The following is a 72,089-nucleotide window of genomic DNA, read 5'->3' as shown; positions in this document are numbered from 1 at the left end:
TTCAACTTAATCCTTCCCCGCCCCCCCCCCTTGGGAGGCTGGTCCATGGCAACCTCGAGGTCCTCAGAGCTCTAGCTTGGAGGAATAGCCTGTGGAGGTATCGTGAAGAGAGCTGTCTCCTTAGCAAGAAGGACCTGGGCATTAGAGGAGAGGTGCGCAGCCTCCTAGGGTGCTTCCTCATTAGGAACTTTGTCTGTTGCAATTACCCCAGGAGGATCAACTTCCCTGGCAGGCTCATTAGAAGTGGTAGCAGCAAGGGCGTCTTCATTCGGAGCAATACAGACTTCCTCAATGGCCGCTTGAGCCTCAAAGCTAGAGGGGCAGCCTCACGGATGACAAAAGGAAGTAAACGTTCTCAACCTTCCACAGGTCAGATGAAGCCTCAACTCCAGCTTGTTTGAGAGCCTCATTCCAAGTCTGGGAGCACTAGAACATGCATACCCCAGGACTTGAACTTTAAGTGCGGCCTTCGTCTCAGCCACCCCCTTGGCATAGAATGCCTCCTCGGCTGCCTCCTTAGAGGCCTGAGCCTCTGCCCTACAAAATCTACCTCTTCTTTAGCCCTTAAAGCTTTATCCCTAGCTCCCTCTGCCTCAATCACCTTTTTCTTCAGCTCGGCGATTTGCTCTTTGGCAATCGTCAACTATTCCTCCACCTCTTGCAAACGCCTTGTTTGGTCCTTAGCCTGCCTTTGGGCGCCTTCCAGATCTACTACAATGCTATCCTTAGCCCTAGTCATCTCCTTAAGATCCCCCTAGCTTTCGCGAGATCATCCTCGGAGGCCTTAATGGTCCGAACAGCTTCTAGGCGCTGGTCACGCTCACTGTCCAAGGACCTGTTTTAATGTGGCTGCCTCCTCCAGTCTAAATGTGGCCTGGACAGCCTGCCAGTAGAAACAAGTGCACAGTAAATGGAAAGTTCAAGAAAATATACTTGTATATATAGTAGTCAAAATCAAATCACAAGTGTGAAAAGTCTTACCATGCCCAAGTACTTTTGAGGTTTAAGAAGACCTCCTTACTCCTCAAGTTCTCCAATTCGGCCATATCGATGAGAGAGCAAAAGAGACCTCTCCAACGCTCAACCACATATGTGCCTTCCCCACCCCCCTGAAGTCCCTAAGGGAAGCACTATCATCAAGGGCTCCCCGTGGAGCATTGGGGTTGGAGCCAGTCTAGGGCTCAGCCTCTAGGGCCATTTCCTTCCCTCGCTCTAGTGCCCTACTCTCTGCTACTTGGAGGGCCACCGAGCCTCATCCTCCTCTTGAGAAGAACGAGTCTTGTCTCCTCCCATGGTTCTCTTGCCCTTGGGGTCCTTCTTATTTTTTGGGATCTGAAGGCTTGGACCTCTGTGGCATACTTGGCTGAGATAGAGGAGGTGGGAACTTGGAATGAGCAGGAGACGACCTGGTCTGAGCAGGCTAGAACTTGGGCGAAGGAGGGGGAAGCTGGGACTGGGACTTCGTTGGCACATCCTTCCCCGACTGGCCCTTAATCAGGTCAAATAGGCTAGTTTGGGGCTGTCTTTTGAAATCCATCTCTGCCTGATGAGAAGTCTCTACTGATGAGAGGTCTACTTCAATCAGATTAGGGTCGCCCAAGTCACCAGAGGGATCCTCGACCTGATGGGCTTGGTCAAACGCGCCAAACTCGTCCTTGGGTGGACCAAGGTCAGCGACTTCTTCTTCTTCTCCTGGTTCTCCTCCCCCGGCCTCTGCAACCTGAGGTGATGAAGAAGGACCTACCAACGAGATGCCTTCCAGAATAAGAGATCCTTCAGGGAACAAAAATCCGTGCTCAGCTACGGTGATTTGGCGTAGCTGAGGATCTTTTTTCTAATCACGTACTTGAGGGCCGAGAAAGATTTTTGGATTGGATCATACCCAAGGATCTTGTGAGCAGCTCTAACTTGATTGTCGTCTTTGTTCACAAAGACCTCTGCACTCAGTAGAATTTGCAAATCCTCCTTGTTGACTAGATGGAAGTGTCGTTCGAAGGCATGTGGGTCTACAAAAAAAAGAAGGCACGTTCTTGTTAGCAAACAAACAGTGCGAATTGGAATAACATAGAAGATCAAGTTCTTTCCCACTCTGAATACCCTACCTGGTACCCCTTCCTCTGTTGCACAATGAAGGCCATCATGCCACTCTCCAGATACGATGAGGAAGTCCTTATCTAACCCCTTACTGACCCAGGAGACACTGGATAAGCCACACCCTATCCTCCCTCGTCTTCATGTAATAAGACTTACCCTTTAGAAGTTGGAGGTTGTAGCACCAATTTCATCAGGCGTCCACACAACCTAGAATCCTAAACACATTGACGGCGCACTGAATGGGGCTAGCCGGAAGTGCCTAAGGTAGTCCCTCGTCATCGGCCCCATAGGGATTCTCATACCACCTTCTAAGAAGGCGATTATGGGAATCACCACTTCACCCTTTTCCTCCTAATATACCAATCCCCTTCTTCGTAGTACCTCAAACTCACGTTGCTGGGTATCCTATAATCGGCAATGAATTTCTCCATCGCCTCCTCAAACTTAACCAACCTCTTAAATCTACCCATCCTAAAGAACGGCTAAAAATTCAAAGAAGAGTGAAAGAAAGAGAGGAATAAGGGAGAAGAAAATCAGAAATGGAAAAGCACAAGATAGAGTAAGAAGAAAGCTTACAGAAATGAAGGGAAGCTCCTCGGGCAGGCTTTTTTATGTTGGAAAGAGACGAGTTTAATTGGAGGTTTGACCGGATTCAAAGTATGTGCACTAGAATTCTTGAATGCAAAAGTAAGGAGGCAAACCGGTTCAAATGAGTATTTATATCCTCAATCAAAGACAACAGGGCGGAGTTTTCCGCCTATAAAGGCGAAAAATCCCTACCGTCAGATTACCATCACGCCGTTGAACGTGGGGAGTATAGAGCTGCTAGAATTTAATATAGGTGTGCGCCGTATATCGAGGCACTAGAAACATGCATTGGATAGGCGAAAAGATTCCAAAACTAACGTAGGCCAAGATCGGGCAAGCCATGACAACGGCCCGAGGACATCAAAATCCTCCTCCCCGTCCAAGGATATGAACAGTAAGACTTTGAGGGGCTATTGTGGGGCCTAAGAATCTGGTGACCCCAGTCCACTTCGTACTAAGCCCAAGGCCCGTGCTGAGAAGGAGGAAATGCCCGAGGACGAAGTGAGAAAAGTACAACTTGCCCAAGGACGCTGCTGAGGACAATCCTGTCTGGCCAATCAAGACCATAAGAGAAGGGAGCAGTGGGCATCACAGGTCGCCTCCTAGGGCATCCCAGGGGAAAGGACAAATACAAAGTGCCATCCAGAGAAGCATGGTGGGGGGACAGTTCAAGGAGAGTCTGTCACCTTAACATTAAGTGCGCACACCTAACTCTCTAGCCGCGTTAGTAAATATGTGACCTCTGAATAGTGCTGCCTTGGTTGCTGCAACTCACAAGAGTGCTGGTAAAGTGGCTGATTAGACAGGCAGTCAGGGGGGAGGCATAGATGATCAACAAGTGGAAGAAAGAGATTATAAAAGAAGGACTATATAATAGGGGAAAAGGGAGGAAGAAGAGGCCCTGGATGGAAGGAGGACCAAAAAAGCTCCTCGGACTGTGCCGAGGACAAACTTCCTTAGAAAATCTCAGTTCCTCTATGTATAAGGGTGTTGACCATCATATAAGCCGTTGTAATCCTCACTAGGGCCTAGTTCTTGAACTCATTCTCTACAAATTCATTTTATTAGGCTAGTTGGACTTGAGTTCACTTATCCAACAGTAGAAGTGCTTAAACCCAGTCCCTACAGTTGAGATATCAATTTCTTATACATCAAAATAAAAAAATGCTAAGTCCACAACATTTTAACATTAATTTATACAGTGCCTAAAGTTTTTTTTTTTCAATTATCGTTGTGTTTTTTTTTTTCTTTTAAATATTTATGTAAGCTGACATATCTATTAACTATATAAAAAGAGCCAAAGGCTCATGAATAGTGTTTTTTTTGGTTTATTCAATTAGTGAGGTGCATTTCTCTTTTCTTTTTTTCCCCCTTTAAGTATGCCAGTTGGTTTGAGCTTTGTTTTTGTTTTTGTGTTTTTTTTTTTTTTTTTTTTTAAGATCTTTATATGTTTACTTTGTACTTGCAATGCAAGTTTACATTGTAAATACACAAAAGTGGTTAATATTATACATATTTGCACAAAAAATGGTAAATATTGTACAAAGTTTGTAAATGTGTACGAAATTTGCCAATTTTTTTGTGTCTACAATATAAATTTACATTGTAATTAAGTACAATGTATACATAGAAATTTTTTGAAAATGTTGTAACGCATATGTTAATTCCTTATGGGTCAAAATAAAATAATAAAATATTATACCAAGACCTAGCACAACTAAAAATGTCGTGACATTTTGTTATTATTACAATATATTCACAACTATTGAGGTGTAAGTTATAAATCAAAATAAAATAATAAAATATTGTACTGGGATCTGTCACGGTCTTATACGATTAAGATTAACTTTTTATGACATAACTATCAAAATTCTTAAAATTAATGTATCTTTTGATTAATGTAAATCTCTATGTATTTTAAAAATCAAACGATTTTTATTTTTATTTTTATTTTGTGATATAAATAAAATCTAAAATTAATCTTAATTACTACTTTTTTTTCCCCATGGCTAGCACGTGCTTTGCACGTGCTACCTTGACTAGTATTGTATAAAGCGAAAACACCATTGCAAACTTTTGTATTGAAAATAGGACACTTATATTACACCACCACATTGATATTGAAGCTATGTGGGACCCATTTACTTTGAGTGGGATATTGTAGGGATAGAGAGTGGAAATAGCACATGCCTTATCTACACTTTACACCCCAAACTTTGGTATTGAAATTGGACACTTTTTTTTTTTTTTTTTGAATATGAAATTGGACACTTAAACCCCACACTGATATCAAAATCATAAGAATTTAATGCAAAGTGATTGATTCAGCAGTGGGCTTTCAATGAAAAACTCAAGCTCCATTTGGATAGAACTTATTTTGCTGAAATTGAAAACTGAAAACACTGTAACAAAATAATTTTTAAATGAGTGAATGGTGCTATGGGAGCTATTTTTAATGAAAAAGTTGTTGAAAATGGGTCCCGTGAACAATATGCGAGACCTATAAAACTAATGAAAAGTAGCTGAAAAAGTCAGAAATATATGGCTACTGTTCATGAACAGTAGCCATTTGTCCCCTTGAAACGGGTGCTACAGCAACCAAAAAAAAAAAAAAAAGGAAAAATGCAGGAAACGCCAAACGCCAGACGCAACGTGTATCCAAACCCCACCTCAATTTGGCAAAAATCGAGTTTCTTGAAAAAACTAGCATGTAACTCGAGTTCCATGCTGGGGTTTTTTTTTTTTTTTTTTTTTTTTTAAGCATGTAACTCGAGTTCCATGCTGGGGTTTTTTTTTTTTTTTTTTTTTTTTTAAGTTTAATTGCCTATAACTCGATTTTCACCAAATCAAGTTTTTCACTGAAACTTGATTTTTAGAAAATTGAGTTTAAAATAAGAGCATATCTCTAAATAGTTTCAGACAATGAGCATTTTGCTAGACATTTTGATGAAAAAGGTATATCTCCATTTTGGCCTAGCTGGCTAAAGATGAAAAGTTCCAAAGTATAATTATTAAGGGTGATTCTAAGATCTGCGTTGATGCCTTAAATAAGAATTTGGATCAGGCATGTTAGAAGATTCAGCCATTATTGAATGATGCATTAGTCTTGGCTAATCCTTTGGTGGGTTGTTGACTTGTTTTTGTTGGATCAAAAGGGATGCTAATTCCATAGGCGCCCATGAGCTAATTAAGTAGGTATATTTTGTATTTAAATATATATCTCCTAAGTTTCAAAAAAAAATATATATCTCCTAAGTTTGTAACTGTGTATCCTTTCCTCGTGCTGTCATAGAGGATTGGGAAAGAGATTTATTTCTTTTGCTCCTTCAATGAAATATTCACATTTATCAAAAAGACAAAAGACACAGTAGTTAGGTTAGGTGTGTTTGTAATATAATTAATACGTGTATTTCTCCAAATTAAAATAAGGTTTAAATCTTCACTTGAGTGAGTTTTAAAGTCAATTTTAGTCATCCTCATGCAATAATGTCAAAAACATTTCCATGTATATTTCTTCCAAGAACTGTGGACTGAAAATTAATTCATATAACTTGAACTTTTTCAGAACTCTTGTTGATGATGCATAATTAGAATTTGCACAAAAGTCCCTCAAATAAGTCAACAGACAAACTTTAGTCAACTTTTTATTTTGGACACATTTACAATACACTAGCATGGAGTGCATAATACCATATATATATATATATATATATGATATTATCGCATAATTAAAACCCACTTTATTCTTAATTAATACTGCCCTCCACGATAATAAGCAACCTAATGCTTGATTATTGTTGAACCGTGGTGCTTCATTTGTTAAGGGGTTGGAGGTGCGCAACGTCTATATGGGGTACGACTACATCCAGATGGCGGAGTTGGCTTCGTCTTATAGGTTGGACCTGGCGATGGCGGAGTTGGCTTCCTATAGGGTGGACCTGGCGTTGGCGGAGTTGGTGGCTTCAAAGGTGGAGTTGGTGGCTTCAGAGGCGGAGCTGGTGGCTTCAAGGGCAAATCTGGCGGCTTCGACCGACATGATCGTCGATATGGTTCACACTTTCCTGAGAGCAAAAGTTCCATATATGAAAATCTTAAAATGTGAAAGTACATGGTTAGAAACTTAGAATTGATCAGAAACACATTAGCTTCGGGAGGTGAATAAGTGATTATCTTATAGGCCTCTAAAAACAGGAAAATAGTTTTATTATTAGTATATAAGAAATCATATTGAATTACTCATTCTTTAACAACAATTGAAATAATATTATATTCAAAATATTTGTCAACACAAATAAGCAACTGCTACTAGTATGTAAAATCTTACTCAATATATAAATAAATTTACTTTATTAAGTATGCTACAAAATTGATTAAAATAAAAACTATCTACTAGAAACTAACTTTCTGCTGCGTTTGAAGAAGGAATGAAAAATATGGAAGTCAAGAGAAGGGAAACAATGAGAATGGCCTTCATTTTGAGAGTCAGTGATTCTAAGCTTCTCTATCCTGGTCTTATTTATAGACCATACATTCAAGTAGAAACTTGTAAAATGGACTATTAAACTCACTGGAACAAGACAAAATGAAGTAGGATATTTAAAAAAATAAAAATCGATAGTTACTATGGAAATTTGACAATTGAATCCCTAAATATTTCAATTGGAAACATAAAAAAAATATCAATTGAGTTACAAGACTCTTGACAAATAAAATATAATTGAACGAAGACTAAAAGGGGAAACACATGAAAAAAATAAGAAGACTTCAAATAAAGTTGGCTAGAAATAAAAATTGAATAGGGTAAAGTTATGTATCTTAATTTATTTTATTTATCAAATCTTTAGTTTATTAATCACGTGAGTATCAGTTTACTCAATTGATAAAGTCTTTTGCCATTGAATAAGAAATTTGTTAATGATTCTAACCTTCTCTACCCTTGTCTTATTTATAGACCATATATACAGTCAAGTAAAAACATGTGAAGTGGACTATTAATTAAACTCACTAGAACAAGACAAAATAAAGTTGGATATTTAAAATAAATAAATACAAATCAATAATTACAACGGAAAATTGATGGTTGAACCTTAAATATCTTAATTGGAAACATAAAAAAATATCAATTGAGTTACAAAGCTTTTGCCGATTAGACATTTTTCCCCTTCATTGTTTGCAATGAACTTAATTTTTTCCTTTACTTAAATTTAAATATTTTGGTTTCCTTTATTGTGAACGGAGTTGCTTATATCCTACATAGTGAAAAGCTTATCCATGTAATTATACTTATAAACTAAGGGTTAGTTTGGATTTGTTTATTTTGCTGAAACTAAAAAAAATTTACTGAAAGTATTGTAAATAAAGATAAAAAAGTTAATTGAAATAGTATAATAAGATCCATGAACAGTAGTAAAAATAAATTAAATAGTAAAATAAGTTGACAAAAATAATTTTTGCCCAACAAATGCTAAAAGAGAAAAGTAACACCATCATCCACCGCCCACTTGTAATTGACTCTAAAGTCTTCACTAAAGTAAGTTCGAAAACGTTTGGCCACCACGTGTTTTCTACATGACAATGACCTGTGCTCAATTATTAGTCTGCTTTTTATCATCCAAAGTATTATGAAATTTCTTTTAAAAAAGAAACAAAAGATATTAGTTAATTATACGTAACTAATAAAATTCTCGTGCTACTGGTCAAATTCAGACAACCTTAAGTTTGATGGCTTCAAATTTTGCAATGTGTGTGCAAGCCAAATGCATTAAGTCTAAACTCTAAAAAACAAACCTAATTACACACCCCAATCCATAATATGTTTAAGTGTCAACTTTTTTTTTTTTTTTCGGTAAACCAAGAGATAACATAAACTTAAGAATTCACAAGTCTATTACAGTGCAAATTAGCCTTATCAGCAGCTAATATCGCCTCCACCACAGACGGTGGGTTACAAAAAGTAGCAAAATTATACATAGACTGTGCCCCTAATTTCGCTAAAGCATCAGCGCATTGGTTTGCTTCCCGATAAGCATGGATCACTCGCTTGTTTGGGAACTCCTTCAAGAGGGTCCTGCAGTCGGTTAAAAGAGGCTCCATAGACAGATTTTCAGATTCATTGTTCATTAGAATAACAATACTCAAAGCATCCAATTCAATTATTAGGTGCTGAATTTCCATTTCCTTGGCTAAAATCAACCCATCTCTAAGGGCCCACAGCTCAGCCAATGCACTATTAGTGAACCCAAGCCCTCTTGCAAAACCTTTCAGCCAAGACCCATTATGATCTCGAATCAACCCTCCTCCACCTGCTCTTTCCGGACCCTTCATAACTGAACCATCTGTATTTAATTTCAACCAACCCCTCGGTGGCTTCTCCCAGCCCACAGGAATAATGGATTTAAGTTGTTTGGACTTAGTATCAAGTCCAATAGAGAAGAATTCAGCACTGCCCTTTAGGCATTTCCTCCATACCTGATCGTCCACAGTTCCTGACCGAAACAGAAAGTTGTTTCTGTGAGTCCACAAAGACCACAATCCCATAGGAAATAGCACCTTCCAAGGTATACCTTTAACAGTGACGTTCATATCAAACTTACAATTGAGTTCCATCCAAGCTTTGAAGGGAAGAGTGAATGAATTTCTGATGCAGTGGGGGACTTGTAGTTGCTTCCAGAATTGGCATGCAACCTCGCAGCTTCTGAACAAGTGTTCTATGGTTTCGTTATGTTTATTACACAATTTACACAATGGATCAAGGATTAAACCTCTTGAACCCAGTACCTGAGCCGTAGGGAGGCTATCATGAATACATAGCCATAAAAGGAATTGAATCTTAGGGGGAGTTATAGCTTTCCATATCCATTTAAAAGGCAATGTATCCAGGTTCAGGGGGTTTAACCCCTTTGCAATGAGATATGCAGCTTGAATAGAGAAAGAACCATTACTGGAATAGTTCCACATAAGGCTGTCACAAGCTTGAGGAACATAAGAGAAGGGTGTGGCCTTTATGGTGTTCAGCACACTTGCTGGGAGTTCAAAGGAGATGCTTGATGGCTTCCAAACATGATTTACATCAAAACATTGCCTGACAGACAACTCTTCTTCTCCACGGGTTAGGGGACCTTCAATGAGCTCTCTCAATCTCCCATTAGGTAACCAGAAATCCATCCACATATTCACTGAATCACCAGTTCTAACTGTCCACTTTAAGCCTTTCACATATATAGGCCCTCCTCTTTTGCAAGCTGCCCAAATTCGAGAGCAGGGCAGCTTTCTTCCTTCTTCAGTAACTCTGCTGGGACAGAGGTATTTTGCTGACAGCATCCTTGCCCAAGGCTTCCCTTCTTCATTAGCAAGTCTCCAACAAAGTTTGGCTAAGAAAGCTTCATTTCTGTGTTTCATTGAGTGAATCCCCAAACCTCCCAAATCTTTGGGCAGCGTAACAGTACTCCACCTAACCATATGCATTCTCCTTCTTTCTTCAGTTGACCCCCAAATGAAATCCCTCATCATTTTGTCAATGGAGTCACACACTTTGGCAGGGAGGCTATGGCAATGCATGTAATACTCTGCGATTGGGGCAGCAGCAGATTTGGCTAGCACAAGTCTACCAGCTTTTGATAGTAATCTGGATTTCCACCCAGCAAGCTTACTTTGAACCTTGTCAAGAATAAAGTTAAATGTGTTACCAACTCTTCCTTTGTGAATGATGGGAAAACCCAGATATCTACCAAGGTTATTTGTAGCAAGGATCCCCAGTCTCCTACATATAGTCCTCCTCCTCCTAGCAGTGACATTGGAAGAGAAGAAGACTCTAGACTTATTATAGTTCACTTTCTGCCCAGCCAGGTTACAAAAATTATTAAGAACTTCCATAATGGCATTGCAATTCTTGGAATTAGCTTTGGCAAAGAGCATAATGTCATCGGCAAAGAAAACATGGGAGAAGCTAGGCCCACTCCTGGAAGCTTTGACCATATCCCACTTATTCTCCTCACACATTTTGGTTATTTGAGCCCTGAGAAACTCCATGCATAAAAGAAACAAATAGGGCGAAATGGGATCTCCTTGCCTAATTCCTCTTGAGGGACAAAAGGATTGGAGTTTGTTTCCATTAAAGAGAAGAGATGTTGAGGTTGTAGACACACAGCTTAGGATCAGCTTAATGATGTTCTCAGGGAACCCAAAATGAATAAGCACCATCCTAATGAAACTCCATTCTAAGCGGTCATAGGCTTTCTCCAAGTCTATCTTCACCACCATATACCCATCTTTACCTCTCTTTTTACCAATGGAGTAAATAAGTTCCTGAGCTATGATAACATTATCTGCTCCTCTCCTCCCTTCCAAAAAGGCAGCTTGCATAGGAGAAATGAGTCTAGGCAGTAGGGGTTTGATCCTTTGAACAAGGATTTTAGAGACAATTTTATAGACAGTGTTGCATAAGCTTATAGGCCGGAAATGGCTTACTGTCTCAGGTCCCAGTTGTTTGGGGATCAAGGCAATAAGGGTTTGATTGAGGTAATCAGGAATTTTTTGGCTAGCAAAAATTTGCTTCACCTTATTCCTCACAGATTCCCCGACCACAAGCCAGAACCTTTGAAAGAAGCCAGCATGCATCCCATCACTACCCGGTGCCTTGTAAGGCTTCATGGAACTGAGAGCCTCCCAAATTTCTTTGTCAGAAGGCATTATCCCCACAGAGTTGGCTTCATCTACCTCAAGCCTCATGCACCACTCTGAATCCCATCTTTGAACCAAAGGGCATGCAACTTGATCTGTCTGGTATAGCTTCACAAAGCTTCTGTTAAATACTTCCTGAACTTGCTCTACATCATGAATCCAAACCCCTTCTTCATTCAAGATGCTGGTAATTCTATTCTTACTCCTTCTAACTAAAGTAGTCAAATGGAAGAAAGAAGTGTTTCTCTCTCCAAAAATGGTCCAATTAACCCTAGATTTTATTGCCCACAATTCCTCTTCCAGCTGTAAAATCTCATTGTATTCTCTAGTTAGTTGATCTTGAAGGTCAATCAAGAAGCTATTAGGATTATTAGCCAGAGCACGCTGGGTTCCTAATAACCTTGCCATGATTTGCCTCTTCCTAACAAAGATATTGCCAAAGACTTCCTTGTTCCAAATTTTGGCTTTATTAGTGAATCTGTTGATTGCTTCAGCTAGATTAACATCCATGTCAGCCCAAGACTCCCTAACAATGGCTGGAAAATCATTGTGACTCAACCACATAGGTTGGAATCTAAAGGGACGATTGGATGCATTAGTCAGTTTAGGGCACAAACTAAGCAAAAGGGGGCAATGATCAGAATTAACTCTGGCCAAATGGGTAACCTTAGCTTCTGGGAATGAGGATTTCCAGTCAGGATTAGCCCAAACTCTGTCAAGCCTACATTGGATAAGACCTCCCAATTCCCTCTTATTAGTCCAAGTGAATTTTGGTCCTGAGAACCCCAAATCCATCATTTGACACACATTCATGCAATCAAGAATAGCCCTAACTCTCCTTTGACAGATAGGATTACCCCCAGCCTTTTCATCCTCAGCAATAACTTCATTAAAATCTCCCATAAGAGCCCAAGGGAGATTATGTAAAGTGGTTATCAATTTAAGATTATCCCATAACATGCATCTCTCAGCAAACCTAGGACTAGCATAAATGGCACTAACAATCCAGCTAAGGGATTGAGATCTTACCCGGATGATGGCATGAATCTCCTGTTCAGTTGAGGCCAGCACTTCCACATTCACCAAGTCAGTCCTCCAAAGCATCCAAATGCCTCCAGCAAAACCAATAGTGTCAGCTACCACTGAACCATCGAAAGGCAAGGATTCAATCATCTCCACAGCCCTAGCCCCACTCATTCTGGTTTCAGTGATCACCATGAGCATTGGAGCATGCCACTCCACCAAATCCATCACTGTCTTCCTGAATTGGGGTTTCATAGCACCCCTACAATTCCAAATCAGGATATTCATCATCTTAGATGGGGTTTTTGAAGGATCAAAAGGCATTAAGGAGGAAGAATCCTCAATGCCTCTCAATTTCCATGCTCCCATCACCTCTGCCTCGCTCTCCAATCTCACCCGGAACAAAGAGATCGAGTGGAGAATTATTCCCCTCTCCCTTATTGTTGATTTGGTGGGAATGGTGCTTGAAGTCATGTTCACCCAGTGCATATTCCCCATCATAGAGCATACCACAGGCTTGGTTTGAGGAATCCTCCTCGCAGAGATCACCGTTTCCAACCATTTCTTCTCTACCTCGGTTAGAGATTTTTCCGAGGGCTGCACCTTTGAACTTGTCCCTAACGAGCTTAAAGTTGTTGGTGGAGGGCACTGAAGCACAGGACTGTCCGTGACAAACCTCCACTGTGACAGGTAACCCGCCTTTCTGCTCTCTACCATCAGTGGGAGCAAATTCCTCCAAGCCGGCATCAGCTCCAAGTCGAACATTGGAATGATCTTTCCCCTGTAAAACAACCCCCACTTCTCTGTTATCTCCATGTTTGCTGAAACTCAGGGTGCTAGACTCCTTTTCCTTATCCGTTAAGACTGGCCTTGCAGTAGTGTTAGCTGCTTTATTCAAAGAAGAGAAACGTTGGTCCGGCCCAAAGTCCTTTGATGGGCCAGCACTAGCCCCAAACACAAAAAACTCCTTTTCCTTACCCAGGCCCATAGCACTTTTTTGATTCCCAACGGTAACATTGGCCTTTAGTTTGGAATTAGCACGAGCTCCCTTCCTGCGTGTACCTTTCCCATCAGTTGTCTTGTTATGATAAGACGAGCTGCTCAAATCCTCTTCCCCATATGACCTATTAACCTGCAAATGTGGCGCCTTTCTTTTCCCCACTGCCCTCTCACCATCCCCTACACTATGCAAGGTCTTTTCGTGCTGCTGTTGGGAAGACTCATCAGATTGGCTCCCATATGAGCCATTTAGCTTGTCTCGGGCCCTGTTCCTTGGCTTACGCCGCGTTACAAGCATCCAATCCCCATATTCATCAAGTTGACTGGCAGGAGCTTCATCAACCATAGGTGTTGTAGAAACATCCCTTTGGTTCTCCTGACTTTCACTACCCTGCTCAACCTGAACATCCTTCTTATTCTCACGGACTAAAAAAGGACACATTTCTCTACTATGGCCAATTCGACCACACTCGAAACAAAGCGTGCCAATACCTTCATATTGAATACTTTGCTTGAGTCTCCCCAGAAAAATGGATTTAACAAGTGGTTTTTCCAGGTTGACCTGAACGCACAAACGGGCAAAACGCCCTCTAGCTCCATTGGCAGTATTAGCATCAATACGTAAAACAGGGCCAATAGCTCTACCTATTTTTAGCAGAGCATTATGCTCATAATACTCTATAGGTAGTTCAGGCAATCTAATTCACACTGCAACTGAAGAAAGAGTTGCTGAAGATGCTTGGAATTCAGGTTCCCACTGTCTGATGGCAAGGAAATGTTGTCCTATGAACCAAGGGCCACCCTTAAGAACGTTATCAACATCCTCACTAATTTCAAATCTGATTAGATAAAAATCAAATCCCAAATCAATGCAATCCATACCTCCTCTTGTGTTCCACATGCTCCGAATCTTGGAGACAAGAAACGAGTAACCAATCCTCCTCCCAAAAGGTTTGATTATGAGGGCTTGATACCAAGGGGCTCTCATACAGGATTTCTCATCCCTGGAGAAGCACACCCTGATACTGCCATCCTCTGCATGTTCATCTTCATCATCAGATACAACATCCTCCTGCATGTCACTAGCGAAACCAAAGGCTTTCTCAAATGCTCCTGGAATTGATCCCACCAACTTGTCTCTATAGCTTCCTGCCTTTGCATGTAAATTATCTTCCTTATCCTCTGCTACCTGGTGACCATCCTTGAATTTCTTTGTACTGCGAGCCAGAGTATCTGCTTCCTCATCAGAGCGCTTCAAGTTCTCCCTTTCTCTCTCCATAATTATGCCCTTCGGCTGGTTTTTTCGTTTAAGTGTCAACTTTAAATTGGTGGATCTAATTTTTTTTTTGTTTAATTTTCAACAAATGCTTGTTGTGGTCTCATTGTAAGTAATGAAACAATAACAAATTGACACTTAAATATATTGTGGAACAGAGTGTTTGGATGTCAGTAAATGAAACTATTTGGTCAACTTAGAATTTAATACATTTCATTGATTTTTTAGAAAATAATAAGATAGTCTCAATAAAAGTTATTATTTGTAACACAAATTTTACTCTTCTCTTTTTTTGGCTAAATAAGCTTCGCTATTGTTTATTAAGAGATTGATGTGTTATAGATTACTAGTTTTGGTGGCACTTGCGAGGCACGTGCTACCCCTTAATTGCAAAACTTAAGACAGGCTTCTATCTAAAGAACTATGAAATCATATTCTCAAAAATACATGTCATACAATGCTAATCTCATTCATGTAAAAATTTTGATTATACAAACTTAGAGTAACTATATGACATATGAAATATCAATTTTTCTATGATAGTTTTTTATAACCTATTTTTTAAGGCAATATCCACTCACCAAAAAATTTTTAAAATGATATTGAATATCATTATCCTACATTTTATAAGTCTCTATGATGTTTAGCTTTATTAGTTTTTAATAGACAACCTTTTAAGCAAGAAAATAAATTAAAATAATAATAATAATAATAAAAACAAGATTAGAAAATGCATATGTGCAATTGAAGTCTCCATTAAATAATGAATGTTCAAAATGTGTATAAATCACCTATGAACGTTTAGACCCCCAAATAACAAATTAGCAATTCAAGCTTATTATCAAACAATGTATGTGCGGAAAATGAAAATAAACTAAAACAAAATTGATAGAACAATCTAAACCAAATAATATCACATGCAAAACAGAAATTAAATGGCAAAGATAAAGGGAAGAGAGATGCAAACACAAAGACAACACAACGATGTGTTATCGAAGAGGAAACCGAAATCCTCGGCGCAAAACCTTTCCGCCGCCGTCTAAGCGGTCAATAATCCACTAGAGAATGAAGTTGGGATACATGAATAGCAGAAGACCCTGCAAGCCTAATCTACCCAGTGTACCTAAGCCCTCCAAACTTCTTACTCCAACAAGGTTGCGCCAAACCTTTGTCTTCTCTATTTTATCAAACTTCGCTATAGCCCATAGCATCAACCAATATCAATTGGTCCCTTCCTAACTACTTCCCAGGCACCAAATAACCTTCTCACCGATATGGGTATTGTGAGATAAGGGTTTGGCTAATGTACCTCTTAAGGATGTAACAATGGAGAGTGTGAGAGTAGAGGAATTTGGAGAAACAATGATGAAAATTGTAGATGAATCAATCTTGTTTTTCTCTAGGGTTTTTCTCTCAAAATTCTCTCTGGAAACTCTCTACAATACATGGGTATAAGGGGTATTTATACTGGTGTGTGTTTGGAATGTGAAAGGTCAGTTTTTTCCAAACAGAATGAATTGGCAACTTGGTCTCGCGACTTGACTAAGTCGCGAGTTTGAGTCGCGAGATAACGGCCTGGCCAGCTGGAAGTTTTGTCCGGTAATGCAACAGCTGGCATGACTCTTCAGCTCCTCTGCATGCTTCATACGTATGCCTCTTTTGATGACTTGCAAGCCGCAAGCAAGTTGTGAGATCCAGTCGCGAGGCCCTGCTGAGTTGCACACTCTTGAGCTTTTTTTCACACTCTCTCACACATTACCCTTACATGATTCCCACCTAAATACAAGATTTCTAATGCTGAATTACAAACAAATTGGCACGGAATAAAGCCAACAAAATGGTTGATTAAATTCAACCTTACAGGTAAAATTATAGATCTAGAAGATTAAAAACCTAGTAAATTAGTGTTCTCTAAGTAACAAATACAATTCCTTATATCACAATTTCAACTTCCCAAGCATGACTACTAAATAAAACTCAAAATACGTGAAGAAGATTTTTGAGATATTAAAATTCAGTGGGGTATTTTAGATATAGTACAATGGAATATTTAAAGAATTAATCATAGGGTTCAATAGAGTATAGTTTAGAGAGTAATAGTAGGGGGTATTTGCTAATTTCTAAAACATAAAGGAAAAATTGATTGGTTTTATAGTTTAGGGGGACTCATAAACTACCCAAGAGTATAAAGGGAGAAATGGCATTTTCCCCAAGTATTTTTGTCTATAAAATTATATATGGACAAAATGTTAGGTAACTAATCCACAAAATGTCCATAAAAGTATTTTTCCCCCGATAACTAATCCAAAAAAGAAGTCTAGAAACGCAACAAAATGTCACAACAATTTCACAATACATTTATTTTTAGTTGTGAATGTAATCAACCTAATATTTTATTAATTTATTTTATATTTATTTTGACTTATATCGAACTTACACTTTAGTAGTTGTGAAAATATTATGACATAAGCAAAATGTCCCAACATTTTCACAATACCTTTATTTTCAGTTATGGTAGGTTTGGTATGATATTTTATTATTTTATTTCAACATATAAGGAATTGACACCTCAGTAGTTGTGAAAATATTGTAACAAAAACAAAATGTTACAACATTTTTACAATTAATATTTTATTTTATTTTGACCTATAAAGAGCTAACAATTCAACAATTATTAAAATATTGTGACAATTTATTGTGTCATTATAACTATTTCTAAACAAAAACATTATGTCAGCATGTATAAACATTTAAAATAAAAAATAAATAAAAAGAGGAAAAAGAGCGAGCTCAAAGTATCAAACCAATGTTAGTATATATAAATATTAAAATATATATATATATATATTGAGAGAGAGAGAGAGAGAGAGAGAGAGAGAGAGAGAGAGAGAGAGAGTTTAATTAGTAGCCTTTGATTCTCCTTATTTAGGTAATATAATATTAAAAAAAAAAAATTGCATCCACAATATTTTTACCACGCTTTCATAACAAATTTGAGATGGTAAGTTGTTATTGATTCTAATTTGAACCTATCACTGAAATTATTTTTTACTAATAATAGTCAATAATAACTTGCTATTTAGGATTTATTGTGATAGTATTGTAAAAATATTATAGGCATAACATTTCTTTATATTAAAGTTTTTCATTTGTGATCCAAACACACAATTTTAGCTCAATAAAAGATAAAATTATATTAAAACCAAAATGACTGTAGCAAAGATATAAAAGACAAAACTACACTAAACCAAAGCTACATTAGAAAAGCTCATGTAAAAATGCTCATTCATTGTTTTTATATAGTTTGTAGATTGGTGAAAATAGCCAAATATCACATTTTGGCAAAATTTGTGGCAAACTAGCACTGTTACGGAAATATTTAGCAAACTATCATTTTTTTAGTACACGAGTTTCACAAACTCTAACTCTAAATAGTACTCGAGTTCAGTGAATTCGAGTTCCTAGTGAGTTGCCAACGTGACAGTACTGTTGACCAGGAATATGTGTAATTTAAAAAATAATGTGGTACTCGATATTACTAAAATCGAGTAGTTCTTTATAGTACTCAAGCTTCATACAGTCGAGTACCTTTTTTTTCTTTTTTTCTTTTTTTAATCTCCCATAGGAACTCACTCTTGCATCTTCTCTCAAATTCACCATCTATTTATAGCCAAAGTTCAACCGAAATATCAATAGTTACATCGACATGAAACTTGTCAAGTCAAAGAAAATGGCAAGCTTTTATGGCTAAAGTGTCATCCATTTCGGCCAAAAGAAAAGAAGCATGAATTTGGTTTGTATGTCAGGTGTTGTTCCTTGCCATCTTCTTTGACAATTCATGAAGAACATTTAATACAAGCTCTTGCATTTCTTCACGCATGAAACTTCTTGAATATCATGCATCTTCCTGATATGGGCATGCAAGCCATTTAATGGTTTGTTGGCTAATGTCAAGCCACTAAGTTTGAATTATGGCTAAAGTGTCATCCATTTCGGCCAAAAGAAAAGAAGCATGAATTTGGTTTGTATGTCAGGTGTTGTTCCTTGCCATCTTCTTTGACAATTCATGAAGAACATTTAATACAAGCTCTTGCATTTCTTCACGCATGAAACTTCTTGAATATCATGCATCTTCCTGATATGGGCATGCAAGCCATTTAATGGTTTGTTGGCTAATGTCAAGCCACTAAGTTTGACTATTCAAGCCATTCCAACAGAGCAAAAAGTAGGGGGGAAAAAAAAAGAAAAAAGAAAGATATATTAGAGCAATTACATTAAATGGTGGAAAGTCTTGCAAAATAGAAAAAGGTAGGCATTTTACACATTTTGGCCCAAAAAACACCCCACATCAGTGGATGCAAAATTGTGCATTTATGCGCAATTGCTACAGTAACTGTGCATATATATGCACAGTTACTGTAGCACTTGCATAAATATTTTAGTAATTTTTTCTCTCTTTGTCTCTATTTCTCTCACCTCACTCTCCCTCTCGCCTTACTCTTCATGATCAACATCACACCACACGCCGCCTGATCAAATCACCACCAATCACTCTCACCTCACTCTTCGTTTTTCTCATTTGATCAAGATTAAACCATTGCCGTCGATCAACTCACTGATCAAGATCAAACCACTGCTACATGAAGCCTGATCAAATCGTCGCCGATCAACTCACTGATTTCTTATTGTTTGATCAGTGGGTTTCAGGTTGGGTGGGTTTTTGATCTTAGGTTGGTTTGATCTTAAATGGTTTTCTGATCTTGGGTTGGTTTGATCTTGAGTGGTTTGCCGATCGGGTAGTGATGATGATGGTGGTTGTGATGGGTTGACAGAGAAGAGAAAGGAAAAAGATTATCAAAAAAAAAAAAAAGAGGAGAAGACAGAGAGGTGGAGATAGAGATAAAGGATTGTGTGAAGAAGAAGGGGTGTATTCAGAGGAAAAATGAGGGTTAGGGGGGTAGGTGGGAAATAATAAAAAAAAAATGAGGGAAAATATTATTTTAATAAAAAAGTATGTATAATAGATAAACTGATATAGGTGTTTTGTAAAAGTGATAGTGTAAAATAAAATAAAATAAAAATTTAAAAAGTAGGTTTTTTGCGTATAATAGACTAAATCTTTTGCACTGACTGATGTAATTGCTCTTAGACTCTAATTTTGCCGGAAGACTTAAAAATTGACCAGGGAAAAGTTTTTGGTCCCTTTATTTATTTATTTTGTCACAATGATTGAAATGTGTTTGCCTTTACTTTTTCTTTTTTCTTTTTTTTTTCTCTTTTTTTGTTGCTGTTTCCTGCTATCTTTTGTTTACAAATCTATACATTATTTTACTAATATGTTGGGGGTATCTAGTATCATGTACACGCCTCGTCCTTAAATTAGTTTAGTACAGTTTCATTTTATTAATACCTCTTTCTTTTCTTTTCTTTTTCTCTTTTTTTTTTTTTTTTTAGTGATAGTGTAAAATTAAAAAAAATTAAAAAAAAAAAAGTAGGCTTTTTGTGTAAAATAGACTGAATCTTTTGCACCAACTGATGTAATTGCTCTTAGACTCTAATTTTGCCAGAAGACTTAAAAATTGACCAGGGAAAAGTTTTTGGTCCCTTTATTTATTTATTTTGTCACAATGATTGGAATGTGTTTGCCTTTACTTTTTCTTTTTCTTTTTTTTCTTTTTTCTTTTTTCTTTTTTCTTTTCTCTTTTTTTGTTGCTGTTTCCTGCTATCTTTAGTTTACAAATCTATACATTATTTTACTAATATGTTGGGGGTATCTAGTATCATGTACACGCCTCGTCCTTAAATTAGTTTAGTACAGTTTCATTTTATTAATACCTCTTTCTTTTCTTTTCTTTTCTTTTTCTCCTTTTTTTTTTCTTTCTTTTAAGAAGTTGGTTAATACCTCTTTGAAAGAGGCTAGGATAAGGAACCGAAGCAGAAATCAAGAATTTGAACCTTACTTTATTTGTGGAAAGATGAATGCATTTGGTCTTTTTTTTCTTTTCTTTTCTTTTTGTGTGTGTGTGTGTATAAAGTTGGTAAATAGAGAAAACTAACAGGATCAGTCCACTTGTAGTTGACCTAAGTCTTCACTAAATCCAAAAACATTTGACTACCACTATTTTTTCTACTAGACAATGACCACGACAGTGCCTAAAGTATGTTAGGTTAACCTTCTCAGAAAAAGAAAAATGTATGTTATTCTATTGATTTTTTAACCATTCAAATTATAAGAATTATATAAAGAGTATTATATCTCAACTGATATATTTTGATAGTTTGATGTTCAGACCTCAAGGTTCAAATCTCTCATCTTCCATTTTTGTAATTATTAAATTATCTAAAAAATTCTCATCCAAATTATACCAAAAATTTATTTGAAAATAACAAAAGAAAAAAGAAATTATACAAGGTGACCGTTCAGTGGGCTATCCTCACTGCTATTTTGTGTTTGGTCGCTAAGCAAGCAAGAAAATCGTTGCAAGGATTGTTTTCCTTCCATAATATACTGTAATTACATATTGCAAGAAAGTATACAAGGTGATGCATGAATATAAATAAAATAAAGATAGTATTGCAATGTCTATTTGCACACATAACTTAACTTGTGCTCAATAACTTGTATGCACTAGTCATTTCCCATAAATATAACTGTATATATGCATGGCAATCTGGTTGCAGCAAAATATATATGGCAAATACCTTATGAAAATGGAGAGATAAAGACCTCGATTATGGACGATTCTTTTTTCCTTTTTATTGGAAGGGGTCTACTAAAGTCTAAATTATTATTTTGTATAAGTCAAGAAAAGTTTGGTTTGTTTTTGTTTCTAAATAATTTTTTATCAGTCTGCGAAAATTTTGTGGCAAAAAGCTTATGCATTGCCTATTATAGTTTGTTGGATCATTGCTTGACATTGAGCGTATAAGGAATTTGATGAGTTAATAGCATAATGTCTGCTCAGTTGTGCAGAAAAAACATCAGTCATAATCATAAGTGTGGCATAAAATTATAAAAATCTCCCGCCACATTTTTTTTTTTTTTTTTTTATATTAAAAAAATAGGGACATAAAAATTTTTAGGATTCTACTTTATACTTAACCAATCACAGATTCACAAGTTATCATGTGATTAATTTTAAAAAATTAAATTAAAAAAATTAAAATTAGTTATTTTATAAGAAAAGAAAAAAAAATAATATAGACAATAAATAATTGGTAGGGTATAAAATAGAAAACTAGAATCTAGAAAACATTGGTATGTTGCAAACATATGACATATGATAAACACATGTAAATTGAAACATAATTAAAATAGAATCAGTTAATGGAGTGCCCTTATGTTATTTTGTTAGGACTATTTTAGAAAAAATTTGATATCATTAAAAAACTCAGTTACCTTTTTTTTTCTTATAAAAGTTTTAAAAATTATTTCTTAGACCAATACCTTCAAAGTATCCATTACCTTTCCCCCCAAAATAAGGTCTCAATATATTTTAAGAAATCATTTTTTTTTTTTGAGAACTTTTAAGAAATCAGGTTAGATATCTAAACTTTATATTTAGATTAATTTCTTATTTTGATTATTAATAATTATGAACTGCTTATTTTTTTTTTTCTTTATTTTAATGATATTAAATATATGTTTGTGGTTAATTGAGATTCTGGAGAATCTGAGCATATAATAAGCCCGAATTGAATTCTACACAAATTGAGATAGATTTTGCAAATCTCCTTGTGGTATTTCTTGAGCCACAACTTAAACTATGTATGAAATAATAAATAATAATTCTTACGTTTATATTAGACTTTGTATGACAAGTAACGTTGTTTATTTATTTTATCATTAATAATCAACTTAGTTTTTTTTTTTTTCTTTCTCTCAGAAAACTTAGTTTATATATATATATATATATATATTATTATCCTTTTAATCTTGTATCTCCTGAATAAAAGTTTGGTTCTACTATTATAACTCAAACTTTTTCTCGCCGACAGATTAGCCACTCTTTTATTTTGCACACGTTACAATACTATTATTATGGAGAGCATAATACATAACTAGGAACTAATTATAAGAGGCATCATAAAGCCCAAACCATATATCACAGAAAACCCACTTTATTCTAATTAATACTTCTCTCCACGGTAATAAGCAACCTAATGCTTAATTATTATTATTGAACCATGGTGCTTCATTTTCTTAAGGCCTATTNTTTAAGAAATCAAGTTAGATCACTTAGATGTCTAAAATTTATTTATTTAGATTAATTTCTTATTTTGATTATTAATAATTATGAACTACTTATTCTTGTTTCTTTATTTTAATGATATTAAATATATGTTTGTGGTTAATTGAGATTATGGAGAATCTCAGTATAATAATAAGCCCTAATTGAATTCTACACAAATTGAGATAGATTTTGCAAATCTCCTTGTGGTATTTCTTGTGCCACAACTTAAACCGTGTATGAAATAATAAATAATAGTTTTTACGTTTATATTAGACTTTGTATGACAATTAACATTGTTTATTTATTCTTTCTCAAAAAAAAAAAAAACATTGTTTATTTATTTTATCATTAATAATCAATTTAGTATTATTTAGGTTTTTTTTTAATAAATATTATCCTTTTAATCTTGTATCTCCTGAACTAAAATTTTGGCTCTACTACTTTATAACTCAAACTTTTTCCTGCTATATGATTGGAATTTACATAGAAGTCCCTCGGATAAGCCACCAACAAATTAGTCCACTCTTTTATTTTTCACACATTACAATATACTATTATTATGGAGAGCATAATACATAACTAGGAATTTATAATAAGAGGCATCATAAAACCCACTTTATTCTTAACTTCTCTCCACGATAATAAGCAACCTAATGCTTAATTATTATTGAACCATGGCGCTTCATTTCTTAAGGGGTTGAAGGTGGCCGGCAACGGTTATATCGGTTACATCCAGATCGAGGTGGCCTATTGAATGGCGGATTGGGCCTCCTATAGGGTGGACCTGGCGTTGGTGGAGTTGGTGGCTTCAACGGTGGAGCAACTGGCTTCAACGGTGGAGCAACTGGCTTCAAGGGTTGAGCTGGCGGCTTCAAGGGTTGAACTGGCGGCTTCGAGCTACATGATCTACGATAAGTTGGACCACACTTTTCTGAGATATGAGATAAATTTATCAGAATATAACCAAATTAAAAAATTAACGAGAAAACATACATGGAAGAGAGCAATTAGAGCAAAAGTTCCATATATGGAAAATCTCAAACAGTGAAATTACTTGAATATATATATATATATATATTATCCTTTTAATCTTGTATCTCCTGAAATAAAAGTTTGGTTCTACTATTTTATAACTCAAACTTTTTCTCGCCGACAGATTAGTCCACTCTTTTATTTTGCACACGTTACAATATACTATTATTATGGAGAGCATAATACATAACTAGGAACTAATTATAAGAGGCATCATAAAGCCCAAACCATATATCACAGAAAACCCACTTTATTCTTAATTAATACTTCTCTCCACGGTAATAAGCAACCTAATGCTTAATTATTATTATTGAACCATGGTGCTTCATTTCTTAAGGCCTATTGAATGGCGGACTTGGCCTCTTATAGGGATTACGTGGCGTTGGAGGTGTGCAACTTTTACTTCGGATGAGACTACATCCAGCTGGCGAAGTTAGCTTCCTATAGGGTGGACCTGGCGTTGGTGGAGTTGGCGGCTTCAACGGTGGAGCAACTGGCTTCAAGGGTTGAGCTGGCGGCTTCGAGCGACATGATCCACGAATATATGGATTACACTTTTCTGAGATATATATGAGATAAATTTATTAGAATATAACCAAATTAAGAAATTAACGAGAAAACATATATGGTAGAGAGCAATTAGAGCAAAAGTTCCAAAAATGGAAAATCTCATTTGACTAAAATTTATCAGAAAAAACACTAGCTTTTGGAATTGAATACATGATTATCTTTTAGGCCATTAAAAACAAGAAAACTCATTTGATTTCAATATCGGTATCTTAAAAATCATTTAATTTTGCTCAGTCTTTAACGACAATTTGAAATTAACAAGCTTATATTCAAAATATTTTTCAACATACGTAAATGAGTAGCTGCTACTACGTAAAAGCTTACTCAATGAACAAAATCAAAAGTTTATTTTAATAAGTACGCAACAAAATAAATTAAAATACAACTACGAACTATCTAGCTACTAGAAATTTCAAAATAGTGATCTCGCGAGGTAACCTTCAGCTGCATTTGAAGAAGGAATGAAAAATATGGAAGCCAAGAGAAGGCAGACAATGAGAATGGCCTTCATTTTGAGACTTAGTGGTTCTAAGCTTCTCTACCCTTATCTTATTTATAGGCCATACATCCAAGGAGAAGTGTGTAAAATGGACCATTAAACTTGCTGGAACAAGACAAAATGAAGGAAGGTGATTTGAACTCAAGATATCCCTATTAGAAATCATTAAGTGACAATTGAACTACAAGCTTTTAATATAATTAAAAGAAGACTATTTGTAAGTTTGGATCCACGTTCTGTTTCACGTTTTGCGCAAATGCGCGTTTAACTCTTTTTTTTTTTTTTTCACGCGTTTTGCTCAGCAAAATTGAAGTGCGGCTACTGTTCATAAACAGTAGCTGCACTATTTGAATTTTCAACTCATTTTCAGCCACATCAGTGGGTTCCGTGTACTGTTCACGGAGCCCACAAACTTCACTTTTTAACAACTTTTCATTAAAAATGGGTCTCACGGCACTATTCATACATTTAAAATTATTTTCTACAGAATTTTCATTTACAGTTTAAGCAAAATAAGTTGTATTCAAACGGACCTTATAAAAAATAAAACTAGCTAAAAAATTGATTAAAATAAAATTTTCCGTAACTTTATTTATTTATTCTAACAAGACTATTGAAATTAATTTACTTTTTTATTATATATATATCTATTTTGGTGGTTTCAAAATAAAAATAAATCATTGGAAGGTCTCTCCCTAAGAGAATACATTCAAACCGATCTTGGTGTAAACCCCATCTCAATTCCCAACAGTGCTTTAATGAAGACCTCATTTTGTTGATTTTAAAAAAAAAAATTATAATAATAATTTCAGTTTTAGTGCACAAAAATATTTTTAACAAAATAAACACCCACATCCTTAATTACTCTGCTAATTGCGAACCTCATTAAGCTAGCAAGCAACAGCTAATAGTCTATTTATTCATTGGGTACTATCTAAATAATTCAATGGTATAAGCTTGTCACTTTTATCTTATTGCACTTTGAAAAGTCTATCTTGGAGACACGGAGAAAACTAACGTGCGGATTGGTCTATTTGTAGTTGACCCCGAGTCTTCACTAAGTTCAAAAACTTGTCAGCACCCATTTTCTGACTACATAACAATAACCACCCATTATGTTTATGCCAAGAACTTTGTAGCTAAACTAACATTTATTGGTATTTTTAACAATTATTACTAATTATACTAATTATGCCAAGAACTTTGTACCTAAACTGGCACTTTATAAATTTTCAACAAAAATGTTTAGGATACCAAGTCTCTCTCCCCTTTGTAACCATCATATTCATTTCCAAAAAAAAAACTATAAATGACTAATAAAAACTCCTGCCAGTCGAATTCAAGCAGACTTACGTTCGGGCGGCTGGCTCAAAATCAAGCCAAGGCGATGGATTTGACTAATTCAACAACTTTGAATTTAACAGATTTTATTGTTCTACTTCTACCAGAAAATAATAATAAGACAGTCAAACCTCACATTGATATTGACAGAAGAAATTTTAATGCAAGGCAACGGTTCAGTGGCCTTCAGTTTCCACAAAGATATTTCGCGGACATTGCTTGAAATCAAAATGTGCCTGCGTCAAATCACCATCAAAGAATACTATCCTCTTATCCTCAAATCACACTCCGGCATTAATCTTCAGTAAATGAGGGATCAAATTCCATTATGAAGCATGTCAGAACCTCCACGGTGGGAATAAGAAACATGGGGGGAGAAAACCCTCAATTTAGAATTTGTTCAATTTTTTTTTGTCAATGCAAAAATATGTGTCTACTTCAGTTCAAAAAAAAAAAAAGGGCTTTAATTCGCCCGATTAATGGCATTAATGCACTTTAATAAGTGAGATTTTTTGGGCCCATGGGGAACTCAAATGGTGGAACCAAGTATAGACTTAGTAAAAATGCATTCAAAAGTACATAACAAATTTTCCTATTGTAATAATAACCCATTAACTTAAGTCACCAAAAGAAAAAGAACTGTGAAAATTCCTATAAGATAATACAAACTTAGAGTTCCTAAAATTAATACACGATCATCTAACAGAGGCAAGTGAATAAGAATAGTGATAACTTTGAGAACCATAAGAGCTAGAAGGGGCTAATCTTGCGAGCCAACTTCAACAAAAACTCGGGAACAAGGCGTCTTCTTGGAGGGGCCATAGCATCCTTGTCAAGAGCTTCCTTATCACCGGCATGTATCACAGAAACTAAATGGTCAAACAGTTCGTCTTTACCCCCTCTTAAAGGATCCTGCATCAAATGACCAAAAAGTTGAGGGTTGCTTTGAAGCACAAGGCCACCTTGCTGTATACACGAATTATAAATGTCTATAAACAACTTCCTTCTAGGAGTTGTTATGGTGGATATCGTGTCCACTTAGTAACATTAGTGAGTATATAACATTTGATCAATCAGGAAACATATGCCTAAATATGAACAGTGGTTATTAATAGGAGTAAAGGTACATAATAATATCAAATTTTCAATCAATCTACAAGAAGATATTCAAGGCATCACTTACTTGAAGAAACAAATCTGTATGTGTTTTTCCCTCGTAAAGAACTAGCTTTGCTTGAGCTCCTGCCCTTTGAAGAGCATCTACAAAAGTTTTACTGCAAAAGATGAGGAAATATCTGGAATTATGCATGAGAAACTAATAAAAATTTGTTAGCCTGTAAATTGATGATGATGCATGAATATATAAATTACCAAATTAAATTAAATTGGATTCAGCACACATAATAACTATGCTATCCTTCTTATGTTTTATACTTACTATGTTCATATTTCTTAGAGCATGAAAGAAATGATACATTAATTATGTGTAATTCAAGTGTGTAAACAACATTATAGACAAAGTCCCCTTGTTTGGTAGACAAGAACCATGGAGTGAGAGGAAGGTCAACCATAGTGAGCTTGCAGCAATAATTCAAGGGAACATCCTAACCTGGCATCTGATGGTATGGAATAATCTGAAGTTCCATGGAAAAGAGTAATAGGAGGTAAGCGAGAAACAGCATCTCTAGTGCTTTTGTCCTGTATTTGAACTTCAGGAGAAAATCGTTGCAATCCTTGTTCACCTTCCATAATGCTGTAATTGCGCATTACAAGAATATATACAAGGTGATAAGCAGATAAAATAAAATAAAAAAGATAGTAATAATAAATTCATAAGTGTATGGCAATCAGTTCACAGAAAAATATATTAGGCAAGTACCTTAAGAAAATGGGGCGATAGAGACCTCGATTATTGAAGTGATCAACTAAATTAAGTAAATTGTACCTGCTCCCAGAATTTTGAAGGGAAAAAATCAAAATATGGACATAAGTTCATGTTCAATCAGTACATCAGCAAACATTATGCAGCAAAAAAGTATGCAAGCATATGCAAGTCTCTTTGCAACCTCACAAAACAATTAAACCATACTTTTTTTCACTGTTCTTCTAAAAATTCATAAAGGAGTTGCATCCTTAAAATAGGAAAGCAAAAACAGCACTATCCACCTACTACTGAAAGGAAGCAGTGCCAGAGGGGGGCAGCATGGTAAAAACAAAGTACTAGTCTGATTGATAGATGTATCCCATTGCCTTCTAAATTACTCAGACTGATAATTCTAGAAGTTAGTTTTGTCTTTCCTGCTATTGTATAGATTGAATATCTTTTGTGAAGCCTCACTTCCAACGGATGGATCAAATGCTTTCTGATCTTTAGGATTATTATACCAATATATATGACATCTGCCTTGAGAAAAAGGCTCACACCTATAATAGACATAGATGACTAGCATAAACAAGGACCTGAAGAGTGTCAGTACACAACACTTGATCCACAATTTTGAATTTTCTCTCCTAATTAAAATAAATAAATGGGGAGAGCAGGACGCACCATACTAGTTTGCAGTGTTCTGGAATCATTCAATTGAAAATGTGGTGTACTTCCATTCAAAACACTAACCATGATAATCCAAAAATTCTATTATTTTCCTTCCCTTATTTATATTTCTTGAAAGACCTCATAGAGTTCAAGGCAAAACCAAGCTAAAACTCATACAGATTAAATTGAACAATCGTACTTTACAACTTTGTTTTTTTTTTTTTTTATAGGTAAAAGAAGGGTACAACTTCTTACCCTAAGGGGTAGCACAATAGGGGACCGCGCCTCATGAAGCAGAGGTCACTAGTTCGAATCTCCCCTTCCCAATCCCCTTGGGCCAAACTTAATTTAAAAAAAAAAAAAAAAAGCCTTCTTCTAATGATACGATCTTCTTAAGTTGTATAAATGTAACATAACATTACAAATTAAAAAAAAAAAAAAAGTACCACATTCTAATGATACAATCTTCTTACAGACAGAAAACAACAAAGATCCACTATTCTAGGTAACTTAGGGCAGTCATGCCAAACAATAACATTTATGGTATAAGTTTGGAACCCCTTTGAAAAACTAAAAGCCATTCCTTCATTATAAATTTCTATAATAATCAAAAAGCACGATAACTTAACAGACACTAAACTGCAGCAACACAAAAGAAACTCAAAAGTCAAAACCATGCGGTACAAAAGCCATATGTCAGACTGGTAAAGCTCCAAACTAAACACCAAAGAGTAATTTAGAAGGCAATTGCTAGATGCCCAGTTGGACCATCTATATGTCATTAGTATTTACAAAAATACTGACAGTGTTCCATTTCCAATAAGGCAGGTCAAGGGGCACATTGCTTACTGTGTCCAGGATTCAAAACTTATAACTACACGGCAAAAAAGTAAGAATAGATTTAGGATTTATGGTATTAAGAAGATATCAACCATCAGTGAACTTGGTAAAAATGCCAATGGATGTCCCATTTTCTCATGCACATCTAAACCCTCATGATCAACAAGTTCTGCAGCTAGATGTTTCTCATCTGGATTCCAAAGGTTAAACCCCACGCTTGATCCTCACAATCTTCTATATATTTACTCTTAATAAATGGTAAACTACATACATATATATGCATGCATTAAACAATAAAACATATTAGATAAACTGAGGACCTCTAATCAAATTCAGAAACTTCCATGAGATTCACTACAAAAGAAACATACAAAAAATTACCCTCCGGATAAACCAAAATAAGCTTTTAATTGAGATACACTCCATGTAATACTCTCTCCTTTCTCAGGTTCAGATTCTTTGATTGCTTGCTCCAGGAGGGCACAAGCAGAAATGTGTGCACCAGCTGATTGCCCCATTAGATAGATCCTACTCAAATAGGCACAAAAAGATCAATGACATCGTTTGAAGGTGAGATGGGGAATTCCCAAAACCAAGAAATTAGTCTGTCACCTGTTAGGGTCACCCCCATATTCAGCAAGGTGGTTGCAGACAAATGAAATGCCCTGGGAAGCATCTTCTACCATATCACCAATAGTCCCCTGGGGAAAATTTCTGCATCACGTCTTAACTTGTGAGGATCTTATAAATAAACTTAGACCATAATGGACAGAATACAGATAACTGAACAACTCCACATACTTTAAAGATAAAGAAAATTTATTTGTATGAAGTATTGATGCAGGAGCTAAAAGGGTGCAACTGGCATCAGAATCTCCAATGATGCAGCAGCTAAAATGATTAAATTAGCAACTTAGTTCCTTGAATACATTAAGGATTTTGATGCTTAGAAATTCATAATATGCTTCCCTTTGTGGTATTAGTATTGCTATTTCTTGCTTTGAAAATTGTATTTTACTATCTGGTAAAGTGTAGAGTATGTGAGAATGTGCCTAGTATTAATATTATTTATTAAAGTTATGTACTCAAACGTCTATTTAAGTTGCCTTGGAAACTATCTAGATTATGCATCTTTGGCTAGTCAGTATTCGTAATCCCTTATAAATATCAATGAAAATATGAGGAAGGTAGACAATCTTTTTTATTTTTTTATTTTATAAATTAAAGAAAGGGATTATTCCTACGATAACTCCATTCCCTACCTTTAAACCTTTAGGCTTTACCTGCTGAATACAGCAAAGCTATCAACTTTGCAGCCTTATTTGGGCTGCATGATCAGATACCGTGTAACTTTCATTGTATCTTTATTCCATCAATATATAATGGAGGGATGTTGTGGTTAGTTAAGTAGTAAAGTCTCATATTGAATAATAGTGAGTGGTTAATATAACATAATTGGGCCCAAACTCATAGGCTTAACCTTTTGGGTAAAGTGCTGAAGATAAGCAAGTATCAGTCCCCATATTAGCAGTCAAAGGACTTCATTTATTATTGTATATCAAGTCATTGATGAACTATGGACTCCAGTATGGCAATGACCGAACTGAAATCAAACACCAAGAGTCCTTGGGCTTTGGCTCAAGTGTTAATTGTTGGGTGGTCCATTAGGGTTTATTCAATTTATTCTATTAAAAAGGAAGGAGAAGAAAGCATCAAAAAACAAAATACCTATAGTCAATGCATGCCACTATTATGTCTCTTTCTGCCAATTGCTGTCCCAAAAGAGAACCCCATGCTTTGTACCTATAGAAGGCAAAAAAGAAGAGGGGGCGGGGGGTTGTGAGGAAGAAAGAAATATAAGTGGTGTTGAACAACAGTAGATAAATCCATATATTCAAGGGAATGAATGCTAATATCTAGTTATCTACAACATCTTATACCTATTTGGCATCAGCAAATGAAGAAAATATAAAAAATTGAAAACTGAAAATACAAAATATAATCAAACCACTAATATGGTTAAAACTGTTGAACTAACAAAGTTCAAACAGGCAGTGCCATAAATTTATCATGTGACGAGGACTTTCGCATTAGATAAGAAAAAAAAGGATCTAACAGGGGGCTTGGATCTGGTAAATGTAGATAATCTAGTAAAGTTTTGAGGATGTCTCACATTTTCCTCATATCTTAGTTCAAGTAACAGTAGTAAATTTAACATCAGAAACACTGAATCTACCATACATTATCGTCCATCCTCTCATGGACAAATTTAACTAGGCTGTCTTATAGATCCATTCATCTCTTTTCTTTTCTTTTTATTTGTTAGTTACAAACACCTACTGAATTTGGCAAAACGCTCCAAAGGTACATACAAGGTCAAAGTGGCTCCTTTAACTGTATTTCATATTCCCAAAAAGCTCCATGTCAAATGTAATTTGGCAACTATTTACTGTTAGCACAGATGGGTAGTACTTGCAATCTCAAAGTGTACATGCTGATCCCAAATGCAAATTGGCAATCCTTACTGCTATGATGGGAAATTCTCTTACCAAAATAAGAAACATATGTTTATAATATCAAAATATAATTCAGAAAGACATCATATCTTCCAAATTTTAAACCTGCTTTAAGCCCTCAAGCAAATAATAGGGATGGCTGATTTTGTAGCCCTATATTTAGTACACAGATTAACCAAACAATGTTGTAAACATATATTCACAATGTTTTGTATCACAAGATGCAACAAATTTAAACTGAACAGTAATGCAAAACCTAGGAGCTATCAAAAATCACTAACCCAATAATCCAAGCTCCACCAGTTACAAATATCACAACTGGCTTTGGTTCACCACTATTTGCAGGTAAATATAGATCCAATCTGTATAAAAGTAAAGACACAATTGCAAAAGTAAAAAATTTGCATTTGCATGTGATACATGAGTCAGTTCATAGCTTAGCAAAAAGAAAATAAAGAAAAATTTATTACCTCCATCACAATTACTTACCTATTTCTTGGTTGATCTCCATAAACAACACTTCGCCGGACCTGGCTTGAGAAGAAATAATAATATGCAACTGTAGAACAATAGCAAGCAAGTTATGTTCCATTTATTTGGACCATATGTAAATATATCCTAAAATAAAAATATGTCCCTGTCACAGTTTTTTTTTTTTTTTTTGATAAGTAAAAAAAAAAAAAAATCTGTGACAGGGATCCATGCCACTTTTGTCTTTTCTTCACATAGACACAAGGAATCCCCAGCATTTAGTTTCCTTCAGAATCTAGTTATATAACTAAGCAATCAAATAAAAGGAAACAAAAAGAAAGGACAAGGGAACAAGGTTATGCAACAAGTAAAAACAACACAAACCTTGAAGAAAGCCGGGCATAAGTAGCAAGGCATAACAACCAAGAGCAATTAATCTTGTGATCCACCGGTAGCCTACCCTGAATGAAAAGAAATGGTTAAAAATGATATCCACGCCAACTAAAACAAGGTGAAAGCTTTCCATGTCACACGAAACGTAATTGCTGACAAAGAAAAATCTAAAGCCTTTCATCCATCAATTTTTTTCTTGGACAGTAAACTAAAGTAAGCATGGACTTGTTAGAAACTAAGGAATATAACATGCCAAAACTGATCCAAGAACTCCATCCAATGGAAACAGAAAAAGTAACAAATATTTCAGAACAAACACATCATCTCCTCAGATTTGAAAAGCTGTCCAACCATTACTAGAATCACTTAACTTCTCAAAAGCATTAACATCATTTATACACACATTCTTCATGTAGTATAAACCAAACTTTTTTGTTCGCAAATCAAGTAAAAAAAATATCCACCATAATAGTCTGAATTTATTTTATTGGCGAGTAAAATGACTTTACATGGAGATCTATACATTTATATATTTAGAAGATACAGACGCACCCATGGGTCTTGAACCCATAACAGTACCCTCCACCTTGCCCTAACAAAGGGAAGGAGATGTCATTTGAGAAGAGTTCATTGGCTATAGAGATCTATGCACAAAGTTGCAAAGCAATTTACTCCTTCCGTCTCATTTTGTTTGCCTACCTTAGAAAATCCAAACATTAACCTTTTCAATAAAATAAAAGGCAATATTAAAGAAGTTATTAAAACTGTCCTCATTGGTTTTTTGAAGCAGAAAACGACTATGGAGTATGGACATCCCCAAATGAAACAATGGATAAACAAGATGCGAATTGGATTTATATTCAATTAGATTGGTATATTAATTCTTCAATTATTGTTGGAAAAAAAAAATCAGTAGAAAAATAAATAAATAAAAATAAAAATAAACCGAAATCATCTCAGCTATACATCACACTTGCAAAAAGTAAACTGCAGAATATCATAAAATTCAACTTTCAAATTCTTCTTACTTTTCTTTCTCACTCAATTTTCTCAGCAACTAATCTTCAAATACCAAATGTCAAATTCCAATACATCATCATGAAACCACTTAGCTAAATTTGCAAAAGGTAAAAAAGCGGAACAACTCTACGATTCAAATTTCAAATTTCTCTCCTATTTTCTTTGTCACCAGAAAAATTAGCTAAATTTTCAGAAGCTAATACGTCAAGTTTCAAATCTCTTCCTTTTTTATTTCTTTCTGGCTCAATTTTCTCCGCAACCAAACAGAAAATGTGAAATTTGTACAAAAACACACACATAAATCATATAAATGCAAAAATATAAATAAATAAATAAAGAAGAGTACCCTAGATATCGGAGGAGGATGAAGCTGAGTCGAGTGATGAGATAAGTCTCGGCGGCGGCGTGGCTGATAGACTGAGCGCGGTTGAGCCGAGTCGGCGCATCTCGAGGCTTGGCGTCAGCGGCGGAGGAGGAGCATCGGCGGCGACGCTGGTGGTGGTGGTGGTGTTTGGCGGCATCAGTGAGAGTGTGAGTGAAAAGCTTATCAGAAGAAGAGAGCAAGCTAGGCTTGGTGTCCACCTCTAAATTCATGTCCAAAAAGCCTATTTTGGATTTCAGAATCGCAAAAATTAGATTTGATGATAATGGTGAGAGAGTAGAACGTGGAAGCAAATTGAGTTTGGGTTTGGGTTTGGGTGATCTGAATCTGAGGCTGGGAACGTGGGTTTTTATAGTTTGTTTAGCGAGTGTGTATGCGTATGTGATTTGGATTTGCATTTGTAGTTATTGTTCTCATCGATCGTTGTGTTGCAATGCGTGTTGATTATGGGCATGGGTAGTAAAAGTAAAGTAGAGCAAAAAGAATAAGAATATTTTTTTTTTTTATTTTGGGTTTGAATTTTGCGGGAGTTAAAGGACAAGTCGCTTGCGTGCTCTCCAGAGTCCAGAGTCCAGACTGTTTTTTTTTTGTTATTTATGGTAAAGCCTCGCACATAGCGCGGCAATCCCGCGTGCCCAACCCTCCAGCACTTTCTTTCTTTTTCTTTTTTTCAAATCAAGTCTAGTTCTTTCTTTTCCTTTCTACGAGCTGTCTCTTCCATGATAAAATGCCAAACTTTTTTTTTTTTTTGAAAAATAATAAAATGTGAAACTTATCCTTTTAAGTTTTTGAGACTATTTGATGGGTTAGTTTGAGTTGAGACTATTTGATGGGTTAGTTTGAGTAATATTGTTTGGGTGTTTTTTATATATGTGTGGATAAAAAAAATGTATAAAAATGTGTGTAATGTTATTTAAAATATGTAGTTTTATGTTTGAGTAGGATTGCCAAACAAGCCCAAAACTTTTCAATTTTAACTTTTGTTATTTTAGTTTTCTAAATTTCAATTATACTCAATTCAGACATTCGTTTTCTATCCGTTAAATTGCACCGTTAAATTGCCCAAAACGACATTGTTTTACACTTTAGTTAATATTTTTAATTTCTGAATTTTAGAAAAAACGTTAATTAAAAAAAAAACACACACACAAACTAAACCAAAACGATGTTGCTCCCTCTCCACCCTGAAGAACAAAACCTTGATTGCCCTTATGTTGTATAGTTACCCGATTCTCATTTCCTGTATGTTTCGCCATTCTAATTTTCAAAGCATTATTACCACGTAAAACTCAAAATACTTGAAGAAAAATTCTGAGAAATTAAACATATTGAATGATGGAAAATGTTTTTACATTTTATTTTATTTTTTATTTTTTTGTTTGTAAAACTTTTTTTTTTCACTTAAAACGGTGCGCTAAAAAAAACAAAAAGTCAACCCAAGAAAAATTGGACATGAAACATTGAATTTTAACTCAACAAAATTGATAAAAATAAAATAATAGAAACACAACAAAATATCATAACACTTTCACAATACTTTTATTATTTTATTTTAACCTATAAAGAACTAACACCTCAGCAGTTATAAAAATATTGTGACAACAACAAGATGTCACAATATTTTAACAATACATTTATTTTTTGTTATGGCTGGTTCTAGTATGATAATTTACTATTTTATTTTGACTTGTAAGAAACTAACAACTCAAAAATTGTCAAAATATTGTAATTATTTGTTCTGTCAATATTTTATTTAAAAAAAAAAAAAGATAAAAAGTTTTTAGCTCAAAAGTGTGAAATGGTGAGTTTATGCCTCAGTAAATTGACCAAACCAAAAAGTTATTGTAGATAAGCTCATCGCTCTTAAGAAAGTAAAGTATGGGGTATTTGTTTGTTTCCAATATATTAAGTGGAAATTGCTTAATTTTAAAGTTTAGGGATGAATTGTGAAGTCCCAAACATAAATTATGGAAAGTATGGGGTTTTTTTTGTGTAAAATTGTGTTTTTTTTACTTAAAATTGTGCCTGAAAAAAAAAAAAAAAAAAAAGCAAAAAATACAAAATTCAACCCAAGAAAATTGTGTGTTTGTGTGTGTGTGAAACAATGAATTTTGGCTCAACAAAATGTTACAACACTTTGAAAATAGCTTTATTATTTTATTTTATTTTAACCTATAAAGAACTGTGTAAAACTATGTTTTTTTCTTACATAAAAAGTGCATTAAAAAATAAAAATAAAATGCAAAAATGCAAAATTCAACCCAAGAAAATTGTGCATGAAATAATGAATTTCGGCTCAACAAAATGTCAGAACACTTTGACAATACCTTTATTATTCTATTTTATTTTGACATATAAAGAACTAAAACCTTAGTAGTTATGAAAACTTGCATGTAACTCATGCAAACGCATAGATGCATTTAAAATCAAACACAATATTTATTATAAAAATATAAATAATTAGTCAAATTATTTTTTTTTTAAAAAAATAGCATGTAACACATGCATACGCATAGATACATTTAAAATTAAATACAATTTTATCATAATATATAAATAATTAGTCAAATTATTTTTTAAAATTAAACGTAATTAGTCACATATTAAAATTCATACTTAAATTTAATACTACTTATGATCATTTTTTTTTCTAATTTTTAATAAAATAGAACGTGTAGTGATTTTTTTTTTTTTTTTTTACATGTGGTGATTTTTATTGAGCATATGCAATTGGTTTTTTTTTTTTATATAGTTTATTAATATTAGATTCTTAGTATTATACGCTCATTAACTCACTTGGCATAAAGATTAAAAAACTTAAGTGGATAATTATAGTATGGTCTCCACATAAATTTAGACACGTGGCACAAAATTGGATTATAATTTCAAATTCTAATTAAACTTTCTCTAAACTTTACCTATTAATATATACTAACTTGTAACCTCATGCATATGCATGGATACACTTAAAGATATACAATAAGATACATATAATTCCTATATATATAATTTAAATATTATTGATAGTCATTTTTATATTTGTTAATTCTTTAAAAAAAAATTGTAAGGATATTATTAGGTATAAAATGTAAATTGTCCATTTTTTTTAAATTATTGTGAAGCACTTTTTTTTTTTTTTTTTTACGATTTGTTTATTCTAAACTCTTTGGTTTTTATACTTAATAACTCACTTCGATGAATATTTATGATGTGGTCCCACATTTTATTCTAAAATTAAAAAATAAAACTCTTTAAAAATAAATAATTTATTACACGTGGCCAAAATTGGAACTTTAATTTAGAATTCTAATTTGAGTTTCTCTCAACTTCACCTATTATTTGATATATTGACTAGTATGTAACCCTATACATATGCACGAGTACAACTATTATTTGATATATTGACTGGTATGTAACCCTATATATATGCACGAGTACAACTAAAAATAATTACAATTACACGGTTTAAATTATACATTCTTTTATAGAAAATATTGAAATTATACATGGTATTAGCTTACACCATTTTTAAACCATAGATTTCAAAAATATGTAATGGTTTCTCATTTATATATATTTATATATGTATGTGTGTGTGTCCGTGTATATATATATATATATATAATTTAATTGGATTTAAACTCTTCGGTTTTTGCACCTAATAATTCATTTTCCATAAAAATTAGAAAAAAAAAATAAATGGATATGTGGCACAAAATTGGACTCCAATTAAAATTCAATTTAGAATTTATTTGGATTTGGACTCTTCGATTTTTGCACTTAATAATTCGCATGACACAAAAAAATAAATAAATAAATAAGTTAGAAAGGACACATGGCACACAATTGAATTCCAATTGAAATTCTAATTTGACTTTTTCTGAGCTTTACCTATTAATTATATATAGATAGATAGATAGATAGATATGGTGACAACAACACGATGTCACAACATTTTCACAATATCCCATAAAAATAAAACATTTTTATAATACATTTATTTTGATCTATAAAGAAATGACACCACAATAATTATGAAAATATTATGACAAGTTCCTCACTCTTTTTATATATAGAAATTAACACAAACCATACAATGTGTAGGACTAAAAGGCCTCCAGTGGAAGTAAATGACAGAAATACCATGCCTATTAGTTCTGCTATGAACTTCTTTAAAAGAAAAAGAGGGCAAAAAAATAACTTAAAGAAAATTGTATATAAACTTATAAAGACAAAAAAAACACCTTCCAAAAGATTTGCCTACTCTCGTTTCTTGGCTGTTTACCGGACTATAGCAGTAAATTTTTATATAGGTAATAGATATAAATAAAGTTGAAAATATTAACAAATGACTTAAGATCATTGATTTATGAAATATTTAAAAAAAAAATTATGAAAAAGGAAAATGTTAATTAATTTTTTTGATGGCTTTCTGTATTTTCCATAAAAACAATGTTAAAACTTCTCTAAAATTTTTTATTAACAATTTTTTGAAGAACACTCATTAACATGACCTAAATAAAATATGTTGACCATGATTTGAAAAAAAAAAAAACTTTGTAACTCAATGAGGTGCCCTCTACTATTTTGAACAATACATCCCCACCACCACCACCACCACCAAACTCCATTGAGGCACCTTCTCCTATTTTCAAAAAACTTTGTAACTTTGTCATGACAATCGTTGCTACTAACCTCACCACCACCACCACTACTAACCTCACCAATACATCCAATTTTGTTTTCTCATCAATTCCCTTATTTGGAAGTTTAATAAGAAGGAATTGAATGGCTACAAGAGAATGCTGATTTCGTTCCATTCCCTCTTACACATTCTACAAAAATGGAGGAACACTCATTCCTTTACCCTATATTTGGATGGAGGGAGAGGGAGAGTAAAGGAGAGATGGCTGGATTAAAGATGAAACAAATTCTTGATGAAATAGAGTTGAAACATCAATATAATCCTTATTCAGGAAAAAATTTGTTAATTGTATAATAATAAAAGTAAAACTATATATTTATCTTCTATCCATTCCTCATTTTTATAAACTCTAAAATACACCAGAGAAAATAAACAATGTTTCATTTCATTTTCTTAAGAATATTCATTTCACCTTTTAACTCCCAAACAATGTGATGGGAGAGAGAGAGGAGGGAATTTTATTTTTCTTTTCTGTTAAATGTATTTTTATAAAATGATATGGCATATTCTAATTGGACTATTTGTAAAGATTTCAAGTTTAATTAACATTTATCAGATAGATATAAATATTAGAAATCTACTAAAGTAGCTCCAAAGTTTAAACTTAGGTCTTCCTCCTCTTATTGGAAATAAATGATACCTCAGAAAGTGATCTTACGAGACTACCCACTTATAGGTTATAGCGTGTGAGATCATACAAGTAGAGGTCATATATGTGGGATTCACATGCGCTATGACAATTGACAAGGAAGTGTGATGACTGATGACACCTTCCCATGCAAGACATTTTTTTTATTTTCCTACGGAAGCCGCGCTAGAGAGGCACTAAATAAAGGTAGGTACTCAACTCATCCAACAAAAATGTGCCATGCAATAATAGTAGTGTAATAATTTGCCACGCAACTTCAAGAGTCAAGACAAAGACGCGTCCAGAAAAATGTAGTCCCTCCCGTTTACCCGAATCAGGGAGCAACTAGTGGAAAGCAATGTCTTATTAACATGTAATCCTTTCTGACTTGAGTTCCTCTAGTCTAGTCTAGTCTAGTGCACCATTTAAAGGGGTTGCTTAACTAACTGGCCTTCAAACCTATTCTATTCTATTTCAACAACCGATGCAGGCTAAACTGTCATAATAATAAATGAAAAAAAAAAAAAAAAAGGGTAAAATAGTCCTCCATCTAAAAAGTTGTTGTCCTTTTCTTTTAGACCTTTTCTTCATTGATTCACATTTTGTAAGAAGTGCAGGCGAGGCAAGCACCACAATTGAACAAAAGTGGGTGTGCTTTACATACTTATTTTGTTTTTAAAAAAAATTAACTTAAAAAGCATAACTTTTAACATATTATAAAAAACAAACTAACAAAATATATCTGTAAACAAACATAACCCCATTGTTCTCGAAAATGGGAGAAATCATTGTTAATAAAAATTGGGTGGCCTCAAAACAAAAGGGCTCTTCTAGTCGTAAGTAACAACAATAGAAACCATCTCCATTTCTATCGGTGTGCTATAACAATCTGGACAAATTCTTAATTGTCTTCATAATCTAAAACGTAATTTCCATATAATCTAAACTTTAAAAAAAAAAAAAAAAAATTTCATTTCGGCAAATTAATCCATAATTCTGTGTAACATTTTATGCTTGGGCGCAAATCAACTTTGTTTCAGTCCATAATGGAAGATTTTGTCACATATCTGACATAAGTTCTTTTTTTTAGATAAAAAGAGTTCACGTGAATCCTAGTGGAATTCATCTTTTGCATCCCTTCCTCTCTCTTTCGAGGCTTCTTTTCTACCTGAACCACCATCTCTGAGCAGCAGATATTGGAGTCTGCAAGAACGGGGCATAGCGGTGGACGAGTGGATTAACAGTCATTCCAATCTTAGTCCATACACTATTGTGGTAACTGGCAGTCACGGGGGCATGATACATGAGCTTCAATAGCTGTCAAAAATAGAAAAAAAATGTCATTAGGTTCTAGACACAATAATGCAAAGGTTAACACAAAGTCTTCAGAGACCAAATATGGGGGAAAAAAAAAGTAAATCTCTATAGATGATAGAAGAAAAATGTAACGAACCTGCCAGTACATGAAAGTTTGTATTATGTTGCGCTGCCACCTGCAAGTATATAATGTTAGAATCTAAGCGGCACCAAGAACAGACGCAAACAAAGACATAAGAATGAAAGGGAAAAAAATTCACAAAGACTGAAATAGGAAAAAAAAATCTCTGAGAATCTCACGAGAACAAGGAAATAATCAGGAGAAAGCCAAGTCCAATCTCAGCATGTGAAGATAGTATACTGAGGGTAGTTGTGTTTGACTCCACCCAAACACAGGGCTCTTCCAAATACTTCCTGTTCACCGAAAAGGAAAAGATAAGATTACTCAAATGAAAAAAATTCCAAAAGAGCAATGAAATAATGGCTCATATGAGAAAGGTTGAAACAATGATATGTTTTAACTCAAGAATTGATAAAAATTTTCAAGCAAACAAACTCTACAACATGAAGACAAGGGAAAAGCATAAGGGTTCTGTCTTCTGGAACATCAAAATGAACTACAGATCATACATCCAACATTGTTCAGTTCGTGTGTGTGTGTGTGTGTGCTTGTAAGAGAGAGAGTGAGAGAGATTGCCACATAAGGCATGTCTGGTAGTGCAACAGGCAACCAGAAGAAACTCTTCAGGAAAACATTTAGGATGCCTGCTAATTTTCTAAATGTTCTTTAAGGGGAGCTCAAAATCTAAAGTCTCTGTTTGCTAAAAGCCCACATTTTGAGCTTTATCCTTAAAGCTCTTTTCAGGCAATGTTTCAGCTATTAGGAAAACCATGTGATATACAAAAATGCTCATGCCGTTCTCTCTTAATACACTTGACACCCTCACTCATTTCTTTCTTTCCTCTTTCCTAAATCTAAAACAACAAAAGGATCTCTCATCTCCATCAACTTCAACTCCATCAGTGCATCTGTCTATACTGTGGGCATGCCAAAGTCCTATCCATCTCTGGACAGCACCAGGCAGAGAGAGAAGATGCTACTCTTAACTAGAGAGAGAAAGATATAGTGTGAGTCACCAATCAGGTGTGGGGAATAGGAGGGCTTTTATGGCATGAAGAGAGATGGAAACCGAGAGGGTTAAAAAGTCATATAAGTTTAGACAGTGTGAGATGGTATCAAGGTACAAATGGTTCCAGAGAGACCATATACCGGTCAAAATTCCATTTTTTTGGTCTTCACTTATCCATAAATATTACTCTCTTTTTTTATGATCCAATTTTACCATGATCATGCTTTACTATGATCAGCCAATAGTAATTATTAATGTGACAAAGATTATGTCCATATGATGTTGATATGGAATGTTTAAACAACATGTTGATTGTACAAAACCATAACACATACATTTAATACACACATAAGAGCCATAATAATTTCTTTTCAATAGAATAGTATAAGGATAATATTGGAACACATTCATAACCATGATAAATATTAATTTGTAACAAGAAACCAAGAAAGCAGAAATTATAATAAACAAATTAACACCGGCAATTAATGGAGTTATTTGCACTCAAGTATGAAAATATATATTAATAGCATAAATGTTAGGATCGTGATTGGGACTCAATCGGAAGCCAAATTGGGCTAAAACAAGGAAGTGCCAACTGGCACTCCTTGATCCAATGCATTCTAAACTTCTGTAGCAGCCTTCTCGCACTCCCATGCACATGATTCAACCTTGAGGTAGCAGCTTGGAGCTTAGTTGGATGAGATTACAAGAGATGAACATGTTAGAGTCAGTTAGTTACAAGAAGATAGACTAACCTAAGTGAGTTAGGGTTTAAGCACATGTATCATGTTAATCACATGTAAATCTTTATGATCATATAATTAATTAGCTAATAAGCTTGAGACATGTGGGCCAATTTGATTAGGGTAAGTGATGTCTAAATAGATGCTTGTATCTCTCATTTAGGGCATTATAATGAAGAATAAACTTCTTGTTGCTTAGACTTGTGAGTCTTGCTTGGAGGAAAAGACTCTCCAAGTAGCCTCGATTGGAGAATTCTGAATCTACCTCGCCTCAATAACTCAACCCCTACCACCTGCAGGATGTTTTAGACAAGTTTTTTTTCTCTCTCAAGAAGTCACAATCCTTTCCATTACTCATAACATTCATGTATCCCACACTTAAATTCCATCATCCATAAAATCCTCATTTCCAATCCAAAACCCTAACTGCCTAACAATCAAACTCCAGCACTCCTTAAACACCAACCTTCGTCTTTTCACCATACATAAATCCAGCAACTCCACCCCAAGAACTGAGTTCCCTCATCAAGGAATACTACCCCTAAGTGTGTTCCATACCATAAAATAGTAAATTTTAGTAGCAATTACCAAACAGGTCATTTAGACAAAGCACTTTTATTATGTACTCTACTTTGTCATTCCTCACATTTTTAAAAGCTTTCTATCAATTTGGTTACCAAACAAATACAGCAACTTTAAAGCACATTGTAACTGTAATTTTCCAAAGGATCTAAATATTACAACTCTTTTCAGTTTAAGCTCTTTATCACAAAAATCTACACTGCTAAAGCTCTACTTCCTGCATAATTTAGCTCTACTACCTACAGTAATCTCAAATGGACTCAGGCTTAGCCGCAACTAGAAGAAAATCAAGCTTTTCAAAGGAAAAATGTGATAACTCTCACAAACAATTTAAATCCAACTATAGGCAGCAGGCTCAACCATAAAGTCATCTTCATATTGATAATTCTTCAGCATCAAGGACATCAAGCAAAGTATTATCACCAACTGTGGAGGAGATGCAAATTATTTAAGCTAAAAGCATGCCAGGCCTGTCCAGGTTCTTGTGAATAGGTTAAGAGGCGTATAGATTATGTGGGATAAGAGGGCTTTGGAAAAGATGGAGGCCATGGTTGGTACTTTCTCAATATTGGTTAAGTGGCAAGGGGTGTAGATGGTTTTATATGGGCATGTTCAGGGGTTTATGGCCCAAATGATAATAATGAAAGGGGACACACATGGGATGAGTTGGTCGGTATTCAGCAATACTGGAGGATATCATGGTGTTGTTTTGGGGACTTTAATATTGTACGGTTTCCAAGTGAACGTTTGGGTGGAACGCGTCTAACTCTAGCTATGGAAAGATTCTTTGAATTTATTAAGGACCTTAATTTGATTGACTTGCCCCTGGAAGGAGGTAGCTATACTTGGTCTAGTGGTACAAATCAACCATCAATGTCTAGGATTGATAGAGCTTTGATCACTCATGATTGGGAGGAACACTATCCAGATGTTATTCAAAGGATTTTACCTCGTCCCATTTCAGACCACAATCCAATTCTTTTGGAGGCAGGGGGAATGGTGAGGGGGAAGAGTCCTTTCAAGTTTGAAAACATGTGGTTGAAAACAGATGGGTTTGTGGATAGAGTTCAATCCTGGTGAAATCGGCATTCAATTGTGGGTGCACCTAGTTTTGTGCTTGCCAAGAAATTAAAGGCATTGAAGGAGGACATAATTCAGTGGAATCATAGAGAGTTTGGTAATGTAGATCATCAAAAGAAACAATTGTTGGAGGAGTTGAAAATTTTAGATGCTAAGGAAGAGGAGCTTGGACTCACTGATAGGGAGAAATGTTATAGGGCAGATTTGAGGTCCCAGGTGGAGCATCTTCTTTCTTAGGAAGAAAGTTCCTGGAGACAAAAATCTATAATTTTATGTATTAAGGAAGGGGATAATAACACCAAGTTCTTTCACAAGATGGCAAACTCCCATAGAAGGTATAATCACCTAAGGATCTTGGAGGTGGATGGGTTGGTTTTTGAGGAGGAATTTGAGGTAACTGCTCAGATAATACAGTTTTATAAAAATTTGTATAAGGAGTTTGAGGGGTGGAGACCTTTTGTGGAGGGCTTGGAGTTTGATTGTAAGGGGGATATAGAGAGGGTTTGGCTTGGAGTTTGATTTTATTTGGGTGGTTTTTGAGGAAGAATTCGAGGTAACTGCTCAGGTAATACAGTTATATAAAAAATTGTATAAGGAGTCTAAGGGGTGGAGACCTTTTGTGGAGGGCTTGGAGTTTGATTGAATTGCGGATATAGAGAGGGTTTGGCTTGAAAGGAAGTTTGAGAGAGAGAAGATTTTTCAAGTTGTAAGAGACTTGGAAGAGGATAAAGCTCTAGGTCCGGATGGGTTTACTATGGCCTTTTATCATCATTGTTGGAGAGTAGTGGAGAAAGAAATCTTAGCAGTCTTTAAAGAGTTTTTTCAATATTGTAAGTTTGAAAAATCTTTTAATGCCACTTTCATTTCTTTAATTCCAAAAAAGAATGACGCTTCGAATATTAAAGATTTCAAGCCTATTAGCTTGGTGGGGAGTGTGTATAAAATCTTGGCTAAGGTTTTGGCAAATCATCTGAAAATGGTTTTAGATTAGTTGATCTTTGAAACTCAGAATGGCTTTGTAGGTGGGAGACAAATCCTTGATTCGGTTCTTATTGTGAATGAATGTGTTGATAGCCGAGTGAAGAGTCGGATTCCTGGGGTCATTTGTAAACTTGATGTTGAGAAAGCCTACAATCATGTGAATTGGGAGGCTCTTCTGGATTTGTTGAATAGAATGGGCTTTCGGGTGAAGTGGTGTAAGTGGATTATCACTTGTATATCCACAATCCAGTTCTTTGTTTTGATCATAGGTCTCAGCTAATTTTTTTAGTAGCTCAAGGGGTTTAAGACAAGGGGATCCGCTATCTCTTATGCTGTTTTTGATTGGGATGGAGGTTTTCATTAAATTGTTGAGAAGAGTGGAGGGAGCTGGCTTAATCTGTGATTTTAAAACTGAAGGTAAGAGGGGTGGTGGGGAATGTGTTTCACATCTATTGTTTGCAGATGATACTATTCTATTTTGTGATGCAGATGTGGAGCAAATTCTTCATATTCGGTTGTTGTTACTTTGTTTTCAGGCTATGACAGGTTTGAAGGTCAATGTGCAAAAGAGTAAAATGGTTCTAATAGGAGAGAGGTAGATGATATGCATGCCTTGACTGAAATTTTGGGCTGCAAAGTTGGAACTTTGCCTATGTCTTATCTTGGCATGCCGTTGGGGGCTTCGCATAATTCTCCTTCAATTTGGAATCTTATTTTGGAAAAAATTGAGCGAAAGTTGGCCAGGTGGAAGAAGTTGTATTTGTCTAAGGGGGGTAGATTGACGCTACTTAAGAGTATGTTATCTAGTCTTCCTACTTATTTTCTATTGTTATTCATCATTCCTACTTATGTGGCTAATAGAATGAAAAGTTGCAAAGGAATTTTCTATGGGGTGATAGCAAGACTCATCTGGTAGGATGGGATAAAATTTGTACGCCTATAGCCAACGGTAGGTATAAGGAAACTTACTACTTTCAATAAAGCCTGATTGGGGAAATGGTTGTGGCGGTTTGGGAAAGAGGAGAATCGGCTATGGAGGAGGGTGGTAGCTTCAAAGTTTGGAGAAGAGTGGAGTGGATGGACGGACTTCTAAGCTAGGTAGGGGAGTTCATGGGTGTGGTTTGTGGAGAGGTATTCATATGGGCTAGGAGGAATTTAGCAAAAATACTCATTTTGTTGTTGGGTTGGGGAATAGAGTGAGATTTCAACAAGATGGGTGGTATGGGGATCAACCTTTCCAATTGGCTTTCCCGAGGCTATATGGTATTGCTATTGACAAGGAAGCCTCTGTAGAAGCTTCTTTGTCAAGGTAGGGGATGAAGGATAGAAGAATTTGGAATATTCATTTTATTCGGGAATTTAATGATTGGGAGATGGATGAAGGGCTGCATTTTCTTCGTATCTTGGGAGCCAATACTCCTTCAATGGATATTGGAGACCGGTTGAGATGGAAGTTGAAGCCTAATGGAGATGAACAACAACACAACACAAAGAAGTTCATGATGATGAACAACAACACAACACAACAGCAACACAGCACAAAACTACACAGCACAGCACTACACAACACACCACAACACAACAGCTAAGAGAAGTTAGGAAACTAAGCTAAGAGAAGGCATAAACTCAGAGAGAGAAGAACACTCAGTGAAACCCCAGCAACGAGACCACTCAATTAGACTGCGTTGGCATAAAATCTTTAACTCCTCCAACGTTTCCTCTTTATCTTCAAAAGAACGACAATTTCGCTCCAACCACACAGTCCACATTAAGCACCCTAGAACCAAGTTCCAAATTTCCAAATTATGCTTCCCAGGCCACTGATGCCAACTAAATAACAAACCCACCACCGAACCCGGCATAACCCAATGAACACCAAATGCCTGAATCATGAAAGCCCATAGGGAATGGGTAACAGGACAATGAAGAAGAAGGTGGTCTACCGACTCCCCATCATAGCAACATATACAACACCAATTAGCCAAAGGGCGACCTTTAAGCATTAGGTTATCCAGAGTGAGGATCCGACCATGTGCAGCAGTCCACATAAAGAATGCCACGCGCTTAGGAATCTTAGGTTTCCAAACACCCTTCCAAGGAAATAAAGAATTCAAGGCACCCCGAATCTCATGGTAGTAAGACCGGGTGTCAAACTTTCCATCCCCTTTAAGCCGCCAGCGAAGAGAATCCCTCCTATCACCCTGAGGGATACGAGGATGGATAAGCTGAAATAGAGAATAAGATGCAGCCAACTCCCAATCTTCAAACGCTCTATAAAACCTTAAATTCCACACTCTAATAGTACCCCCTTCTAGAGTCCACAAAACCTCAGAGATGCAAGCATCTTTGACCGCTAAACATGCATAAAGCTCAGGATAGCGATCTTTTAAAGAATTCTCACCGATCCACCTATCATGCCAAAATCGGATGCGAGAACTGTCTCCCACCTCAAAGGACAGATGCTTAGAAAAGCTCTCCCACCCTTCATTAATGCTTCTCCAAAGACCACACCCATGAGCCCTCCTACAGACTTTAGTGCACCACCCCCCTTGACCCTCACCATATTTAATGAAGATAACTCTCCGCCAGAGATGGGTAAGCGTGTTTCTTTCTTCATTTGGTGTGTAGCTTGGAATAAGATCCTAACAAGTGATAACCTGAGATTGAGGGGCTTGAATTTTGTGGACTAGTGCATTATGTGTCGACACTATGGGGAGACGGTGGACCACTTACTTCTTCATTGTGAGATGGCTTATCGGTTATGAAGCTTTGTTTTTATAACTTTTGGAGTGTCGTGGGTCATACCTAGATCAATTCCAGATTTGCTTTTTGGCTAGTGGAATTGGTTGGGAAAGCATTCATCTCAGATCTGGAATTTAGTTTCATTGTGCATACTATGGTGTATTTGGAAGGAACGGAATCGGTAGACTTTTAAGGATTTGGATAGTTCCGGTGATCTGATGCTTGCTTCTTTTAGTGGAACACTCTTTGATTGGTCTCAGACTTGAGGACTCATAACTAGTGATTCTCTCCCTTCTTTTCTTAGCTTACTTTCTCTTTTGTAATTAATCTGTTGCTTGGTTTTTTTCTATGTATTTTCTCTATTTTTTTTCTTCTTGTAATTTTCTGGTTTGCTCTGTGCTATTCATGCATAGAGTAGCCTTTCGTATATATATCATTCTTATAAAAATATATATATATCACATTCACATTATTAAAATCATATAAAACAAAGTATTCAATGAAATAACACTAATAATGTTTCTGGAATGACGAGATTTTCAATAGTATATTCAGGCCACCTTCCCTTTCTTCTCCTCCCCTCGCCAGAAGGGAATAAAAAAAATCCAAATATAAGGTCAATGGGCAATAAGATAGCATGAAAAAGAAAACCCAAATAAGATACGAACAATTATGTAATCAAGTAAAAGGTTCATAACTCTCCTACCTGTACAAGGAGGAGCGATTGAAATTACGCCTAAGGAACTTGGCAACAAGGTCAAGTGCTCGACATAAAATGGGGATTAAAGCAACTGCAACAGAGATCAACTCATCAGACTATGCACAACTATATTAAAAGCTAGATTCAACTATATGACAGAAGAACAAAGAACATAAACTGAGAGAGGAATTAATGAAGATATATGAAAAGAACTAAGAGACTGGGCAATTCTCACACTTAAGGCAAAGATTCGAAGTCACAAAGGTAAGGCAGTAGATGAAGTAGATGAAATCCTTGGCTGCAATGATAGACTGAAAGTAATCTTGCAGAGCCTGCAAATTCCATCCTCTGGGTTGCTGAAACAATAAAAGATTGGTTAATGAGCTTGAAGAAAGATAGCAAACCAAGTATGGAGTTCAAAGCTACAAGGGCAGTGAAAACAAATAAAAACATACCCCATATACTGAATACAAGGAATACAGAGAGGAACATGCAGTGCCCATAAAGGAAAGCCGATATGCCCTTTGTGAAAGATTTCTAGGTACCAGGGGAAAAATTGCCAGTACAGCAACAACAAACACCTGCAGTGAAATATATATATATATATATATAAGCAATAGTAACAGAATAATTTCAGTAATACAAGCAGATCAATAAGGTACACGGATCTCACTATTTTTCCCTATTTTTTGTTCAAAATGGCATCCTTTTTAGGTGAGCTAATAACAAGATTCTAACAGATGTTGACAGAAGGGGGCAGTAACTACTTGTTGAAAGTTGTGAACTTTCATAGCTCAAAAGAACAAAAGCAGACCGATAATAAGGGTTTAAGGAATGCAAAAATGTATGAAGGATTATTTGGTCAACAGCTCAAATCGATAACCAAATACGTAAATTTACAACAAGGTTCTATACAATCAACAGATTTAACCATCCAACACTTTCCAAATAGCCTATCTTCTAAGGTTGGTAAACTCAACTATTTGTTAACAGACTCATAATTGATGATTCTGATTGGGGGTGGGGGTGGGGGGAAGACGAAAAACAAGAAGTGGCTTTAAGGGAACAAATAAGTGTAAAAATCATGAAAAGCTTTGGAGAGATATTTAGTAAAACGTCAATTTTTTTTAGCGAGTTACACATGCATCCGGTGAGTCTTGAACCCAGGATCTTACCCTCCACCTAGCACTTATAAAGGGAGGAGGTTTCAGTTGAGCTAAAGGTCATTGGCTATTACATCATCATAACTACATACAAAAAATTACAAAAGTTTATTGACTGTCAAAGTATATGAATGCATGCATAAATTTGGTTTCACTGTACCCAAGCATTCACAGAGAACTGAATCGTATGCCGATCCCAGCGCAGAGAAGTTGGACTTGGACTGGTGGTTGCCGATGTCCCTGAAGCTCGAGTAGTACTAGTAGACCCTACAGCAATATTAAGGTTCAATTCAATGGCAGAAGAAATTTTAAGCCCAGTGAAATGAAAATTAATACATAAAAGTGCAGTAAGCAGATTCATAATACTTTCACTTCCATTTTGGATGTTTAACAGTTGACCCCACGGCCTACGTCATTCAGATTATCTACCTGAGTTTCGCTGTCGAGGTTGGTCATTTGAAGATGTTGATGATGCTGATGATGCCACTGACGGTCTTGCTGGCTGAGATGAACTATTAGTCGACATAGGCTCCACCACAAGATCGGGATCCTGTTTATGAAATGCAAGTATCAGTTCAGTAAAGATCGTCAAGACACAACAGTTAAAGCAAAGCTGACTTATGTGCGACATTAAAAAAAATGTGCACTTTATTTTAAAAGCCCCAAGGAGCATACAAATGTTACAAAATAACATTAATACAAAGCAATTCCTCATCCAAGATAGAATCTCAACCTACAAAGCAATCCCTCTTACTGTCATCTGTGATAGGATCTCAATACGAAATATTCACTAAGAAGCAGGGGAAGCAATGGTAAAGAGTGTTGATTGATATATATATATATATATATATATTCCTTCCACTTATGTTAATGATAAATAAAAATTTAAGAGCATAACAACAAATCACTCCATATTTTTTTCTTCTTCTTTTAGCTCCACTTGTTCTAATAGGGAGAGGAAGTCCATTTAATCTCATTGGCAACCACCAAATATTCAATCTCCCATTCTTAAACAAGAAGACCAAAAAAAATATCTAAAACGTATACAAAACATGATGATAGATATATTAAGGAAGTAAGAAGGAAAACTTGTCATAGCATACAAGAATTCTCTATTTGACAAAGCAAAACATCAACATCTCAACATGGAATTCCACATGCGTAAACAAAAGGCAAACCACAATTCCAAAAATAGACTTATCAGTGATGTCAAGAAGAAAACAAAACAGCAAGAACCACAGAAGTTTACATGAATATAGTATTCCTTCTTGAAGACTTGATAATGCACTAAAATTATGGGTTTCAACAGAATTGAAAAACGATCCATGAACTGACTCCAATAATTCTGAGGTGGAGATGTTTTAATGGGGCTTCAGTTCTAACTGTAAAAACAAGGCATATACTTGATCAATTTATTTTTGGAAAAGCTCTTAAATTTTGAGAACAAAACCTATAATCCAAATGCAACACCCATCTCAATAAACCTAGAACCAAAACCCCAAAGTACAAAATGGATAAAAACCCAGATGGGATTCAAAGGGTTCAAGCCCAAATTCTTATAGAACATCAATAATCAATTACAGTTTACACGTCCCATGATCAATTCCAAAAAAATCAAATACAACCCAAGACAACATTTCTTTAGACAAACACACACACACACACACACACACACACACACATACATAGACATAATAATCCACAAACAATGAAGAACCATAAAAAACCCAGATGGGATTGATGGTCAGAATCTCAAATGTCCAACAAAAAAAGAAAACCCAGATGAGAGAGAGAGAAGGTACGATGTAGCGCTGATAGAACTTGCGCTTGAAGTGGTCTTGAACATCGGAGCGAGAAGCCATGTTGGGAGGAATAAGGATGTTGGACCAGTAATCTGCCCATCTTGGGTCTTTGTCGTATTCGTAGGCAGTCGCCGCTATTCTCTTCAGTTTCTGCGGATCTTCCTTCTCTTCTCCCATTTTCTTCTTTCCTAATTCTCTCTCTCAGTATTAGCTATCAACTAGTAAAAGTAGAAAAAACTAGAAACATAGGAAACTACTACTACTTTTGCTGCCAATAAAATAAACCCAAACCCAATACGAAGTTTTTGTTTTGTCTCCTGAAAGAAAAGAAGTAATGCCAATGAAAAGGAAATGAAAGGGAAACTCTCCTCAAGTCTTGAGTCAATTCATTCACCCTCGTCACGTAACGACGTCGTTTTTTTGATGCCTCTCTTTTTTCTTTTTCCTTTTTTTTTTTCTTTTTCATATGATTATCACACTCGGTTAATCTATGTTACGCGTACACACGCTGCCACGTGGACTGAAATTTTTCTGCCACGTGAACTGAAATTTCATTTAAAATCATGTTTTGAAAACATAATTTCAAAAGAAATATATATTAATGAGCGTGTAACGGGATTTTTCAAGTTTTTTTATACAAGTTGTGATGTATGGCCTTGCACCATGTCGATTAACCATAAATTTAGGTACAGTATCTCTTTTATCTCACTTTTTCTATTATGGTATGTCATGTGTCTTAATAGTGAAATATAAATTGGGTCAAAGAATTTGTGTTGAGTAGTACATTAAGTTTTCCAACTAAATTCAAAAAATTAGCTCTGTTTGTTTTACCGTTAATGTTTTTGTTGAAGACTGGTTTCATTTAAGCACAGATAGTTTGGGTTCAACACATTGGCGGAGCCAGAGGGGGGCAAGGGGGGGCCCTGCCCCCCCCCCCTGACTCCTCAAAATTTTTGGTGCCCCCTTGACTCCTCAAAATTTTTAATAATAGTAGTCTAAAGTAGTTATATACTGACATGGAGGAAAAAAAAAAAAAAAAAAAAAAATGAAAGAAGGACTTTTACTTGTTGAAAGTGACCAAACCATTGCTTTTATCTTGTCCTACTACAACTTGCACCTATTTCACTATTTTTTATTTTTTTATTTTATATCATTATTTACACTTTTTACTATTTATGATACTTTCACAGTATTTTATCTTTGAATGATACTAGAAATACTACAAATTTTACAACTTATGTCTTACAAATTGACATGTCACAAATCACAAAAAAATCATTTCAAACATTTATTCATTATATTTTTTAAGTAACACTAATCACATTCTTACTCCATCAGTTTGTAAATTTTTAGTAGCTATGAATTGGTTAATTTTGTTTATTTATTTCAATAATATGAAATATATTCATATTTGCTTACAATTGTTTATTTATTTTGTTATTATTGTTGATTAATATTTTTTAGATTAATTTCACTTTTAATATCATCTTTTAATTTTGCCCCCTCTAGACTAAAATCCTGGCTCCGCCACTGGTTCAACATACTGCAAGTTCTAGAGAATCAAGACGAAAGCTACAAGTCGTATGAAGGCTATATTACTAAGCTGCAAGTAGTTTTGTATATAGGTAGTTTTTCTATTGCTAGACAGCTGTACCTAGTTGTGCATCCACTTGTACATTCAGTTATCTACTTGTGCAAGTTGTTAGAGTTAGAGCATCTTCAGTAATTTTTCTAAATTTTTGTACTGTTTGGACTTTGAACAATGAATAATGACATTTAAGTTTTACCTACTTACTTTTTTAAATTTATCTTCTAAGAGACTTTTTATCTTTTCTTTATCTCATTTAAATATTATTTCTTCATTCATTATTTATTATTTCTTTATTATTTTTTTTAATCTTCCTTTATTCTTCCTCTATTCACTCCCAATAACTATATTTTTAAAATTTTTAACAGCTATGTTTTCCACACAAAAAAAAAAAAAAAAATTCAATAATTATATTTCTCAAATGGTAATATTTCTTAAGGGATTTTTATTTTTTATTATTCATTAACTTATAATTAATTTTCTTAAAAACTTACCATACTTATCATTAAAAAAAGTCCACCAAATGTTTAGACCAATCATTTTTTTCCTATTATTTATTAAATTACAATTAATTACTTTTTAAAGAAAAAACTTACCATACATTTCATTAAAAAAAAAAAGTCCCCCACACGGATTAGACCAATTCCTTTTATTTCTTATTATTCATTAAATTATAATTAATTTCCTTTAAAAGAAAAAAAAAACTTAACATACTATCATTAAGAACAATTCCACCACATATGCACACACCACACATTTTCCTTTTTCTTTCTCCATCGCCTTTCTTTTTTGTTTCATTATCGTCAAACACAAAGAGAAAAAAGATAAGAGAAATCACCCCATAGAAATTGCCAAGACAAGGCTGGCCCTAGGCCTAGGCCAATTAGGCCATTGCCTAAGGCCCTCCTACTAGAGAATGGCCCCAAATTAGGGGGGCAAAAATTGTTTTTTTTTTTAAATATTTTTGGGAGATTAAAAAAATTTTAGTTTACATTTTTTTTTTTACTATTAACAAAGCCCAAATAATTAAGTAATGCTAGAAATAAAGATAAGATAAATTTAAATAAATAAGTCTTACAAATAGACATGTTACTAATCACAAGTAATTGAAATAGGAAAATGTTAAAAATACTATAAATTTTACTACATAACTTTTTTTTTTTTAATATAAGATAAAAATTATACTCTAGTTTAATCTAAGTGTATATGTGTGTAAAGCTCCCTTATTGAGACTTAAACCCAAGCTTTTACCCCCGCACCCCACAAGTACTTATACTGGTGGAGTAACCACTGCGACAAGAGTGTGCAGTGATCTATATAACTTTTATAATTTAATGTGACAATGAATATGCATGATAGGTGGACTTCAACAAACTATTGAATGCATTTTTGAATGAATTTTTGTGATTGATTATATATCTTTGTGATTCTCATGTTGTAAATTTCACAATATCTCTAACATTTTTGTAAGCCTTATGTTACTGATCACATTCGTTACAACATCAGTTTGTAGTAAAATTTGTTACAATTTTAGCATTTTCTCAACAAAAAAAAAAAAGATTTAAAAAAAATTATTATATAAAATGCTAGTTAAATATTATTTAAATGATAACATAAAGGCCCCATTTGAAGATTTTGCCTTAGACCTCCGAATCGTTTAGGCCAACCTTGCACCAAGAGAGAGAAGGGTGGCCGCTGCGAAGGCTGGTGGAGATCATCCACTCATCGCAGCTAGTCCTCCTCCTCACCACCAAGTGCATGCAAACCTAGTTGGGTCAGATCGGCTTTGGTCTCTTTTTTGTCTTTTTTTTTTCTTCTTTCTTTTTTTATTCTGATTCACTTTATTGTTACAATGGAGCTTAGATCAGCTTTTACGTTCTTGATCTACTGATTTTAGATTTGTTGTTCTAATTAAATTTGTCTTTTTCCCTTTCCTTGATTTGTTGTTTCTGTTCTGATTTTAGATTTGGTTTTAGTTTGGATACAGCGTTTTTTCCTCAACGTTTGTGTTTGTGCTGTCTCATGCACTATTCACGGTACTCACAAGTACTTTTTTCAGATAAAACAACTTTAAAACAAGGTCCTATGACACTATTTACATATTTAAAAATTATTTTACTACAGTGTTTTCAGTTTTCGGCAATAAGTGGTATCAAAACAGACCCTTGTTGTTCTAATTAAATTTGTTCTAGTTTAGATTATGTTTGTGTTTTGATTGTGTTACCATTTAATACATTTGAGAGAGAGAGATGAACAAAGAAGAAAGGAGGAAAGAGAAGAATATTTTTTTTATTCAACCGGGTTTTTTTTTAATATAAAATATTAATTTGGAGTTGGTACAATGTTCTCTAGATCAAGAGAACTACTGTAGCAACTTAAAAAAAAGTGGAAAAGTTTTTCTTTTAGAGAATTTGTTGGGGCTGATTTTTGGGGTTTGCTTTCCAAAAAATGGCTTTGGCTAATCTATTGGAGATGCTCAGTCTTAGTTTTATTTATTGCTTCTTTAATATACTCTGCTTCTTGTATATAGATAAGACCAGGGACTATGTATTATTTAGTGTACTTGATAATATGCATAAATAAATTATTAATGTGGGGGGAGAAAAACCTAACCCAACTGATTGGGCCCAAGGCCCTAAATGAGGAACACTCTTCATCCGAGGAGGTGAGGCCTTTAGTCAGAAGCCCACGCCAAAGGGGGATGCCTTGAGACGAGCACGCATACCATCCGAGGAGATTCTCATATGTCCGAGTAGTCCTTCATCCTCGGATCCGAAGAGGTTAGACCCAACACGAGTATGGGAGGTTCAAGCGATCTATTTGACAAGTGTCAAGAGGGAGAGGAACCTCGGACACACATAAAGATAACGGGAGCAGAGAAATATCAAGGAGGCATACTTCAACCACCCAATTTAATACACTGCACCTACCTTCCTGGCCGCATTTATGTGGATAGGACCCCTGAACAGTGCTTTCTCAGCTACCGCCACTCACATAAGGCTAAAAGTGGGGTGATGGGACATGCACTCAAAACTTCATCCGAGGAGGTGAGGCCTTCAGTCAGAAGCCCACGCCAAAGGGGGATGCCTTAGATGAGCACGCATACCATCCGAGGAGATGCTCATATGTCCGAGTAGTCCTGAATCCTCGGATCCGAAGAGGTTAGACCCAACACGAGTATGGGAGGTTCAAGCGATCTATTTGACAAGTGTCAAGAGGGAGAGGAACCTCGGACACACATAAAGATAACGGGAGCAGAGAAATATCAAGGAGGCATACTTCAACCACCCCATTTAATACACTGCACCTACCTTCCTGGCCGCATTTATGTGGATAGGACTCTTAAACAGTGCTTTCTCAGCTACCGCCACTCACATAAGGCTAGAAGTGGGGTGATGGGACATGCACTCAAATGGGTGCCTGGATGATGAACAAGTGGACGGAGGAGATGTAAGAAGGCAATGCTATATAAGGGAAGAGTGTCTCTGATAGGAAGGGGAGGAGAAACAGGAGAGAGAGAGGATATATTAGATGGTTGTAGTTCCAAGAATTGTAATCTGAGATTATCAATGAAAAACATCTCTTCGGACAGAGTACTCATATTAGTCCGAGAGCACATTAATTCAACTTCTCCCATTGGTGTTGCTGTTTAATACTGTTATTTTCATTATTAGCCTAGCCCTTTCACCCACTCTCTACAAAATTTATTGTTTTGGGCTCGGTGGGCTCCGAATCCATACCTCCTTGGGCATGGGCCGCAAAAACTGACCCTACAATTTTTATATGAGATCACCACTAATTTTATTTTTTATTTAAAGAAAAAAACATTTTTATAATATATTACTCATAATCTATGTCCTCAAAAATTATGAAAATATTGTTAGATTTGTCATGTCATCAATTGTTCTACTTAAAAAAAAAGGGCAATCTTTGAGACATAAAAGAGTTCAATTTTTATTTATTATTTTTTATATAGCTTCTTAAGGCGGTAAATTTATATTTATAGCCAAAAAAATTATAAATATTTTTCTTAATATGAGCCACATTTTTTTTTTAAATATTATTTTGAAAGAAAACTGGAATTTGCCAACTCTTTTGAGGATATATATATTTGGAAGGTAGGGACAGAGCCAGCCAAGGCGGCCATGGCCCCTCTAGATTTTTATTTTTAAAGTTAAGAGTATATATGTTTTATGAGTTTTTTAGAATTTGACCAAAGAAAATTATTTTTAGCCCCCTTAATATAATTTTTCCCCCTTTACATGATAAGAAAACGATAGTGGTGACAACAAGAACAACATAATTATTTCAAATAACAACAAAACATCTAGCCCATACAACAACAAAAATTAGCCCAATCAACCAAGACATCACTTTAAAAATCATTATTTATCAAATCTTTTTTTTTTTTTTGGAGAAAAATTATTATTTATCAAATCTAATCAATGAATCTTAGATCTATTAATTATTTTTTTATATAAAAAAATCCCTAAATCTATACAATACCAATCGAATAAAGAGAGAATATTTCCAAGACATTGTCGAATGACTAATACACATAGACATAATTAATTAATATCATAATGATAACCTATAAATTTATAATTAGTGATTGTTGGTGGATGAGTGGGAATCATTATTTTTTAACTTACTACCTTAATACTTTAGTTTATTTATCTATTTTATTGGGCGGTCCACTATTTTTTTTAAGTAAAGTTTGTGATCTATGTCTCTGTGTTTTGAGCACTTTGGCATTGTTAGGCTTACTAAATATAATTCTCACTTGTTTATTTATTTATTATTATTTTAGTTTTGGCATTTTTTTTTTCCTATCAGATTCCCTGCATTGGATCGAGTAATTGTGGTTTTAGAAGACCACTATTTATGTATTGTGGTTTTAGAAGACATAGTGTCATCTTATGGTACATAAATATTTTTTCTTTTTCATAACTAGTCGACCCATTTGTAAGTGACGAACCAATTGACAAATTGAGAATCAAGCATTTTATTTTTACTCTTGTTAAAGGCAACTGATTTTTTTTATTATTATCTTTATTGAGTAAGTCCATAAACACTCTCTTTCATTTTTGTCAAGAAAGGCAACTCATTATGACTTATGAGAATGACCAAGAAAAAAAAAAAAAACCTCATAATTATGTATATACAGACTACAGTGGACTCCAGTTATGTGGATGGATCATCTGTTTTCGTATGATATGAATTTAGACAAATGGCTGTCGAAATTCAGATTAGACAGGAAGTAGTATAGAAAAGAGCTTCTTCTTCTTCACCAAGATAAAACCAATGGGTGGTCGAAGAATGAAAATTTTAAAACAAAGACCAGCACAAAGTAACAAAGTTTGTCTCATTATTAAAGTTTGCATGGAATTTGAATTTTTGTTCTTATAAACTATTAGTTTTGTATGGTCCTTAAATTATTAAAAACAATTTTACTTTCTGTTGATTTCCTATCATGTTTGTCTGATTTCAAACAAACTTTAGATATGAAACCAATATTTTCTTCCCAAAAGATAAAATCATAAAATTAAGGAAACACAAAAATCTACATAATTCTAGGATTTAAAACAATCAAATTTTCTACTGATACATATATTTTTATGTGTTCAATCTGACGGAAATGTAAGAAAAAAGAAACAAGGAGTAGAAGATAATGATAATAAGTTGACAAGCCTACAAAATTTTCCAAAAAGAAATAATTCTCAAAAATCATGGTTTGAGAAGCCAAGTCAAGTTGATATCCTTTTTCGGCCACCTTGACCTCTAGATTGGTAAGAACTTCCTTGATAGGCTCCCAAAACTTAGCCCTCTCTTCATCACATATCACAAGCTTCAATTGCTCAAGATTTGTAGTTGATGGTGGCAACTCATTTCGCAAGCTCAAGCACCCTTTCATGTGGATCTCCTGTAATTTACATAACTCACCAATCTCTTTTGGCAAGTGTCTAATGCTTAGGCAATCAGATATGTCGAGAAGTCTTAAGTTTTTAAGGCCTATGATAGATTCAGACTTTTTAAGGCTTGTGATAGATTCTGGAAACTCACATAAATCAGTATAGGACCTAAGCCTGAGCACTTCTAAATTCACTAGCTTTCCAATCTCTTCGGGAAGTGTAGACAGTTTATGACAATTGGTGATAATGAGTGTTTTCAAGAGGATAACATCACACAGCACTGCAGGCAATTCCACAAGATCATTACAATAGTCAATGTTTATCTCCATTAGATTTGGCAATGCATCTGAAACTTGGATAGTACAATTCCCAAAAGCCTGACCAATATTACACATGAACAAGGATATTTTCTTCAAACTCTTCAACGATACAGGGGCCTTGAAAAGGGAAGGGATTGAAACCTTCTCCAATCTGATTGTCTTTAAATCAGGTAGAGAATTGAGTAGTTGAAAATTTCTTAATTCAGTAGGAAAGAAACCATAATTAGTGATGATCAAAACCTTGAGATTATCCATTGTATCCACAAACTCAGGTAAGCTGTAATTCTTTGTTTGGAAGTTCAGAACTAGAACCTCAACTTTGGGTGCTTGAATGTTGCACCAAGTTGACGAGAATTTATCTGCAAAAAGTATTATATACGATGTGAGAGGGCACTCAACATGTATTGTGTGCATGCGTGTTTGTGCATGTGTGATAGAGGGAAACATGAACAAACCAGTTGAGATCGATAACAAGCGGCAATTGATGGGTTGCTGATCCTGTTCTGTGCACCAACTTGGTAGAGTGTTTCCCCTTATGTCCATAATCAATCTTTGCCTATGTCTTTCTGGCCCCTGGCAGCTTTCATATATAGCTAGCTCTCTAAGAAGATCATGTTGTGTGACATAGTCTTCATTGTAATATTTGTTGATCTCACCTGCATCTTTCCTGGTGATTGGGAAAAAATTATAAGTTGGAAAAGGTTCAAATTATTTCTTCAAATGGTTCATAAAAAATTAAAAATTTCTTTCTTCAAATGTGAAAAGTATATCTCAAATGATCTATGATAAAATGTTATTGCCATAAGAAGTTAATTAAGCTATAACTTATAGGACATTACAATAGTTTGTGCCTAACGCTGTGTACAGACTTTTTACTAATTATATCTAGCAACTAGCAATGGTTACATGAAGAAAGAGGCTACAAGAATATCAGACCATAGAAACAAAGAGTCAGTATACCTTTTCCTCACAAGATTAGCCAGATTCCGGGTGGCAATTTTATGTAAATTGTAAATGGCATCGTTGCCAACTTCATCTAGTTTATGTAATTCTGCCCACATATCAATAAGGGCAGCCATAGGGATCCTTTGGTCTTCAGGAAATGAACCTAGATCCATGAAACATTCTTTGAAGATGACCTCATGATCTGAAATTTCTAGGCTTTTTCGAAGACAATCAAGCAAATCAGAATTAGAATTGAAAATATAATGACTATTAGACCAATTCTTAGCTATACTGCACCAGGCCTCAACAGTGTTCTCATTGGGTAATCCACCAATCACTTCGAGTGCCAGTGGGAACCCGCCACAGCCTCTCACTATCTGCAATTTATGGAACCAAATAAAATCAGTCATAGTTTGGAGGCTACAGGGGTAATATTGGTCAATGTTATAGTAACTCAAACCACATGAATTGTTTTGAAATATGAAACAAGGCTAGTAGGACCTTCTTATCCTTCTCCTTTTTCACTCAAGTTTTGGGAACAATTGGTTCAAAACAAAACAAGCAAGCTCAAATGTATGTATAAGTATGAAAGCATGATTTTGGCAAATACATTTGTTTTTTGTTTTTTTTTTTTGGTTGGGAATAGAGTACATACGGTGTCATGTACTAATCAAGACCAAAACTAGATAGTATTTCGTCATTCATATGCATATACGTACCTTAACCAATGGTGAAAAGTATAAATAAAATTAAGCGTTTTTCATCTGAATATTTATGCAAGATCGACAAAGCACCTTGTTGATGGCTTCAACAGGAATGTTAGAACTCTCATGTTGCAGAGATGCTGAGTGATGAAGCAGCATCATTGCATGGTCATCATTTAATGGATTTAAGTAATATGTAAAGCTAAATCCTGGAAGTGCTGTTCTTGAGGTCACCAGAATATTGTAATTTGGAATATCAAACATAAACTTCTTAAGACGGAATTTTGATCCAGACCAAACATCATCCAAGATCAATAATATAGGATTTGATCCAATTTTGGTCAGTCCTTCCCGTAGCTGGTTGATTGCATCTTCATCACTTTGGAACTCGGGCACCTGATCACTTATATATTGATAAAGTCTTCGCGCAATGACCATCAGGTTGAAATGTTTAGAAACGGGGACAAAAAAAATATTGTCCTTAAATTTTCCTACCCAAAAACAATCCAGTTAGAAAGTTGCCATTGAGGCACATTTCATTTCTTATAACATTGTAAACTGAAAACATGGATAATAATGGTGGGCAGATGAAGTGAATTACACACAATTTCAATCGCAGCTAAGATTAAGAGGTGTGTGTGTGTATGTTACATTTTCTTTCTTACTACGCTTCTAAGGCAATAAATGCAGAGGATGAAATGTTCCAAGAACAGTGCTTCATGACTGTCAAGAGGGTTAACACTTAACACCAAATAATGAACATAATTAGCAAAGGCCTATCATATCTTACCTAATGAGACATAAATTTGTTTCAAACTGTAGTTTAATTTCACCTTTACCTTCTTTTTTTTTTTTTCTTTTTTTTTTTTTTTTTTTTTTTTAAATCCAGTTAGAAAGTTGCCATTGAGGCACATTTCATTTCTTATAACATTGTAAACTGAAAACATGGATAATAATGGTGGGCAGATGAAGTGAATTACACACAATTTCAATCGCAGCTAAGATTAAGAGGTGTGTGTGTATGTTACATTTTCTTTCTTACTATGCTTCCAAGGCAATAAATGCAGAGGATGAAATGTTCCAAGAACAGTGCTTCATAACTGTCAAGAGGGTTAACACTTTTTTTTTTAGTGAGTTTCAACCTATGGCGTCCACTCCTGATAATTGCTCTTTATTATTAGACCAAGACACCAATCAGTTTTTGGTGTAGGCGGGGATTGAACCCTAGATCTCTTATACAACCATCAGAGACTTTACCAGTTGAGCTAATTGGAACCCACAGAGGGTTAACACTTAACACCAAATAATGAACATAATTAGCAAAGGCCTATCATATCTTACCTAATGAGACATAAATTTGTTTCAAACTGTAGTTTAATTTCACCTTTACTTTTTTAATTTTTATGAATCGTAGTTTAATATCACTTATAGAAATTCAAATTTTCATGTGTGATCGCATTCCAATTACTCATACATATATAAAACATATATATATATATATATATATAAGCTAAAGTGTAGTATTTATTGTTGCTATGTTCCTATTAAGCCACCTCATCTGTTACGTCATTGACCATACCATTAGTCTTTTTCATATTTATTTTTACCTCTAATTTTTTTTTTTACAATATTAAATAGAAAATAATATTTGCTTTACAAATTCATTTTAGACGGTTTTAACTTTACATATTCATTTACTTTAATTTTGATGTTATAGCTAAATAATAAATCAATGAAAAATCAAAATAAAAACGTTGTCTATATATATTCCTCTCTCAAATTTATTTTTTCATTTTTTTTGTTGAAATTTTTTTTATTTTTCTTGCATCTTTACCTTCGATTGATGAATATTATTGACTAATTCATATGTGTTCCTTAATACAAGTATTTGTTTTTATCATTTTCTTTACAACACTAAATACTTTTAATGAATGGTGTTTGTTGTTGATCTTATTTGAGGAAAATCATATTATAAAATGTCAAATTTTGTGTTGTTTTCAGGTTTTAATTTATTTGAAAAACAACAAAATAATTTGGATAAGCTAATTAAGAACAGTTAGTGTAGTTGAAGACAATGATTTTTGTGCAGTTTACTTTCACTGTTAAAACAAATATATATATATATATATATATATATATAAGTTGAAGTGTAGTATTTATTGTTACTACATTCCTATTAAGCCACCTCATCTATTACGTCATTGACCATACCATTAGTCTTTTTCATATTTATTTTTACCTCTAATTTTTTTTACAATATTAAATAGAAAATAATATTTGCTTTACAAATTCATTTTAGACGGTTTTAACTTTACATATTCATCTACTTTAATTTTGATGTTATAACTAAATAATAAATCAATGAAAAATCAAAATAAAATCGTTGTCTATACATATTCCTCTCTCAAATTTATTTTTTCATTTTTTTTGTTGAAATTTTTTTATTTTTCTTCCATCTTTACCTTAGATTGATGAATATTATTGACTAATTCATATGTGTTCCTTAATACAAGTATGTTTTTTTTTTTTTTTTATCATTTTCTTTACCACACTAAATACTTTTAATGAATGGTGTTTGTTGTTGATCTTATTTGAGGAAAATCAGATTATAAAATGTCAAATTTTGTGTTGTTTTCAGGTTTTAATTTATTTGAAAAACAACAAAATAATTTGGATAAGCTAATTAAGAATAGTTTGTGTAGTTGAAGACAATGATTTTTGTGCAGTTTACTTTCACTGTTTGTAAACATTTTGTTTAACAAATTAGTAGTGGATTGTTATGTCCTTTTTATACGATGTTCTTAGATGCTTGAGCAATTGCCTTAAGCGTTTATGAATATTTTATATTGTTCTTTATCTTCCTTATCTTATTAGAGTATTCTTTGAGATTTTTAAGAAAACAAATTCAATTTTGTGCTTCAAATTATTTATTTTATCTATTCATTTTTCACATGTTGGATTAGATGTAACATTAGATTATAGCAAAATTAACACAATACTTCTTGTTTTTCAAAAACAATTCTCTACTTTTTTCCCCTTTGGAATTGTACCCTTGGTTTTTTTAAAAGGAAAAAGAGTTACAATCTTTTATTTTTCCCTTTCTTTTTTTATTATTTTGAATTGTAGTTTATTTGAGTTTTATTAATTTTTTTAGATACATTTCTTGGTATTTCTGATTGTGCAGTATAAAAAATTGGGTTTGAAAAAGTTTGTTTAAAACTAAAAGAATAATTTCCAAATTATATATACTTTTTAATGATATAAAAAATATTAGAAATAAATTTTATTAAAAATTAATATTTCACTAAATTACCTTTGAATTCTTGAGAAAAAATGTATTATTTTGATTTTGGTACAATAGAAATTATATATATCATATTATTATATATAATAAAAGTTGGGCTTAGACGCCGTGATTGTGCCATGTGGCTTCACCAAATTACATAAATTTTATTAAATTTTTAGATTTTAAGAAAAAATATATATAATTTTACTTCTCCTATAATTTCTAAATGAATATTAGATTAATCAGGACTCTAATTCATTGTTATCTCTAATTCATTGTTATCATAAAGTAAGGGTTTGTTTGGATAGAACTTATTTTGCTGAAACTGAAAACTAAAAAAACTGTAGCAAAATAATTTTTAAATGGGTGAATAGTGCCGTGGAACCCATTTTTAATGAAAAAGTTGCTAAAAAGTGAGATTTGTAGGACCCGTAAACAGTGCACGGTGCACTGTTCACGGCTGAAAATGCAAAACGCAGACTTTGTATCCAAACCCCACCTAAGTGTATGTCTATTAAAAAAAAAAAAAAATCATATAGTAAGCATAAAAACATTTGAAAAGATTGTTCCAAGAATTATTGAAGGACGAAGGCAGGAAAGAAACAAATGCAAGGCAGCACAACGCCCAACTTCTTCAGAAGTCTGCACTAATTGTTGGTGACCTCACAGACACAAACAGAGAAAGAGGTATTATAGCAGAAACTCAAAGTGATGGACTACAAAGAATTAGTGATCTACATCTGTCATTTATGGCTATGCAGTATCCAATACTGTTTCCTTTTGGAGAAAGATGGTTTCTACATTGGCATTCCTTATTTCAATAATGAAGGAAGAAGAAAAATAAAGCGAGAAATTGTTACAGTGAGGTATTATTACGCATATAGGATTCAACACCGAAGAAATGGAGGACAAACAACTCTCTGTGGTGGTCGACTCTTCCAACAATTCATAGTTGATGCATATACAGATATTGAAGAAGAAAGACTAAGGTTTATATGCAAAAAAACAGCCACAATTAAGAGCAGATTTGTACAAGAACGTGCGTGATGCTGTTGTTAGAGGTGACACAAGTCATAAATCACTTGGTAAAAGAATAGTTCTCCCTGCAACTTTTACAGGTGAACCAAGATATATGATACAAAACTATCAAGATGCCATGGAAATATGTAGATGGCCAGGTAATCCTAATCTATTCATCACATTCACTACAACAAGAGACAATTGATGATAATGGATATCCAATTTATAGAAGAAGAGATGATGGAAGATTTATACAAAAAGGAGATGTCAAGCTTAAAATGTTATTGACAGGTATGACACATGGAAGAGCTATGATTGCTCAACTTTTATATCATATATAATTTAATATAAAACAAAAAACTTTAGTTAAATATATATTCATTATATTTTTGAGATCATGCAAATTTATGATTGCATTTCTTAACTATTACATTGAGGTTGCCACTTAAATATGGTTTAAATAAATTTTTTTTTTAATTATTGAATTCAAGGTTATTCATTTAAATATGCAATTGAGTTTTAATTATGCAAACTCCCCTTATGTTTTTCAAGCATCTCCTTTTTTATTAGTTGCATAGTTATCTACCATATTCCATTCAATTAATTTTGGACTTATATATGATTTTTTTAATAAAAACTTAATCTTACACAATATGCATTCATTTGGATATACACCATTGTTAGTTTCTTTAAAAACTTTCTCCCCTCTTCCTTTGTGTGTATGTTAAAATACAAAGTATTCTAAAAAAAAAAAAAGTAAAAGGTTACTTCATTTAAAAAAAAAATATTATGCCCGTGCGATGCACGGTTTAATTAAAAATCATATGTAACTTAAACAAAAGATAACAACAACTAAGTTTTTGTTTTATCTAAAAATTGATAGAGATGTATAGAAAAAAATTCAATAAAACAATTATAATTTTGTGTCTATCCATGAGGCATTTAAAAAAAAAAAAAAAGAATTCAAGGTTGATATTAGTATCGTATACATGTACTATGATTGTTTTTTTTTTTTTTTTAATTAATGTTGATATGAACAATTAGGTGAAACCAAAATTCTAATCCCCTGAATGCTAGAACTCATAAATCATAAATGAAGTAAATCTCCATTGCTAAAAAATAAATCACTTAGAATTATAGATAAATTAATAATAAAAGAATTAGATGAAGAATTTGGATTGTATTCAAATTGAAATTTTTATCAACTTAGAAATTTTAGAAGAAGATAAGAACAATATATATATATATATATAATCAAATCTAACAAAATTTCTACAATTTGGGTGAAGTCACGTGGCACAACCACTGGCTTTTAAGCCCAACTTTTATCATATAGTCGTGCGATGCACGCCTAATCAAGAGTCATGTGTAATTATTGAAAATAAAAAATAATAAATTTATAATTAATTAANTAATTAAACCGTGCATCGCACGGGCATAATACTAATATATATATATATATATATATAAAGATTACATTTTGTGATTGTTTTTATAATAAATGAAAATATGATTACGAATTACATTACTATTTATTAAATTAGAACAAGTTGTAAAAAAATAATAATGAGACTATCCTAAAAATATTATCACGTGCAGGATCCGCCACTAGTGCTTATAAAATTCAAGCAATAGTTCAATTTCAGATTCAACAATGAACTTTGTTAAGAATTCAACTGATATATTAGTTGATTCGAAGAAGGATTGAGTTTGCTAGTTGTGACATAAACGATTGTACCTTAAGATTATTGAGTATTTTACTGCTAGTACAAATGCAGTAGTTGTGATATAAACGACTGTAGCTTAAGATTACTGAGTATTTTATTGCCAGTCGTAATGCATGAGTGTGTCAGGTGCTCATTAAACCATAACACAGCATTGTACTTCTTTCTCATCTGATTTAAAAAATAAAAATGTGTAGCATTCTTGTTTATATAGCATTTTAACAAACTTCTATACGTATTTTGTTTTAGGTAGTACCTAACAGTTTACTAAGATCCACATACTAGCACAATAAATAACTTTAAGAATATGCAAACACATGCCAATTATGCATATAAAATCACATACACAAAAAAGAAGAGAGAGATCAAATACCTTTAATTTCCTGGTCATGACCAAGCATTTTCACCAGTGTGGTCTTTCCGCATCCTCCAGGGGCAGTCAGTAGAATCTGCTGCCTCTTCTCATTCAGCAGCTGCGTCTTCAACACCAACAAAGGCAGATCCATCCCGACAGTAAAATCCGGGGGTGGAGGAACCACACACGAGTTGCCCCACTTTTAATCGCTAGCGACTCCATTCGCTTGCAAAGAAAATTCTGCTTCTCCAAAATCTGCAATATATCCCTTCTGTTCTGAGCTGGGATATGAAGCTGAAAGAATGTCACAATGGACTCATTCAACTCTGCAAGTTCTTTCTCAAAAGAGGAGTCCAACTCTTGGTTGTCCAACATGCCAATGTGCTCCTTGGCCTTCCTCATATCTTCGATCAAGCTCTTTGTTTCCTCTTCTCGGTCATCAAGTATTTTGTTTAATCGTGTTATGTCTTTAACCACTGGATCTATAAGATCTAGATTGTGTTTGAGGCTTTTAAGAATTGACTTGAACATAAGGGCATCGCTTCCAACACTCTTAAATGTGTCATGCAACACATTAACTACCTCTCAACTACATCATCAATCATACATTTAGCTCCTGTATTGAATCTTAAAGATTGCTACCTCGAGTTTTCCTAGTGCCATTTGTGCTTTGACATCTCTTGAAATCCTACTCTATCTGGATGTAAGGTTCAACTACCAAAATCATGCCATTTACTCGGGCTCTCCCTTGCTTTATGGACATATAGATTTTTCTATGCTCAACGTCCTGAGCCAGAGCCCGCAACCTGCTGTTACCCGAGTCATTCTCAGGATTAAGCTCTCTAAAATCTCTTGATCTAAGTGATTGCAATTTGTCAGATGGACACTCCCTGATCTTAGTAGCTTATCCTCACTGCGGTCTCTGAATCTGAGCAAAAACAATTTTACACGATTGCCTGATGCCATTTCACAACTTTCTATGCTTAAACTTCTTTGCTTGGATAATTGTAGCAAGCTTCAATCGTTGTCATGTCTTTCATTAAGTACGAAGTATGTAATGGCACGAGGATGTACTTCATTGGAAAATGATTCAAATAACTCTGTTGTCTGGAATTCGGGTGAAGCAGGATTGACTTTTATTAATTGCCTTAACTTTCTTGAGGATGAAGAAGGAAAAATCACCGAGGGTTTTTTGCTGGACAGCTTGCTCGAGAATGGAGGCAAAATAATTGAGAATTCTTTGCCAGATATACACTTCCAGCCATTGTGGCAAAGTTACATGGAGGTTTTCCTCTCGCAAACATGCATGCATTGAAAACATCTTTTTACACTTTTTTTTAATAATTTGAACATCTTTTTACTTTTGCATTAATATTTTACAGGATCATATTCGTGAAAGTGAAGAATTTTATAGCGTGTTAAATCAAATTGAAATTCCAACGTGGTTCGACCATGACCACGGACCATCAGAATCGTGGTCGTCATATGACATATGTTCAATCCCGCTACATCAGTATAATGCACATCAGTATAATACTTTTGTACAGGAATTTCTCTATATCGGGTCATATGTTTCAATCCCGCTACATCAGTATGATACTAATTGGACAGGAATTGCTCTATGTGTTGATATTAAAGTCCAAAAAAATTTGAGCGAGGTTTCTCCTGGTGATCCTACAGATTTTCATGAGTTTCGTTTGGAAATGCACGGTGGTCCTGAAGATTTTCCACGAAACTATAAGTTCCCTAGAGACAAAATTGATGTTGGCTCATTTGGAATTTGGCTATATATTTCGCATGTGAAGTTAGGAGTACTATTACATGGATGTGATGACATTAGGCCATTCATTAAAACCTACAGCCCAGATATTGAGATTAAAGGGTGTGGTGCACGTATACTCCATGAGCGAGATTTGGTACAATTTGTACAAATCTTAAGCCAACAAATTTTTGGGAACGGAAGATTTTTGGCGGGCTCATGAGGCGCCCCTCTCACAAGAATGAGCTGCCCCAGCCTCCCTCTGATGACCTCAGTAGACATCGTGAAGTTTTCAGGAAATATCATATGGGCAAGCCCAAAACCGTGATGACAAGGCGGAATCCGGTCCAATCCAATGCTATTGTAGGTGCCTACAATTCATCTCTAAACACCATATTTTTGTCACTTTTTTCTGTCATGATAGCTTAGTGAGTGTATGTATATTATCAATATACAACTTTTTGGTGTCCATATTTTTTAAAGGGTCTAAAATATTTTCGCACGTTAATCACAATTAATTTAAAAAAAAAAAAAAAAACTTTAAACAATTGGATCAAATAAGGAAAATAATGTTTTAAAGTTTTTCCTTTTGGTTATTATAAGGAAAAATTATATGTACTTGGGGAAAAGGGGATTGAACTCTAGAGACATTTAGAAATTATGATATGTAATTTTAGATAAGAAGAATGGCCTAATTTTACATTTTTCTGATAAAATAAATAAATAAATAAATCTACAGCTGATCTAAGACTTTGTTTGTTAGCATCATTTGAACTTCTGTTTGCAGGAAATTTCCCCAAACTTTTATTAGGCGTATTGCTAAACCATGAATGCACAATCATTTCCTCACTTTTGTATTTAAAACGATGGATAGTGAGTGGAACCAATAAGAAGTAAAATTCTTTTTTTTTTTTTTGATGAAAAACTCGTAACTTTATTAAGAAGAAGATAAATTCATTATATCATGATGACCTATGATGAATTCGTAACTTTTTTTGATTCTCTTATCTTCATCTATTTGGTGGGACTATTATCCCAAATTTGATGACCCATGATGTTAGATACTTAAGTCTGTTGGATGTTAGATACTCAATCAACTATGGTTCTTGACATTACATCATGGCTATTGGAATCATGTTTATTTATTTATTTCTTTCTTTTTCTTTTAAGGTGTGTACTTACTTCTTTGCTAACCAAAAAAGTGTGTAATTACTTCTATTTTTTTTGGACTTTGATTTTTTTCCCCGAGTATCTTATTTTAATGTACACACATGGCTCTCCAGATGCAACACAAATTTTCAAGGGGATTGACAATCAACAAGGACAGAAAAAACTCCCAAAAAAAAAAAGACAGAAAAATAACAAAAACAAACCTAGGAATCAGTAGATGACACAAGAATCATGTATAAAGGAACTAATTTTTATCAAAAAGTATATGATATGAAAACATTTGGTGTTTTTTATAGTAAATTCCCATATATTACATAGTATATTTAAGACACCAACATATGTACAATATATTAAGTAGCTTTAGCATGGTCCTATGGTTTATACTTTGCTTCCCTTCTAAGTCAATATTTAAAAAGATTCTCCCAAGAAAAAAGAACTAATTTTTAGCATACAGTATATGATATGAAAGCATTTGGTGTTTTTTTTTTTAATAGTAAATCACAATATATCATATAGAATATTTAAGGCACCAACATATGAGCAATATATTTGTAGCTTTAACATGTCCTATGTTTATACCCTGCTTCTCTTCTAAGCCAATATTTACTCCAAAAAGAAGAAGAAGAAGAAGAAGAAGAAGAAAAAGAAGAAAGAAAGTCATTATTTAAAAACAATGAAGTCAATGTGCTCAAACCTGGGAACTTCCAGGTTCGTAGCATGAAAATTATATGCGCAATTGCAGATTGAATGTAAATCTATTACTTCAGAGTTTAGTCTTTTATTCCCACAAAAAAAAAAAAAAAAAAACTTTAGCATCTTCTTAAGGTTTATACTTTATGCCTTCCTTCTAAGACTATACTCAAAAACACAAAGAAGTCAATGTGTTCAAACTGGGAAACTTCAGGTTCGTGGCAAGAAATTACAAGCACAATTGCAGATAAAAGTATAAATCTGTTACTTGGTTTAGTCTTTTATTTATAACCCTATGATTGTTTTCCGGGGAAGAAGCATACATTCTTCTTTCATCTCAAATGGCTTTACTTTGATCCTCTGCTCCGTTTCTTATCAGCACAAGGTAACTGATCAGAAGAAACAGAAGATAGAGATCTGAATTGGTATCCAATTTTTTTTTTTTTTTTAAATCTGTTTGGCCTATTCATTGATATGTAGTGTGTTTATTTCTTAACTAGTTTCCAAAGATCTTGCATACAGAATCTTTGGTTTCTTTTCTTTTGTC

At 34.3% G+C, this 72,089-nt stretch overlaps 3 protein-coding genes and 2 long non-coding RNA genes across 8 annotated transcripts; all 5 read right to left on the bottom strand.

Moving 5' to 3' along the window:
* Positions 1-6,296: 6,296 nt before the first annotated feature.
* Positions 6,297-7,166, bottom strand: LOC136064514 (uncharacterized). The gene is made up of 2 exons (XR_010626140.1): positions 7,084-7,166; positions 6,297-6,743 (listed from the first exon to the last, which is right to left on the bottom strand). It is a non-coding gene; the product is annotated as an uncharacterized LOC136064514 (long non-coding RNA).
* Positions 7,167-23,994: 16,828 nt separating this feature from the next.
* On the bottom strand, positions 23,995-25,205 carry LOC111994308 (uncharacterized). The gene is made up of 2 exons (XR_002881066.2): positions 24,934-25,205; positions 23,995-24,484 (listed from the first exon to the last, which is right to left on the bottom strand). It is a non-coding gene; the product is annotated as an uncharacterized LOC111994308 (long non-coding RNA).
* Positions 25,206-26,781: 1,576 nt separating this feature from the next.
* LOC112035826 (probable isoprenylcysteine alpha-carbonyl methylesterase ICMEL2) lies at positions 26,782-35,069 on the bottom strand. Of its 4 annotated transcripts, none has more exons than XM_065760846.1 (11): positions 34,458-35,068; positions 33,083-33,159; positions 32,717-32,786; positions 32,509-32,589; positions 31,440-31,514; positions 30,324-30,425; positions 30,093-30,239; positions 28,215-28,280; positions 27,945-28,088; positions 27,519-27,630; positions 26,782-27,247 (listed from the first exon to the last, which is right to left on the bottom strand). In XM_065760846.1, exons 1-11 carry the CDS (start codon positions 34,889-34,891, stop codon positions 27,086-27,088), a joined length of 1,470 nt encoding a protein of 489 aa, XP_065616918.1. In that variant the 5' UTR covers positions 34,892-35,068; the 3' UTR covers positions 26,782-27,085. The 4 variants fall into 4 exon arrangements, with proteins under 4 accessions (XP_065616918.1, XP_023924430.2, XP_065617007.1 ...); XM_024068662.2 differs by having other exon boundaries at positions 27,519-27,609; positions 34,458-35,065; XM_065760935.1 differs by lacking the exon at positions 30,093-30,239 and having other exon boundaries at positions 34,458-35,069.
* A 5,500-nt stretch (positions 35,070-40,569) lies between these two features.
* Positions 40,570-52,406, bottom strand: LOC112035819 (uncharacterized). Its single transcript, XM_024068655.2, has 9 exons — positions 52,070-52,406; positions 50,697-50,817; positions 50,428-50,534; positions 49,560-49,685; positions 49,340-49,460; positions 49,111-49,195; positions 41,444-41,557; positions 41,280-41,319; positions 40,570-41,143 (listed from the first exon to the last, which is right to left on the bottom strand). Exons 1-9 carry the CDS (start codon positions 52,244-52,246, stop codon positions 40,991-40,993), a joined length of 1,044 nt encoding a protein of 347 aa, XP_023924423.2. The 5' UTR covers positions 52,247-52,406; the 3' UTR covers positions 40,570-40,990.
* A 6,815-nt stretch (positions 52,407-59,221) lies between these two features.
* On the bottom strand, positions 59,222-68,504 carry LOC111991854 (probable disease resistance protein At5g66890). The gene is given in 7 exon segments (XM_024023665.2): positions 59,222-59,423; positions 59,425-60,248; positions 60,345-60,556; positions 60,850-61,211; positions 61,629-62,029; positions 67,942-68,113; positions 68,116-68,504. Coding segments are annotated over 7 exon segments (2,349 nt in total). The 5' UTR covers positions 68,455-68,504; the 3' UTR covers positions 59,222-59,384.
* Positions 68,505-72,089: the final 3,585 nt, after the last annotated feature.

The sequence above is a fragment of the Quercus suber genome, unplaced genomic scaffold (assembly GCF_002906115.3).
Source record: "Quercus suber isolate HL8 unplaced genomic scaffold, Cork oak 2.0 scaffold_2, whole genome shotgun sequence".
NCBI lineage: Eukaryota > Viridiplantae > Streptophyta > Magnoliopsida > Fagales > Fagaceae > Quercus > Quercus suber.
The sequence above is the reverse complement of the archived record's forward strand: the minus strand, read 5'-3'. Positions and strand labels throughout refer to the sequence as shown.

Bases quoted from the DNA above. Each gene is read 5' to 3' on its own strand.
- LOC112035826 (XM_065760846.1), bottom strand. From the start codon at position 34,891: ATGCAAATCCAAATCACATACGCATACACACTCGCTAAACAAACTATA. The intron at 28,281-30,092 runs GTAATTTTTTGT...TTCTGGGAGCAG, and splicing joins TATTTTGGTTTATCCGGAGG to GTACAATTTACTTAATTTAG. The intron at 27,631-27,944 runs GTTAGGATGTTC...GCATAATTCCAG, and splicing joins TCCATACCATCAGATGCCAG to ATATTTCCTCATCTTTTGCA.
- LOC112035819 (XM_024068655.2), bottom strand. From the start codon at position 52,246: ATGGGAGAAGAGAAGGAAGATCCGCAGAAACTGAAGAGAATAGCGGCG. The intron at 49,461-49,559 runs GTATGTTTTTAT...TTATTGTTTCAG, and splicing joins CCTTGTATTCAGTATATGGG to CAACCCAGAGGATGGAATTT. The intron at 41,144-41,279 runs GTTCGTTACATT...TATTTTTGACAG, and splicing joins AAACTTTCATGTACTGGCAG to CTATTGAAGCTCATGTATCA.